The sequence below is a fragment of the Zea mays genome, chromosome 2, assembly GCF_902167145.1.
Source record: "Zea mays cultivar B73 chromosome 2, Zm-B73-REFERENCE-NAM-5.0, whole genome shotgun sequence".
Lineage (NCBI taxonomy): Eukaryota > Viridiplantae > Streptophyta > Magnoliopsida > Poales > Poaceae > Zea > Zea mays.
This window is the reverse complement of record NC_050097.1, coordinates 52,713,308-52,784,973: the sequence shown is the minus strand read 5'-3', so window position 1 is coordinate 52,784,973 and position 71,666 is coordinate 52,713,308. Positions and strand designations below refer to the sequence as shown.

Here is a 71,666-nt window from a genome sequence, read left to right as displayed (position 1 = left end):
ATGACCTTACGAATTATTGGGCCCTCGGGCCTTTCATGAGGCCTTTTACTTCTTTAGTGGACCCAGGGGATATCTATCCCCCACACAGCCATCTCGACCTACGGGCCCTCGGGTTCCGAGGAAGATGACGAGCCCGACTTTTGTTGGAATTTCTCTGAACTTGGTAACCCCAGTGCCATGCGGGACTTCATGACCGCATGCGACTACTGCCTTTCCGATTGTTCCGACGGTAGCCGCAGCTTCGGCGACAAGGACTGCGGCCCAAGTCGTGAATGTTTCCACGTCGATCTAGGGGGTCCCGGCGAAGGCAACCATCTTGGTATACCGGAAAACGGTGATCCCCTAGGCCTGCGCCTCGCGTTGACATCCTTCGGGAGCTAGCTGTGGTCCTAGTCCCTGCGGGGGGTCAGGACTCACAGCTCGAGCAAATCCGCGAGATGCGGGCCAGGCTCGACGAGGGAGCAGGAACACTTGAGACGTTCCGTCGGGACATCGAGCAGGAATGGGCAGGCCAAGTTCCGGCCGGAGAAGCGCGTCATCTACCCCAGGGCATCCAGCACCGCATCGCCGACGATGTCAGGGCAAGGCCGCCACTAGCTTCCAGTGGGGTCGGCCAGAACCTGGCTGCAGCAGCGATACTTCTTCGCGCGATGCCGGAGCCATCAACCACCGAAGGGCGGCGTATCCAGGGAGAGCTCAAGAATCTCCTGGAGGATGCCGCGGTCCGACGGGCCGAAAGCTCTGCCTCCCGAAGGCAGGGGTACCCCTCGGAGCATCGCGCCGCGACTTCCTGATTCATGCGGGAAGCCTCGGTCCACACCGGGCGCACGCGCAACACAGCGCCTGCGGCCCCGGGTCGCCTCGGCAACGAGCACCACCACCGTAACCGTCGAACCCACCTCGACGAGAGGGTGCGCCGAGGCTACCACCCCAGGCGTGGGGGACGCTACGACAGCGGGGAGGATCAGAGTCCCTCGCCCGAACCACCCAGTCCGCAGGCTTTCAGCCGGGGCATACGACGGGCGTCGTTCCCGACCCGGTTCCGAACCCCGACTACTATCACAAAGTACTCGAGGGAGACGAGGCCGAAACTGTGGCCCGCGGACTACCGGCTGGCCTGCCACCTGGGTGGAACGGACGATGACAACCTCATCATCCGCAACCTCCCCCTGTTCCTCTCTAACACCGCTCGAGCCTGGCTGGAGCATTTGCCTCCGGGGCAGATCTCCAACTGGGACGACCTGGTCCAAGCCTTCGCCGACAACTTCCAAGGCACGTACGTGCACCCTGGGAACTCCTGGGATCTCTGAAGCTGCCGCCAGTAGCCGGGAGAGTCTCTCCGGGACTACATCCGGCGATTCTCGAAGCAGCGCACCGAGCTGCCCAACGTCACCGACTCGGATGTCATCGGCGCGTTCCTCGCCGGCACCACCTGCCGCGACCTGGTGAGCAAGCTGGGTCGCAAGACCCCCACCAGGGCGAGCGAGCTGATGGACATCGCCACCAAGTTCGCCTCTGGCCAGGAGGCGGTTGAGGCCATCTTCCGGAAGGACAAGCAGCCCCAGGGCCGCCAGCCGGAAGATGTCCCTGAGGCGTCCACTCAGCGTGGCACCAAGAAGAAGGGCAAGAAGAAGTCGCAAGCGAAACGCGACGCCGCCGACGCGGACCTTGTCGCCACCGCTGAGTACAAGAACCCTCGGAAACCTCCCGGAGGCGCCATCTCTTCGACAAGATGCTCAAGGAGCCGTGCCCCTATCATCAGGGGCCCGTCAAGCACACCCTTGAGGAGTGCGCCATGCTTCGGCGCCACTTTCACAAGGTCGGGCCACCTGTGGAAGATGGCAGGGTCCACGACAACGATAAGAAGGAGGATCACAAGGCAGGGGAGTTCCCCGAGGTCCACGACTGCTTCATGATCTATGGTGGGCAAGTGGCGAACGCCTCGGCTCGGCACCGCAAGCAAGAGCGTCGGGAGGTCTGCTCGGTACAGGTGGCGGCGCCAGTCTACCCAGACTGGTCCGACAAGCCCATCACCTTCGACCAGGGCGACCACCCCGACCGCGTGCCGAGCCCGGGGAAATACCCGCTCGTTGTCGACCCTGTCATCGGCAACGTCAGGCTCACCAAGGTCCTCATGGACGGAGGCAGCAGCCTCAACATCATCTACGCCGAGACCCTCGGGCTCCTGTGGATCGATCTATCCTCGGTCCGGGCACGCGCGGCGCCTTTTCATGGGATCATTCCCGGGAAGCGTGTCCAGCCCCTCGGACAACTCGATCTACCCGTCTGCTTCGGGACTCCCTCCAACTTTCGAAGGGAAACCCTCATGTTCGAGGTGGTCGGGTTTCGAGGAACCTACCACGCAATGCTGGGGAGGCCATGCTACGCCAAGTTCATGGCCGTCCCCAACTACACCTACCTCAAGCTCAAGATGCCGGGCCCCAACGGGGTCATCACCGTCGGCCCCACGTACCGACACGTGTACGAATGCGACGTGGAGTGCGTGGAGTACGCCGAGGCCCTCGCCGAATCCGAGGCCCTCATCACCGACCTGGAGAGCCTCTCCAAGGAGGCGCCAGACGTGAAGCGCCATGCCGGCAACTTTGAGCCAGCAGAGACGGTTAAGTCCGTCCCTCTCGATCCCAGCAATGACGCTTCCAAGCAGATCCGGATCGGCTCCGAACTCGACCCCAAATAGGAAGCAGTGCTCGTCGACTTTCTCCGCGCAAACGCCAACGTTTTCGCGTGGAGTCCCTCGGACATGCCCAGCATACCGAGGGATGTCGCCGAGCACTCGCTGGATATCCGAGCTGGAGCCCGACCCGTGAAGCAGCCTCTACGCCGATTCGACGAAGAAAAGTGCAGAGCCATAGGCGAGGAGATCCACAAGCTGATGGCTGCAGGGTTCATCAAAGAGGTATTCCATCCCGAATGGCTTGCCAACCCAGTGCTTGTGAGAAAGAAAGGAGGGAAATGGCGGATGTGTGTAGACTACACTGGTCTAAACAAAGCATGTCCAAAAGTTCCCTACCCTCTGCCTCGCATCGATCAAATCGTGGATTCCACTGCTGGGTGCGAAACCCTGTCTTTCCTCGATGCCTACTCAGGGTATCATCAAATCAGGATGAAAGAGTCCGACCAGCTCGCGACTTCTTTCATCACACCTTTCGGCATGTACTGCTACGTTACCATGCCGTTTGGTTTGAGGAATGCGGGTGCGACATACCAAAGGTGCATGAACCACGTGTTCGGCGAACACATTGGTCGAACGGTCGAGGCTTATGTCGATGACATCGTAGTCAAGATGAGGAAAGCCTCCGACCTCCTTTCCGACCTTGAAGCGACATTCCGGTGTCTCAAGGCGAAAGGCGTAAAACTCAATCCTGAGAAGTGCATCTTCGGAGTCCCCCGAGGCATGCCCTTGGGGTTCATCGTCTCCGAGCGGGGCATCGAGGCCAACCCAGAGAAAATCGCGACCATCACCAACATGGGGCCCATCAAGGACTTGAAAGGCATACAGAGGGTCATGGGATGCCTCGCGGCTCTGAGCCGCTTCATCTCGCGCCTCGGCGAAAGAGGCTTACCTCTGTACCGCCTCTTAAGGAAGGTCGAGTGCTTCACATGGACCCCTGAGGCCGAGGAAGCCCTCGGGAACCTGAAGGCGCTCCTCACGAACGCGCCCATCTTGGTGCCCCCCGCTGCCAGAGAAGCCCTCTTGATCTACGTTGCCGCTACCACTCAGGTGGTCAGCGTCGCGATCGTGGTTGAGAGACGAGAAGAGGGGCATGCATTGCCCGTCCAGAGGCCAGTCTACTTCATCAGTGAGGTACTGTCCGAGACCAAGATCCGCTACCCATAAATTCAGAAGCTGCTGTACGCGGTGATCCTGACGCGGCGGAAGTTGCGACACTACTTCGAGTCTCATCTGGTGACTGTGGTGTCGTCCTTCCCCCTGGGGGAGATCATCCAGTGCCGAGAGGCCTCGGGTAGGATCACAAAGTGGGCGGTGGAAATCATGGGAGAGACATGTTAGAAATATGCCCTAGAGATAATCATAGAGATGAGCATATTTCTTTGTATCCATGATATATATATTGCTTAATTGAATATCCATAGAAGGCACCTTGTATTGATTAGCAATTATGTGAATTGTTTGTGAGATTCTTTACTTATATGGTTATTCTTAATGATGTCCCTAGTCAGAGTCGATGACTAGCACATGTATTAGTTGATGACTACATTTCACAAGTCATGAACATGGAGATGTTAAACTAATAATGTGGGCGCATGTATGACATGAGGCTGGACCGACCCAACGTGAGATATTGTAATATAGTTCTCTTCTTGCAACATGAATACTGTATCCTTAGACCTGAGATTGTCGCATGTTCTCAAGATGTGAATTGACTTACTTAGGGACTATCAAACGCTATCCCGTAACTGGGTAGTTATAAAGGTAGTTTTGGGTTTGTCAGGAAGCATGCTTCGAGGCATGGTCAGTCAAGATGGAATTTGTCCCTCTCTTTGTGAGAGAGATATCTCTGGGCCCCTCGAGTGATTGGATCAAGAAATGCATGGCCGTGCTAGGGTTAAGAGTTAACCATTGAAAGGATTCCAATTCACAGTATCGAGAAAGAGAGGTCAGCTTAGAGCCAGACCAAATATCATGAGACAAAGGGAACAGCATGTACGTAATGTCGCAATGGTTCGTCTGACATGATCTTTACATACACATAGGAGTTGACATGTCTTGCTAGAGGCCGCTGTCAATTATTGGGCCAAGTAAGAGTACTCGGCCTATGTCTATTTGTACGTGAACCTATAGGGTCACACACTTAAGGGGAAGGAAGCCTAATTCGGATTAGATCCGAAATTAGACTGGGCTTTAGGGTTAATGATGGGCCTCGGCGTCAGAAGCCCACCATAACGCCTATATAATGAGGGGCGGGGGCGCGGTTAAGGGATAACCTAATTCGCCACCAGCGAACCAACAGCCGCCGCCCACCTCTCGCCCTCGCCAAGCCGCCGTCGCGAACCTAGCAGTTCGGTACGCGGCGCTTCCTCCCTGTACGTGTGGATACCTCGGAGGTGCTACATCTGGAGCACTTGGACGAACCGTGCGAGGACGTGAAGGACGCCGGCGACTGCACGGCACTGCTCGACGCGTTCGTCTACATCGAGACGTCTTCCGCTGCTCTGCGCGTCTAGTGGTAATTCCATGACCTATAACCGCAGTAGTTCTTGGTATTATGGGGATGAAAATTTTGTTTTGCGCTAGCGTAGCCTCCCCGTAATCCATCAGTGGTATCAGAGCCAGGTTCTGTGTAGTTTTAGGTCTGGATCTAGGTTCATGAGATGGATCTACTTGATGCACGGTTTGATTAGATCAATTGGTAATAAAGGGTTGAAGTAGATTACATCGGATATGACTGGAGAGATCAGTTCGTCCTTCTCTGTTGTATGCGCGACTTGCCCCTACCGGCTGGAATCACCATCGGGGCTAACTGCATACACAACCAGCAGATTGACGTAACAGATCAACGTCATGAGTGTAATCTTCTTCGGGTCGAAAGTCTCGGATTTGGGTTGATTTGATCAACCGCATGAGATTTCCAGTGGAATTTCCATACATACGATGCATGGGACCGCCGTGGCTATCTGCTGTAGTGGCGAACGTATAGAAACGTGTTTGTCTAACCTGTTTTTGCAGGACATGTGATCGGTATGGCTATTATGTGTATGTGATGCATGTTAATAAATTATTCATGACCTGCGTGTCGTGACCAGGGCAATACGGCTGGAGCCACATGTATTGTCCAAATTTAATGTAATGACCTGCGTGTCAACATGTGATGATCCAAAGCGTATATGTAATTTGTTTACCAGCATACGTTAGATAGGTCTTGAAGGACTCATCACCTGGAGGATGGCATACCTATATCATGGAGATGGAGATCATCGTGATGGACAGATTATTGGAGATGGGGATCACCATGTGACAGCAAGCCATACCGAATCACAACTGTTGTGTGAATGTCATTCTTATTGTTCTACTTGTTTATATTGCATATATGTCCTTGCGTGCGATGTTACAAGTAGGACGATCCCTCATAAATGTTTAAGCTTTAATGCCTCTCCAAACCTTGCACTATCATAAGTCTTGTACAATTGGTGGTGGGTCTATGAAATTAGGGTGCCACCAGTTTTCCTTGACTAGATAGGTTTGTATCGGATACGAACTGCAGAAAGGGTTGGTTAACTTAAACAAAGTCAGCTTAATGGTTAAGGACTTTGAGGCATAAGGTTGGGAGCCGAGACATAGAGATGTCACCCAACAACAAGAGTCATATATATGATATGATTAGCAAGGAGTTGCTTACCGATCTACCTTGTCTTCTAGCGGTGATGCTAAAGCTCACTAGTAGACTTGTTAGTTGTGGGTTCTGAATCACTAAGTATCAATCGAGGGATATTGATTTTAGTGGGAGTAGACTATTAAATGTTTAATATGATTTACTCTGTCATGGATATTTTTGTCTTAGTATTTTGCATTATTTTGTTGTAGATAAATGGCACCTAGCACACCAACATTTACTTTGCGATCAATTCTTGAAAAGGATAAGTTAAATGGAACAAACTATACGGATTGGATCCGTAACCTGAGAATTGTTCTCAGGGCTGAAAAAAAGGAAGACGTTCTAGACACCCCACTACCAGAGGATCCTGGTGAAAATGCAACTGCTGCAGCTAAAACCGCTTACAAGAAAGCAATGGATGCTAATCTTGAAGTGAGTTGCCTAATGCTTGCTTGCATGGAGCCTGAGCTCCAGATGCAGTTTGAGACAAACCATGAGGTGTACGATATGATCGTGGCGCTCAAGGATATGTTCCAGACTCAGGCTAGGACTGAAAGGTTCAATGTGTCCAAAGCCTTTCTGGAATGCAAGCTAGCAGAAGGCGCAGCAGTTGGGCCACACGTAATCAAAATGGTTGGTTACAGTCAGAGGTTGGAGAAGCTAGGCTTCCCAATAAGCCAAGAGTTGGCCACTGACTTCATTTTGGCATCTCTTCCGTCCAGCTATGGAAACTTCATCACGAACTACCATATGCATGGGGCGGAGAGGGGCCTCAATGAACTATGTGGCATGCTGAAAACAGCAGAGGGGGACATAAAGAAAAGCGCTGGCAGCAGCGGCCATGTGATGGCGGTCCAAAACAAACCCAACTTTAAGAAGAAGGGTAAATCTCAAAAGAAGAAGGGCAAGGCAAAGGATACAGTATCCAAGCCAAATCAAAAGCCCAAGGCTGGACCAGCTGCAGATGCAGAGTGCTTTTATTGCAAAGAACTTGGTCACTGGAAAAGGAATTGCAAGCAGTACTTGGCCTCTATTAAGGATCGCGGCGGTAAGGGTACAGCCGCGGCAGGTACACTTGCTATTCACATTACAGAAATTTTTCTTGCTGATTCTTATATTAATTCTTGGGTATTTGATACCGGATCGGTTGCCCATATTTGCAATTCGATGCAGGGAATGATAAGAAGTAGAAGCGTGAAAAGAGGAGAAGTTGATTTCCGGGTAGGCAATAATGCAAGAGTTGCTGCGTTGACCGTCGGGACGATGCAACTCCACCTCCCATCAGGATTTATTTTGGAGTTAAATAATTGTTATCTAGTTCCTAGTATGAGTCGAAACATTATGTCTCCTTCATGTTTGATGAAGGATGGTTATTCATTTGCGAGTGAAAACAATGGTTGTGTGATCTCTAAGAATGGCATGTTTGTGGCTTTTGCATCCATTATGAATGGGTTATTCATTTTAAATCTTGATGATGCACCTATCTGTAATATTAGTGCTAAAAGGCCTCGGCCTAATGATTTAAGTCCTACCTACATGTGGCACTGTCGTTTGGGTCATATAAGTGAGAATCGCATGAAGAAGCTTCATTCTGATGGGCTTTTAACTTCGTTTGATTTTGAATCATACGAGACATGTGAAGCTTGCTTACTTGGTAAGATGACCAAGGCGCCTTTCACGGGTTTACCGGAGAGGACATTAGATTTATTGGAACTCATACATACTGATGTGTGCGGACCAATGAGTACGACAGCTAGGGGAGGATTCCAATACTTCATAACCTTCACTGATGATTTTAGTAGATATGGGTATGTCTACTTAATGAAACACAAGTCTGAATCCTTAGAAAAGTTCAAAGAGTTTCAGAATGAAGTAGAAAATCAGCGTGGCAAGAAAATTAAAGCACTGCGATCAGATCGTGGTGGTGAATATTTGAGTCATGAGTTTAGCAATCATCTAAAGAGTTGTGGAATTGTTCCACAGCTTACGCCGCCTGGAACTCCTCAGAGGAATGGCGTGTCTGAGCGACGTAATCGGACTTTATTGGATATGGTTCGATCAATGATGAGCCAGTCGGACCTACCTTTGTCGTTTTGGGGATACGCTCTAGAAACAGCAGCTTTCACACTAAATAGGGTACCGTCTAAGTCCGTAGTTAAGACACCATATGAGATGTGGACTGGGAAGACTCCCAGCTTGTCTTTTCTGAAGATTTGGGGTTGTGAGGTTTACGTCAAGCGACTACAGTCGGATAAACTCACTCCAAAATCGGACAAGTGCATGTTCGTGGGATATCCAAAGGAAACTTTAGGATATTACTTTTACCACCGCTCAGAGGGCAAAGTGTTTGTCGCCCGGAACGGTGTGTTCTTAGAGAAAGAGTTTCTCAAAAGAGAGAAAAGTAAACAAAAGGTGTATCTTGAAGAAGTTCAGGATGAGCCAGTGGGACAAGATTCAACAAGTGATGCTAATGTAGCAGAACAAGTTGAGACGTCTATGGCAAGAGAATCACCACCACAACCACGAAGGTCAGCAAGGCTTCGCGAGGCACGAGGAGAAGTGCTATTGTTGGGCAATGGGGAAGTGTTGTTGTTAGACAACGACGAACCTGCAACATATTCAGAAGCGATGATGGACCCAGATTCCGAGAAATGGCATGTCGCCATGAGATCCGAGATAGATTCCATGGGAGAAAATCAAGTTTGGAACTTGGTTGACCCGCCTGATGGTGTTAGACCTATAGAATGCAAATGGATCTATAAGAAGAAGAAAGACATGGATGGAAATGTTCACATCTATAAGGCTCGACTTGTTGCAAAAGGTTTTCGACAAGTTCAAGGAGTTGACTATGACGAGACATTCTCGCCAGTAGCGATGCTTAAATCTATTCGGATCATTCTAGCTATTGCCGCATATTTTGATTATGAGATTTGGCAGATGGATGTCAAAACAGCTTTCCTTAATGGAAACCTAGATGAGGACGTGTATATGATACAGCCCGAGGGTTTTGTCGATCCGATCAATGCTGGAAAGATATGCAAACTTCAGAAATCCATTTATGGGTTGAAGCAAGCATCTCGGAGTTGGAACATTCGTTTTGATGAAGTGATCAAAGGGCTTGGTTTTCATCAGAATGAAGAAGAAGCTTGTGTTTACAAGAAGGAAAGTGGGAGCGCTGTTGTATTTCTGATCTTGTATGTGGATGACATATTATTGATTGGGAATGACATTCCTATGCTGGAGTCCGTCAAGGCTTCACTGAAAAAGAGTTTTTCTATGAAGGACTTAGGGGAAGCAGCATATATTTTGGGCATAAGGATCTATAGAGATAGGTCGAAGAGGCTTATAGGATTAAGTCAAGATACGTACATTGACAAGGTTTTGAAACGGTTCAACATGGAACAGTCCAAGAAAGGTTTCATACCTATGTCACATGGTAAACACCTTAGCCAGATGCAATGTCCTGCGACGGCTAATGTGCGGGAGCGCATGAGTAAGGTACCATACGCCTCAGCGATTGGATCAATCATGTATGCCATGATAAGTACACGCCCAGATGTTTCATACGCTATAAGTGCTACGAGTAGATACCAGGCTGATCCAGGTGAGGATCACTGGACAGCGGTAAAAGGCATTCTTAAGTACTTAAGAAGGACTAAAGATATGTTCCTGGTATATGGGGGTAAGGAGGAGCTCGTTGTAACTGGTTACACCGATGCTAGCTTCCAAACTGACCCAGACGAGTTAAAATCGCAATCAGGTTTTGTGTTCACAATAAATGGTGGTGCTGTTAGTTGGAAGAGTTCCAAACAGGAGACTGTGACTGATTCTACAACAGAAGCCGAGTACATTGCAGCTTCTGAATCTGCGAAGGAAGGTGTTTGGATAAGAAAGTTCCTCATCGAGCTTGGTGTGTTTCCTAATGCATCTAGCCCATTGAACCTCTACTGTGACAACAATGGGGCTATTGCGCAAGCTAAGGAGCCAAGGAACCACCAGAAAAACAAACACGTACTGCGGAAGTTTCACCTCATACGGGAATTCATTAGGCGGGGTGAGATAAAGATATGCAAAATACATACGGATTTGAATGTTGCTGATCCTTTGACAAAACCTCTTCCACAACCTAAGCATGAGGCACACGTGAGATCTATGGGTATTAGATATCTTCTAGATTAACTCTAGTGCAAGTGGGAGACTGTTAGAAATATGCCCTAGAGATAATCATAGAGATGAGCATATTTCTTTGTATCCATGATATATATATTGCTTAATTGAATATCCATAGAAGGCACCTTGTATTGATTAGCAATTATGTGAATTGTTTGTGAGATTCTTTACTTATATGGTTATTCTAAATGATGTCCCTAGTCAGGGTCGATGACTAGCACATGTATTAGTTGATGACTACATTTCACAAGTCATGAACATGGAGATGTTAAACTAATAATGTGGGCGCATGTATGACATGAGGCTGGACCGACCCAACGTGAGATATTGTAATATAGTTCTCTTCTTGCAACGTGAATACTGTATCCTTAGACCTGAGATTGTCGCATGTTCTCAAGATGTGAATTGACTTACTTAGGGACTATCAAACGCTATCCCGTAACTGGGTAGTTATAAAGGTAGTTTTGGGTTTGTCAGGAAGCATGCTTTGAGGCATGGTCAGTCAAGATGGAATTTGTCCCTCTCTTTGTGAGAGAGATATCTCTGGGCCCCTCGAGTGATTGGATCAAGAAATGCATGGCCGTGCTAGGGTTAAGAGTTAACCATTGAAAGGATTCCAATTCACAGTATCGAGAAAGAGAGGTCAGCTTAGAGCCAGACCAAATATCGTGAGACAAAGGGAACAGCATGTACGTAATGTCGCAATGGTTCGTCTGATATGATCTTTACATACACATAGGAGTTGACATGTCTTGCTAGAGGCCGCTGTCAATTATTGGGCCAAGTAAGAGTACTCGGCCTATGTCTATTTGTACGTGAACCTATAGGGTCACACACTTAAGGGGAAGGAAGCCTAATTCGGATTAGATCCGAAATTAGACTGGGCTTTAGGGTTAATGATGGGCCTCGGCGTCAGAAGCCCACCATAACGCCTATATAATGAGGGGCGGGGGCGCGGTTAAGGGATAACCTAATTCGCCACCAGCGAACCAACAGCCGCCGCCCACCTCTCGCCCTCGCCAAGCCGCCGTCGCGAACCTAGCAGTTCGGTACGCGGCGCTTCCTCCCTGTACGTGTGGATACCTCGGAGGTGCTACATCTGGAGCACTTGGACGAACCGTGCAAGGACGTGAAGGACGCCGGCGACTGCACGGCACTGCTCGACGCGTTCATCTACATCGAGACGTCTTCCGCTGCTCTGCGCGTCTAGTGGTAATTCCATGACCTATAACCGCAGTAGTTCTTGGTATTATGGGGATGAAAATTTTGTTTTGCGCTAGCGTAGCCTCCCCGTAATCCTACAAGACAATCTCGTTCGCCCCTCGGAAGGCCATCAAGTCCCAAGTCTTGGCGGACTTTGTGGCTGAATGGGTCGACACCCAGCTTCCAGCAGCTCTGATCCAACCGGAACTCTGGACCATGTTTTTCGATGGGTCGCTGATGAAAACAGGGGCAGGCGAGGGCCTGCTCTTCATCTCACCCCTCGGGAAGCACCTCCGCTATGTGCTGCGCCTCCATTTCCTGGCGTCCAACAACGTGGCCGAGTGCGGGGCTCTGGTCAACGGGTTGGGCATCGCCATCGAGCTAGGGGTCCGACGCCTCGACGCTCGCGGCGACTCGCAGCTTGTCATCGACCAAGTCATGAAGAACTCCCACTGCCGCGACCCGAAGATGGAAGCCTACTGCGACGAGGTTCGGCGCCTGGAAGACAAGTTCTACGGGCTCGAGCTCAACCACGTCGCCCGACGATACAACGAGACTGCGGACGAGCTGGCTAAGATAGCCTCGGGGCGAACAACGGTTCCCCTGGACGTCTTCTCCCGAGACCTACATCAGCCCTCAATCAAGACCGACGCCACGCCCGAGCCCGAGAAGGCCTCGGCCCAGCCCGAGGCACCCTCGGCCCCCGAGGGCGAGGCACTGCGTGTCGAGGAAGAGCAGAGCGGGGTCACGCCTAATCAAAACTGGCAGACCCCGTACCTGCAATATCTCCACCGAGGAGAGCTGCCCCTCGACCGAGCCGAGGCTCGACGACTGGCGCGGCGCGCCAAATCGTTCGTCTTGCTGGGGGACGAGAAGGAGCTCTACCACCGCAGCCCCTCAGGCATCCTCCAGCGATGCATATCCATCGCCGAAGGCCAGGAGCTCTTACAAGAAATACACTCGAGGACTTGCGGTCACCATGCAGTGCCCCGAGCCCTTGTTGGAAACGCCTTCCGACAAGGTTTCTATTGGCCGACCGCAGTGGCCGACGCCACTAGAATTGTCCACACCTGCCAAGGGTGTCAATTCTACGCAAGGCAGACCCACCTGCCCGCTCAGGCTCTGCAGACGATACCCATCACCTGGCCGTTTGCTGTATGGGGTCTGGACCTCGTCGGCCCCTTGCAGAAGGCACCCGGGGGCTACACGCACCTCCTGGTCGCCATCGATAAATTCTCCAAGTGGATCGAGGTCCGGCCCCTGAACAGCATCAGGTCCGAACAGGCGGTGGCATTCTTCACCAACATCATCCATCGTTTCGAGGTCCCGAACTCCATCATCACCGACAACGGCACCCAGTTCACCGGTAGAAAGTTCCTGGACTTCTGCGAGGATCACCGCATCCGGGTGGACTTGAGAGCACCTAGAGGGGGGGGGGTGAATAGGTGATCCTGTGAAACTTAAACTTATAGCCACAAAAACTTGTTAAGTGTTAGCACAATAATCTCCAAGTGGCTAGAGATGAGTCTCAACAAAACACAATACCACAAGAGATCAAACACAGAGATGACACAGTGGTTTATCTCGTGGTTCGGCCAAGACCAACGCTTGCCTACTCCACGTTGTGGCGTCCCAACGGACGAGGGTTGCAATCAACCCCTCTCAAGCGGTCCAAAGACCAACTTGAATACCACAGTGTTTTGCTTTGCCTTTCAATATCCCGTTTGCGAGGAATCTCCACAACTTGGAGCCTCTCGCCCTTACACTTGAGATTCACAAAGAAATACGGAGTAAGGGAGGAACTAGCAACGCACACAAGACTCAAAATCAGAGCAATAGCACGCACACAAGTCGCAACAAGAGCTCGCAACACAACTCAATGAGTTCACAACTCAGCAAGAGCTCTAGATGCTATCACAATGAACCAAATGCGCGGAATCGATGTCTTGGTGCTTAGGAATGTTGTAAGAATGCTTGGTGTACTCCTCCATGCGCCTAGGGGTCCCTTTTATAGCCCCAAGGCAGCTAGGAGCCGTTGAGAGCAAATCTGGAAGGCTGATCTTGCCTTCTGTCGACTGGTGCACCGGACAGTCCGGTGCACACCGGACACTGTCCGGTGCCCGATTTCTTTCCTTAAACGGCGCAGCCGACCGTTGGCCACCAGAGAGCCGTTGGCGCACCGGACATGTCCGGTGCACACCGGACAGTCCGGTGCACACCGGACAGTCCGGTGCCCCCTTCTAGCCCTTGGCTCGGCCACGTGTCCCGCGCAGATCGCGCGGCCGACCGTTGGCCCGGCCGACCGTTGGCTCACCGGACAGTCCGGTGCACACCGGACAGTCCGGTGATTTATAGCCGTACGTCGCCGGTAAATTCCCGAGAGCGGCCAGTTCGCTCGAACCAGCCTGGCACACCGGACACTGTCCGGTGCACCACCGGACACTGTCCGGTGCACCACCGGACAGTCCGGTGCTCCCAGACTCAGCAGATTCTTGGCTGCTCGAGCCAAGACATTTCCAGTTGGATTTTTCCTGTTTCCAGCACTTAGACACAATATATTAGTCCATAAAACAATGTACTAAATCTGAGAAACATACCTTAATTCTTGATTTGTACTTTGTCCACCTTTTTACACTTAGGCACTTGTGTTGGACACTAAATCACCAAAACACTTAGAAATGGCCCAAGGGCACATTTCCCTTTCAATCTCCCCCTTTTTGGTGATTTATGCCAACACAACATAAAGTAAGTAGAACAAGTACAAAATCAAATCAAATAAGAACTCAAAATTGTTTTGATTCAATTTTGACATATATGGATCTCTCTATGCCACCACTTGGTTTGTTTTTGCAAATCCAACTCAAATTTCTATCTCTAAGTCAAACACACATGTTAAGACATAAAGAGAGTCATTCCAAGAGAAATTGATTCAAGATTTCAAAAACTCCCCCTTTTTCCCATAATCAATACTTTTCCCCACAAGAAGCCAACTTTTGACAAGAGAGACAACAAAAGAGTTTTGACAAACCAAAAGCTCTATTCTACTGTTTTCAAAATCTCTCAAGTGGTAGCTGATCCATTTATCGCTTTAGCCTTTATTTTCTCCCCCTTTGGCATCAAGCACCAAAACGGGATCAATCTTGGCCCTTTAACCCCATTGCCTCACCAAAATCTTCAACTAAGAGCAAATAGGCAATAAGAGTATAAAGATGAACTTGGAGAGTTACTCTTTTCATCGGAGTGCAGTGGAAGTCTTGCATGGTCCAAGTCCACCTTTTTCCCTTTCAATTATCCTTGGAGACTAAAACAACCAAACTCAAGTACATGGTTAGTCTCAAAGGGTCAAGTTGTAGCACAGCTCCCCCTAAATATGTGCATCACTTGCAAACATGACTTGTGAGGTCCAGGGAGTGTTTGTACAACTTGAGCACCACAATAAGCAACAAAATGCAGAATGAACATGATCAAAGACATAATCACATGTATGCTACATTTCAATCCAAGTTCCGCGAATCTAAGATATTGAGCTCACTACGCAGCCTGCAAAAGGTCTTCTCATCTAGAGGCTTGGTAAAGATATCGGCTAGCTGGTTCTCGGTGCTAACATGAAACACTTCGATATCTCCCTTTTGCTGGTGGTCTCTCAAAAAGTGATGCCGGATGTCAATGTGCTTTGTGCGGCTGTGCTCAACAGGATTTTCCGCTATTCGGATAGCACTCTCATTATCACATAGGAGTGGGACTTTGCTCAAATTGTAGCCAAAGTCCCTGAGGGTTTGCCTCATCCAAAGTAGTTGCGCGCAACACTGTCCTACGGCAACGTACTCGGCCTCAGCGGTGGATAGGGCAACGGAGGTTTGTTTCTTAGAGTTCCATGACATCAGGGACCTTCCTAAGAATTGGCACGTCCCCGATGTACTCTTCCTATCGACCTTACATCCAGCATAGTCAGAGTCTGAATATCCAATCAAGTCAAAGGTAGACCCCTTTGGATACCAGATTCCGAAGCAAGACGTAGCAACTAAATATCTAAGGATTCGCTTCACTGCCACTAGGTGACACTCCTTAGGATCGGATTGAAATCTAGCACACATGCATACGCTTAGCATAATATCCGGTCTACTAGCACATAAATAAAGTAAAGACCCTATCATTGACCGGTATGCCTTTTGATCAACGGACTTACCTCCTTTGTTGAGGTCGGTGTGTCCGTCGGTCCCCATCGGAGTCTTTGCGGGCTTGGCGTCCTTCATCCCAAACCGCTTCAGCAAGTCTTGCGTGTACTTTGTTTGGGAGATGAAAGTGCCGTCCTTGAGTTGCTTCACTTGGAACCCAAGGAAGTAGTTCAACTCGCCCATCATCGACATCTCGAATTTCTGCGTCATCACCCTACTAAACTCTTCACAAGACTTTTGGTTAGTAGAACCAAATATTATGTCATCGACATAAATTTGGCACACAAAAAGATCACCATCGCAAGTCTTAGTAAAAAGAGTTGGATCGGCTTTCCCAACCTTGAAAGCATTAGTAATTAAAAAGTCTCTAAGGCATTCATACCATGCTCTTGGGGCTTGCTTAAGTCCATAGAGCGCCTTAGAGAGCTTACACACATGGTCGGGGTACCGTTCATCCTCGAAGCCAGGGGGTTGCTCTACGTACACCTCCTCCTTGATCGGCCCGTTGAGGAAAGCGCTCTTCACATCCATTTGGTACAGCCTGAAAGAGTGGTGAGCGGCATATGCTAGCAAGATACGAATTGATTCTAGCCTAGCCACAGGAGCAAAATTCTCCTCAAAGTCCAAACCTGCGACTTGGGCATAACCTTTTGCCACAAGTCGAGCCTTGTTCCTCGTCACCACCCCGTGCTCGTCCTGTTTGTTGCGGAACACCCACTTGGTTCCCACAACATTTTGCTTGGGACGAGGCACCAGTGTCCAAACTTCATTGCGCTTGAAGTTGTTGAGTTCCTCCTGCATGGCCAACACCCAGTCCGGATCTAGCAAGGCCTCTTCTACCCTGAAAGGCTCAATAGAAGAGACAAAAGAGTAATGCTCACAAAAATTAACTAATCTTGAACGAGTAGTTACTCCCTTGCTAATATCACCCAATATCTGGTCGACGGGATGATCCCTTTGAATCGTCGCTCGAACTTGGGTTGGAGGTGCCTGAGGTGCTTCTTCCTCTTGAACATCCTGTGCTCCCCCTTGATCATGCGCCTCCACTTGAGGTACCTGTTCGTCATCCTGGGTTGGGGGATGCACCATAGTTGAGGAAGACGGTTGATCTTGCTCCAAATGTTCCTGAGGCCGTACATCTCTAATCGCCATGGTGCGTATCGCGGCCGTTGGAACGTCTTCTTCATCTACATCATCAAGATCAACAACTTGCTCTCTTGGAGAGCCATTAGTCTCATCAAATACAACGTCGCTAGAGACTTCAACCAAACCCGATGATTTGTTGAAGACCCTATACGCCTTTGTATTTGAATCATAACCTAATAAAAACCCTTCTACGGCTTTGGGAGCAAATTTGGAATTCCTACCCTTCTTCACTAGAATGTAGCATTTACTCCCAAAAACACGAAAATACGATATATTGGGTTTGTTACCAGTCAGCAGCTCATATGAAGTCTTCTTGAGGAGGCGGTGAAGGTAGACCCTGTTGATGGCGTGGCAAGCCGTGTTCACGGCTTCCGACCAAAAACACTCGGGGGTCTTGAACTCTCCAAGCATAGTCCTCGCCATATCTATGAGCGTCCTGTTCTTCCTCTCTACCACACCATTTTGTTGAGGTGTGTAGGGAGCGGAGAACTCGTGCTTGATCCCTTCCTCCTCAAGAAACTCCTCCACTTGAAGATTCTTGAATTCGGACCCGTTGTCGCTCCTTATCTTCTTCACCTTGAGCTCAAACTCATTTTGAGCTCTCCTGAGGAAGCGCTTGAGGGTCCCTTGGGTTTCAGACTTATCCTGCAAAAAGAACACCCAAGTGAAGCAGGAAAAGTCATCAACAATAACTAGACCATACTTACTTTCTCCTATGCTCAGATAGGCGACGGGTCCGAAGAGGTCTATATGCAGCAGCTCCAGAGGTCTTGACGTGGTCATCACATTCTTGCTGTGATGTGCTCCTCCCACTTGTTTACCTGCTTGACAAGCTGCACAAGGTCTATCTTTTTCGAATTGCACGTTAGCCAAACCTATCACGTGTTCTCCCTTTAGAAGCTTGTGAAGGTTCTTCATCCCCACATGTGCTAAGCGGCGATGCCATAGCCAGCCCATGCTAGTCTTAGCTATTAAGCATGCATCTAGACCGGCCTCCTCTTTTGCAAAATCAACTAAATAAAGTTTGCCGTCTAGTACACCCTTAAAAGCTAGTGAACCATCACATCTTCTAAAGACAGACACATCTACATTTGTAAACAAACAGTTATATACCATATTGCATAATTGACTAACAGATAGCAAATTATATCCAAGGGACTCTACTAAAAACACATTAGAGATAGAGTGCTCATTTGAGATTGCAATTTTACCTAACCCTTTTACCTTGCCTTGATTCCCATCACCGAATATTATTGAATCTTGGGAATCTTTATTCTTGACGTAGGAGGTGAACATCTTCTTCTCCCCCGTCATATGGTTTGTGCATCCGCTGTCAATAATCCAGCTTGAACCCCCGGATGCGTAAACCTGCAAGGCAAATTTAGGCTTGGGTCTTAGGTACCCAACTCATGTTGGGTCCTGCAAGGTTAGCACAAATATCCTTAGGGACCCAAATGCAAGTTTTGTCTCCCTTGCATCTTGCCCCTAATTTTCTAGCAACTATCTTCCTATCCTTTCTACAAATAGCAAAAGAAGCATTTAACGCATGATATATTGTAGAAGGTTCATTAACTTTCCTAGGAACATTAACGACATTTCTCCTAGGCATATTATGAATAACATTTCTCCTACCAACATTTCTATCATGCACATAAGAAGAACTAGAAGCAAACATGGCATGAGAATCAAAGGCATTATATACATTACAACTCCTATAAGCATTTCTAGGTTGTCTTCTATCATAGTACATAAAGGCATGGTTCTTTTGCACACTACTAGCCATAGGGGCCTTCCCTTTCTCCTTGGCGGAGATGGGAGCCTTATGGCTTGTCAAGTTCTTGGCTTCCCTCTTGTAGCCAAGACCATCCTTAATTGAGGGGTGTCTACCAATCGTGTAGGCATCCCTTGCAAATTTTAGCTTATCGAAATCACTTTTGCTAGTCTTGAGTTGGGCATTAAGACTAGCTACTTCATCATTTAATTTCGAAATTGAAACTAGGTGTTCACTACAAGCATCAATATCAAAATCCTTACACCTAGTACAAATTATAGCATGTTCTACATAAGAATTAGATTTATTTGCTACTTCTAATTTAGCATTTAAATCATTGTTAACACCTTGTAAAGTAGAAATGGTTTCATGACAAGTAGATAATTCACTAGAGAGCATTTCATTCCTTTTAATTTCTAGAGCTAGAGAATTTTGTGCACTAACAAATTTATCATGCTCCTCATATAAAAGATCCTCTTGTTTTTCTAGTAATCTATTCTTGTCATTCAAAGCATCAATCAACTCATTAATCTTATTAATTTTAGATCTATCTAATCCTTTGAATAAGCATGAGTAATCTATCTCATCATCATCACTAGACTCATCCTCACTTGAAGAAGCATAAGTACTAGTATCATGAGTGCTTACTTTCTTCTCCCTTGCCATGAGGCAAGTGTGACGCTCATTGGGGAAGAGGGATGACTTGTTGAAGGCGGTGGCGGCGAGTCCTTCATTGTCGGAGTCGGAGGAGGAGCAATCCGAATCCCACTCCTTTCCGATATGTGCCTCGCCCTTGGCCTTCTTGTAATGCTTCTTCTTCTCCCTTTTGTTCCCCTTTTCCTGGTCACTTTCATTATCGGGACAGTTAGCAATGAAATGACCAATCTTACCACATTTGAAGCATGAGCGCTTCTCCTTTGTCTTGGTCTTGCTTGGCTGTCCCTTGCGACCTTTAAGCGCCGTCTTGAAGCGCTTAATAATGAGGGCCATCTCCTCATTATTTAGCCCGGCCGCCTCAACTTGCGCCACCTTGCTCGGTAGCGCCTCCTTGTTCCTCGTTGCCTTGAGAGCAGTGGGTTGAGGCTCATGAATAGGACCGTTCAACGTGTCGTCCACATATCTTGCCTCCTTGATCATCATTCGCCCGCTTACGAACTTCCCCAGAACTTCTTCGGGCGACATCTTGGTGTACCTAGGATTTTCACGAATATTGTTCACCAAATGAGGATCAAGAATGGTAAAGGACCTTAGCATTAGGCGGACGACGTCGTGATCCGTCCATCGCGTGCTTCCGTAGCTCCTTATTTTGTTGATAAGGGTCTTGAGCCGGTTGTATGTTTGAGCTGGCTCCTCGCCCCTTATCATTGCGAACCGTCCAAGCTCGCCCTCCACCAACTCCATCTTGGTGAGCAAGGTGACATCATTCCCCTCATGAGAGATCTTGAGGGTGTCCCAGATCTGCTTGGCATTGTCCAAGCCGTTCACCTTATGGTACTCGTCCCTGCACAAAGAGGCTAGCAACACAGTAGTAGCTTGTGCATTTTTATGAATCTGTTCATTAATAAACATGGGACTATCCGTACTATCAAAGTGCATTCCACTTTCTACAATCTCCCATATGCTAGGATGGAGAGAGAACAAGTGACTACGCATTTTGTGACTCCAAAATCTGTAGTCCTCTCCATCAAAATGAGGAGGTTTACCAAGTGGAATAGATAATAAATGAGCATTAGTACTTTGAGGAATACGAGAGTAATCAAAAGAAAAGTTCGAATTGACCGGTTTCTTTCTCTCATATTCGTTGTGGTCGTCGTCCTTTTGGGAGGAAGTAGACTCATCGCTGTCGTAGTAGACGATCTCCTTGATGCGTCTTGTCTTCTTCTTCTTCCCAGCTTTGCGTCTGTGGCCCGAGCCCGAGTCGTTGGACTTGTCATCCCTTGGCTCGTTGGCGAAGGACTCCTTCTCCTTGTCGTTGATCACGATTCCCTTCCCTTTAGGATCCATCTCTTCGGGCGGTTAGTCCCTTTGTGAAGAGAACGGCTCTGATACCAATTGAGAGCACCTAGAGGGGGGGTGAATAGGTGATCCTGTGAAACTTAAACTTATAGCCACAAAAACTTGTTAAGTGTTAGCACAATAATCTCCAAGTGGCTAGAGATGAGTCTCAACAAAACACAATACCACAAGAGATCAAACACAAAGATGACACAGTGGTTTATCCCGTGGTTCGGCCAAGACCAACGCTTGCCTACTCCATGTTGTGGCGTCCCAACGGACGAGGGTTGCAATCAACCCCTTTCAAGCAGTCCAAAGACCAACTTGAATACCACGGTGTTTTGCTTTGCCTTTCAATATCCCGTTTGCGAGGAATCTCCACAACTTGGAGCCTCTCGCCCTTACACTTGAGATTCACAAAGAAATACGGAGTAAGGGAGGAACTAGCAACGCACACAAGACTCAAAATCAGAGCAACAGCACGCACACAAGTCGCAACAAGAGCTCGCAACACAACTCAATGAGTTCACAACTCAGCAAGAGCTCTAGATGCTATCACAATGAACCAAATGCGCGGAATCGATGTCTTGGTGCTTAGGAATGTTGTAAGAATGCTTGGTGTACTCCTCCATGCGCCTAGGGGTCCCTTTTATAGCCCCAAGGCAGCTAGGAGCCGTTGAGAGCAAATCTGGAAGGCTGATCTTGCCTTCTGTCGACTGGTGCACCGGACAGTCCGGTGCACACCGGACACTGTCCGGTGCCCGATTTCTTTCCTTAAACGGCGCAGCCGACCGTTGGCCACCAGAGAGCCGTTGGCGCACCGGACATGTCCGGTGCACACCGGACAGTCCGGTGCCCCCTTCTAGCCGTTGGCTCGGCCACGTGTCCCGCGCAGATCGCGCGGCCGACCGTTGGCCCGGCCGACCGTTGGCTCACCGGACAGTCCGGTGCACACTGGACAGTCCGGTGATTTATAGCCGTACGTCGCTGGTAAATTCCCGAGAGCGGCCAGTTCGCTCGAACCAGCCTGGCACACCGGACACTGTCCGGTGCACCACCAGACAGTCCGGTGCTCCCAGACTCAGCAGATTCTTGGCTGCTCGAGCCAAGACATTTCCAGTTGGATTTTTCCTGTTTCCAGCACTTAGACACAATACATTAGTCCATAAAACAATGTACTAAGTCTGAGAAACATACCTTAATTCTTGATTTGTACTTTGTCCACCTTTTTACACTTAGGCACTTGTGTTGGACACTAAATCACCAAAACACTTAGAAATGGCCCAAGGGCACATTTCCCTTTCAGGACTGGGCCGCTGTGGCCCGCCCCATGACGAATGGGCAAGTAGAGCGTGCCAACGGCATGATTCTACAAGGACTCAAGCCACGGATCTACAACGATCTCAACAAGTTCGGCAAGCGATGGATGAAGGAGCTCCCCTCAGTGGTCTGGAGTCTGAGGACAACGCCGAGCCGAGCCACGGGCTTCACACCGTTCTTTCTAGTCTATGGGGCCGAGGCCATCTTGCCCACAGACTTAGAATACGGTTCCCCAAGGGCGAGGGCCTACGACGACCAAAGCAATCGAGCTAACCGAGAAGACTCACTGGACCAGCTAGAAGAGTCTCTGAAAGTCGCCTAGAGGGGGGGGTGAATAGGGCGAAACTGAAAATCTCAAAAATAATCACAACTACAAGCCGGGTTAGTGTTAGAAATATAATAGAGTCCGTGAGAGAGGGTGCAAAACAAATCGCAAGCGAATAATGAAGTGAGACACGTGGATTTGTTTTACTGAGGTTCGGTTCTTTTAAACCTACTCCCCGTTGAGGAGGCCACAAAGGCCGGGTCTCTTTCAACCCTTTCCCTCTCTCAAACGGTCCCTCGGACCGAGTGAGCTTTCTCTTCTCAAATGCTTGGAACACGAAGTTCCCACAAGGACCACCACAAGATTGGTGTCTCTTGCCTCAATTACAAGTGAGTTTGATCGCAATGAAGATTGAAAGAAAGCACGATTGCAAAAACCAAGCGACAAGAGCGACAAATAACACACGGATTACTTTCTCTCTCAAGTCACTAATCACTAATGATCTCTTTTCTCAATTGTGAAACTTGGAGAGATAGAGGCTTTGAATGTTGTATTGAATGTTGCTTGGTTTTTGCAATCGTGCTTTCTTTCAATCTTGGGTGAAGTGAATGGAGGTGGTTGGGGTTGTATTTATAGCCACCAACCACTTCCTAGCCGTTACTCCATTCTGCTGAGCGCGGACGGTCCGCCCGCCAGGTCCGGACGGTCCGCCCCTGTAGATCAACGGTTGAAAATGCAACGGTCAGCAGTAACGGCTATATCAACGGCTATATTGCATTTAATGCGTCGTCAGATGTCAGACAGACCCAGTCGCGGACGGTTCGGTCGTGCACCCCGGACAGTCCGCAAGGCCGCTATAATTCATTCTTCCGAACCCGTCACCTTCGGGTTTTTCGGATCCTTGCCTACCGGACGGTCCGCGCCTGAGGCCGGACGGTCCGAGCGAGGTCTCAGATGGTCCGCGCTTATCCTTCGGACGGTTTATAGTGCAGACTCGGATTTTTGCATTGGTTCTATCCGAGGGTCATCCTTGTGTCGCGGACGGTCCACCGCAAGGGCCCGGACGGTCCGCGCTTGGCCTGTTTTTCCAAAAAGCTTCTCCTGTCTGGAATAATCTACGATATTCCGGACAGTCGATTTAGTATAGTTGAAGATGAACCTTTGACACCTGTAGAACATATAATCTAGAGCAAACTAGTTAGTCCAATTATTTGTGTTGGGCAATTCAACCACCAAAATCAATTAGGAAGTAGGTGTAAGCCTAATTCCCTTTCAATCTCCCCCTTTTTGGTGATTGATGCCAACACAAACCAAAGCAAATATAAAAGTGCATAATCGAACTAGTTTGCATAATGTAAGTGCAAAGGTTGCTTGGAATTGAGCCAATAAGAATTCTTGCATGGATTGTTTCTTTATTTTTAACATTTTGGACCACGCTTGCACCACAAGTTTTGTTTTTGCAAATTCTTTTGTAAATTCTTTTCAAAGTCATTTTGCAAGATAGTCAACGATAAATGAATAAGATTTTTGAAAAGCATTTTCAAGATTTGAAATTTTCTCCCTTTGTTTCAAATGCTTTTTCCTTTGACTAAAAACAAAACTCCCCCTCAAATAAATTCTCCTCTTAGTGTTCAAGAGGGTTTGAAGATATCAATTTTGAAAATACTACTTTCTCCCCCTTTAGAACACAAAGAGATACCAATTTGAAATTTACCAATTGAAAATCATTAATTTTAAAATTAGGGTGGTGGTGCGGTCCTTTTGCTTTGGGCTCATACTTTCTCCCCCTTTGGCATGAATTGCCAAAAACGGATACGTTGAGTGAGATATAAGCCCTTCCTAATTATTTTCTCCCCTTTGGCAAATAAAAACATATGAGTGAAGATTATACCAAAGATGGAGAGTGAAGCAGAGCGACGGCGAAGGATGGGTAATAGAGTGGAGTGGAAGCCTTTGTCTTCGCCGAAGACTCCAATTCCCTTTTAATATACCTATGACTTGGTTTGGAATACACTTGAAAACACATTAGTCATAGCATATAAAAGAGACATGATCAAAGGTATATTTATAAGCTATGTGTGCAAATTAGCAAAAGAAATTCCTAGAATCAAGAATATTGAGCTCATGCCTAAGTTTGGTAAAAGTTTGTTCATCAAGTGGCTTGGTAAAGATATCGGCTAATTGATCTTTAGTGTTAATGTATGAAATCTCGATATCCCCCTTTTGTTGGTGATCCCTAAGAAAATGATACCGAATGGCTATGTGTTTAGTGTGGCTATGCTCGACGGGATTATCCGCCATGCGGATTGCACTCTCATTATCACATAGAAGAGGAACTTTGGTTAATTTGTAACCATAGTCCCGCAGGGTTTGCCTCATCCAAAGAAATTGCGCACAACAATGGCCTGCGGCAATATACTCGGCTTCGGCGGTAGAAAGAGCGACCGAATTTTGCTTCTTTGAAGCCCAAGACACCAAGGATCTTCCCAAGAACTGGCAAGTCCCCGATGTGCTCTTCCTATTAATCTTACACCCCGCCCAATCGGCATCCGAATAACCAATCAAATCGAATGTGGATCCACGAGGGTACCAAAGCCCAAACTTAGGTGTATAAGCCAAATATCTCAAGATTCGTTTTACGGCCGTAAGGTGTGATTCCTTAGGGTCGGCTTGGAATCTTGCACACATGCAAACGGAAAGCATAATGTCCAGTCGAGATGCACATAAATAAAGCAATGAACCAATCATCGACCGATATACCTTTTGATCCACGGACTTACCTCCCGTGTCGAGGTCGAGATGCCCATTGGTTCCCATGGGTGTCTTGATGGGCTTGGCATCCTTCATTCCAAACTTGGTTAGAATGTCTTGAGTGTACTTCGTTTGGCTAATGAAGGTGCCCTTTTGGAGTTGCTTGACTTGGAATCCTAGAAAATACTTCAACTCCCCCATCATAGACATCTCGAATTTCTGTGTCATGATCCTACTAAATTCTTCACATGTAGATTCGTTAGTAGACCCAAATATAATATCATCAACATAAATTTGGCATACAAACAAATCATTGTCAAGAGTTTTAGTGAATAAAGTAGGATCGGCCTTGCCGACTTTGAAGCCATTTGCAATAAGGAAGTCTCTAAGGCATTCATACCATGCTCTTGGGGCTTGCTTGAGCCCATAAAGCGCCTTAGAGAGCCTATAGACATGATTAGGATACTCACTATCTTCAAAGCCGGGAGGTTGCTCAACATAGACCTCCTCCTTGATTGGTCCATTGAGGAAGGCACTCTTCACGTCCATTTGATAAAGCTTGAAGCCATGGTAAGTAGCATAGGCTAATAATATACGAATTGACTCAAGCCTAGCTACGGGTGCATAGGTTTCACCAAAATCCAAACCTTCGACTTGTGAATACCCCTTGGCCATGAGTCGAGCTTTGTTCCTAGTCACCACACCATGCTCGTCTTGCTTGTTGCGGAAGACCCACTTGGTTCCTACAACATTTTGGTTAGGACGTGGAACTAAATGTCATACCTCGTTCCTTGTGAAGTTGTTGAGCTCCTCTTGCATCGCCATCACCCAATCCGAATCTTGAAGTGCTTCCTCTACCCTGTGTGGCTCAATAGAGGAAACAAAAGAGTAATGCTCACAAAAATGTGCAACACGAGATCGAGTGGTTACCCCCTTATGAATGTCGCCGAGGATGGTGTCGACGGGGTGATCTCGTTGTATTGCTTGGTGGACTCTTGGGTGTGGCGGCCTTGGTTGTTCATCCCCCTTGTCTTGATCATTTGCATCTCCCCCTTGATCGTTGCCGTCATCCTGAGGTGCCGCATCATTTTGATCTTCTCCTTCATCAACTTGAGCCTCATCCTCATTTTGGATTGGTGGAGATGCTTGCGTGGAGTAGGATGGTTGATCTTGTGCAAGTGGAGGCTCTTCGGATTCCTTAGGACACACATCCCCAATGGACATGTTCCTTAGCGCGATGCACGGAGCCTGTTCTTCACCTATCTCATCAAGATCAACTTGCTCTACTTGAGAGCCGTTAGTCTCATCAAACACAACGTCACAAGAAACTTCAACTAGTCCTGAGGACTTGTTAAAGACTCTATATGCCCTTGTGTTTGAGTCATATCCTAGTAAAAAGCCTTCTACAGTTTTAGGAGCAAATTTAGATTTTCTACCTCTTTTAACAAGAATAAAACATTTGCTACCAAGAACTCTAAAATATGAAATATTTGGCTTTTTACCGGTTAGGAGTTCATAGGATGTCTTCTTGAGAATTTGGTGAAGATATAACCGGTTGATGGCGCAGCAGGCGGTATTGATCGCCTCGGCCCAAAACCGATCCGGTGTCTTGTATTCATCAAGCATGGTTCTTGCCATGTCCAATAGAGTTCGATTCTTCCTCTCCACTACACCATTTTGTTGTGGAGTATAGGGAGAGGAGAACTCATGCTTAATGCCCTCCTCCTCAAGAAAGCCTTCTATTTGTGAGTTCTTGAACTCCGTCCCATTGTCGCTTCTAATTTTCTTGATCCTTAAGCCGAACTCATTTTGAGCCCGTCTCAAGAATCCCTTTAAGGTCTCTTGGGTATGAGATTTTTCCTGCAAAAAGAACACCCAAGTGAAGCGAGAATAATCATCCACAATAACTAGACAGTACTTACTCCCGCCGATGCTTATGTAAGCAATCGGGCCGAATAGATCCATGTGTAGGAGCTCCAGTGGCCTGTCACTTGTCATGATGTTCTTGTGTGGATGATGAGTGCCAACTTGCTTCCCGGCTTGGCATGCGCTACAAATTCTGTCTTTCTCAAAATGAACATTTGTTAGTCCTAAAATGTGCTCTCCCTTTAGAAGCTTATGAAGATTCTTCATCCCAACGTGGGCTAGTCGGCGATGCCAGAGCCAACCCATGTTAGTCTTAGCAACCAAGCAAGTGTTGAGTTCAGCTCTATCAAAATCTACCAAGTATAGCTGACCCTCTAACACTCCCTTAAATGCTATTGAATCATCACTTCTTCTAAAGACAGTAACACCTATATCAGTAAATAGACAGTTGTAGCCCATTTGACATAATTGGGATACGGAAAGCAAATTGTAATCTAAAGAATCTACAAGAAAAACATTGGAAATAGTATGGTCAGGTGATATAGCAATTTTACCCAATCCTTTGACCAAACCTTGATTTCCATCCCCGAATGTGATAGCTCGTTGGGGATCTTGGTTTTTCTCATATGAGGAGAACATCTTCTTCTCCCCTGTCATGTGGTTTGTGCACCCGCTGTCGAGTATCCAACTTGAGCCCCCGAATGCATAAACCTACAAAACAATTTTAGTTCTTGACTTTAGGTACCCAAACGGTTTTGGGTCCTTTGGCATTAGAAACAAGAACTTTGGGTACCCAAACACAAGTCTTAGAGCCCTTGTGTTTGCCCCCAACAAACTTGGCAACTACCTTGCCGTATTTGTTAGTAAGTACATATGATGCATCAAAAGTTTTGAATGAAATAGCATGGTCATTTGATGCAATAGGAGTTTTCTTCTTAGGCAACTTGGCACGGGTTGGTTGCCTAGAGCTAGATGTCTCACCCTTATACATAAAAGCATGATTAGGGCCAGAGTGAGGCTTCCTAGAATGAGCTTTCCTAATTTTGCTCTCAGGATAACCGACAGGGTATAAAATGTAACCCTCGTTATCCTGAGGCATGGGAGCCTTGCCCTTAACAAAGTTAGACAAGTTCTTAGGAGGGGCATTAAGTTTGACATTGTCTCCCCTTTGGAAGCCAATGCCATCCTTGATGCTAGGGCATCTCCCATTGTAGAGCATACTTCTAGCAAATTTAAACTTTTCATTCTCTAGGTTATGCTCGACAATTTTAGCATCTAATATAGCTATATGATCATTTTGTTGTTTAATTAAGGCCATGTGATCATGAATAGCATTGATGTCAACATCTCTACATCTAGTACAAATAGAAGTGTGCTCAACGGTAGATGTAGAGGGTTTGCAAGATTTTAATTCTGCAACCTTAGCATGCAACATATCATTCTTAGTTCTAAGGTCGGAAATAGTGGTATTGCAAACATCAAAGTCTTTAGCCTTAGCAAATAATTTCTCATTCTCATCTCTAAGGCTAGCAAGAGAAATATTCAACTCATCAATCCTAGCAAGTAAATCAACATTATCATTTCTAGGATTGGAAGTTGAATCAATACAAACATGAGAATCAACCTTAGCAATTAATCTAGCATTTTCATTTCTAAGGTTGTCAATAGTCTCATGGCAAGTGCTTAGCTCACTAGACAATTTTTCATATTTTTCAACTTGTTGAGCATAAGCATTTTTAACCTTAACATGCTTTTTATTTTCCTTGATTAGGAAGTCCTCTTGGGAGTCCAAGAGATCATCCTTCTCATGGATGGCACTAATCAATTCATTTAATTTTTCTTTTTGTTGCATATTTAGGTCGGCAAAAAGGGTACGCAAATTATTTTCCTCATCACTATCATTATCATCACTAGAGGATTCATATTTAGTGGAGGATTTAACCTTCTTCCTTTTGTCGTCCTTTGCCATGAGGCACTTGTGGCCGACGTTGGGGAAGAGGAGTCCCTTGGTGACGGCGATGTTGGCGGCGTCCTCGTCGTCGGAGGAGGAGTCGGTGGAGCTCTCGTCGGAGTCCCACTCCCGGCAAACATGGGCATCGCCGCCCTTCTTCTTGTAGTACTTCTTCTTTTCTCTCCTCTTTCCCTTCTTGTCGTCGCCCCTGTCACTGTCACTAGATATAGGACATTTTGCAATAAAATGACTGGGCTTACCACATTTGTAGCACACTTTCTTGGAGCGGGGTTTGTAGTCCTTCCCCCTCCGTTGCTTGAGGATTTGGCGAAAGCTTTTGATGATTAAAGCCATCTCCTCATTGTCGAGCTTGGAGGCGTCAATTGATTGTCTACTCGGTGTAGACTCCTCCTTCTTCTCCTCCGTCGCCTTGAACGCCACCGGTTGTGCTTCGGACGTGGAGGGTTCGTCAAGCTCGTTGATCTTCTTTGAGCCTTTAATCATACATTCAAAGCTCACAAAATTCCCGATAACTTCATCGGGAGTCATTAGTGTGTATCTAGGATTACCACGAATTAATTGAACTTGAGTAGGGTTAAGGAAAATAAGTGATCTCAATATAACCTTAACCACCTCGTGGTCATCCCATTTCTTGCTCCCGAGGTTGCGCACTTGGTTCACCAAGGTTTTGAGCCGGTTGTACATATCTTGTGGCTCCTCCCCTTGGCGAAGACGAAAGCGACCGAGCTCCCCCTCGATCGTTTCCCGCTTTGTGATCTTGGTGAGTTCATCACCCTCGTGCGCGGTCTTGAGTAGGTCCCAAATCTCCTTTGCATTCTTCAACCCTTGTACCTTGTTGTATTCCTCCTTGCTTAGAGAGGCGAGGAGTATGGTTGTAGCTTGAGAGTTGAAGTGCTCGATTTGGGCCACTTCGTCTGTATCATAATCTTCATCCCCTATGGATGGTACCTGTGCTCCAAACTCAACAACATTTCATATACTTTTGTGGAGGGAGGTTAGATGAAATTTCATTAAATCACTCCACCTAGCATAATCTTCGCCATCAAAGGTTGGCGGTTTGCCTAATGGAACGGAAAGTAATGGAGTATGTCTAGATGTACGAGGATAGTGTAGGGGGATCTTACTAAACTTCTTGCGCTCTTGGCGCTTAGAAGTTACGGACGGCGCATCGGAGTCGGAGGTAGATGTTGATGAAGTGTCGGTCTCGTAGTAGACCACTTTCCTCATCCTCTTGTGCTTGTTGCCTTTCCGATGCGACTTGTGGGAAGAAGACTTTTCCTTCTTCTCTTTGTGGTGAGAAGAAGAAGATCTTTTCTCCTTCCGCTTGGAGGAGTCCTTCTTCTTCTCCTTCCTCTTGGTGCGGGACTCTTCCGATGAAGTGCTCCCTTGGCTCGTAGTGGGCTTATCGCCGGTCTCCATCTCCCTCTTGGTGTGATCTTCCGACATCACTTCGAGCGGTTAGGCTCTAATGAAGCACCGGGCTCTGATACCAATTGAAAGTCGCCTAGAGGGGGGGGTGAATAGGGCGAAACTGAAAATCTCAAAAATAATCACAACTACAAGCCGGGTTAGCGTTAGAAATATAATAGAGTCCGTGAGAGAGGGTGCAAAACAAATCGCAAGCGAATAATGAAGTGAGACACGCGGATTTGTTTTACCGAGGTTCGGTTCTTTTAAACCTACTCCCCGTTGAGGAGGCCACAAAGGCCGGGTCTCTTTCAACCCTTTCCCTCTCTCAAACGGTCCCTCGGACCGAGTGAGCTTTCTCTTCTCAAATGCTTGGAACACGAAGTTCCCACAAGGACCACCACAAGATTGGTGTCTCTTGCCTCAATTACAAGTGAGTTTGATCGCAATGAAGATTGAAAGAAAGCACGATTGCAAAAACCAAGCGACAAGAGCGACAAATAACACACGGATTACTTTCTCTCTCAAGTCACTAATCACTAATGATCTCTTTTCTCAATTGTGAAACTTGGAGAGATAGAGGCTTTGAATGTGTCTTGGAATGGATTTCTAGCTCTTGTATTGAATGTTGAAGGTTGGAATGCTTGGGTGAAGTGAATGGAGGTGGTTGGGGTTGTATTTATAGCCACCAACCACTTCCTAGCCGTTACTCCATTCTGCTGAGCGCGGACGGTCCGCCCGCCAGGTCCGGACGGTCCGCCCCTGTAGATCAACGGCTGAAAATGCAACGGTCAGCAGTAACGGCTATATCAACGGCTATATTGCATTTAATGCGTCGTCAGATGTCCGACAGACCCAGTCGCGGACGGTCTGGTCGTGCACCCCGGACGGTTCGCGAGGCCGCTATAATTCATTCTTCCGAACCCGTCACCTTCGGGTTTTTCGGATCCTTGCCTATCGGACGGTCCACGCCTGAGGCCGGACGGTCCGAGCGAGGTCTCAGACGGTCCGCGCTTATCCTTCGGACGGTTCATAGTGCAGACTCGGATTTTTGCATTGGTTCTGTCCGAGGGTCATCCTTGTGTCGCGGACGCTCCGCCGCAAGGGCCCGGACGGTCCGCGCTTGGCCTGTTTTTCCAAAAAGCTTCTCCTGTCCGGAATAATCTACAGTATTCCGGACAGTCGATTTAGTATAGTTGAAGATGAACCTTTGACACCTGTAGAACATATAATCTAGAGCAAACTAGTTAGTCCAATTATTTGTGTTGGGCAATTCAACCACCAAAATCAATTAGGAAGTAGGTGTAAGCCTAATTCCCTTTCAGTCTCGGGACATGGCCTTACTACACTCGGTGCGGTATCAGCAGTCCCTGCGACGCTGCCACGCCCGAGGGGTTCGGTCCCGAGACCTCCAGGTGGGCGACTTGGTGCTTCGGCTGCGACAAGACGCCCGAGGGCGGCACAAGCTCACGCCTCCCTGGGAAGGGCCGTTCGTCATCGCCAAGGTTCTGAAGCCCGGGACGTACAAGCTGGCCAACAGTCAAGGCGAGGTCTACAGCAACACTTGGAACATCCGACAGCTACGTCGCTTCTACCCTTAAGATGCTTTCAAGTCGTTCGTACACCTCGTTCACACATAAAGTCTAACCATCAAGGAAGGGTCAGCCTTGCCTCGGCAAAGGCCGACCCTCCCTCGGGGGCTAGAAGGGGGAACCCCCTCCGCGTCAAAATTTTCCCCGGAAAAGATCTTTTCTGCCAGAACGTCTTTCGTGCTTTTCGACTACTTCGAAAGTGGGATCCTGAAAACGACGGAGTACACGTAAGCAGCCAAGGCTGACCGAGCCGAGGGACTCCTACGCCTTTGGGATACGGATACCTCACTCATCACCTTCTGCGATAAGTAACTCATGCTCGGATAAGTGATTCCGCGGACCGAACAAGTCTTCACGCTCGAAAACCCTTCTGCCGAAACGATTTTTCGGGCCTTCTCGACTATATCGATAGCAGAATCCTACAGACGAGTAAGAGTACACGTAAGCGGCAAGGCCGACCGAGCCGAGGGACTCCTACGCCTCCGGGATACGGATACCTCACTCATCACCTTCCGTGAAAAGTAACTCTCGATCGAACAAACATTTCTGTTACCGACAAATAGGTCCACATACTCGAAACAAGAGGAAAAGAAACGCAGCTTTACAACACGACGACAGTATGTTTGGGCCTCGGCGGCCGCAGAAAACATACGCACACTACAAGATAAACCGATCCTACAGGCTCGGACCTTGATGGAGGGGGAGCAGCAGCACCCTCGGCGTCAACTACACCTTCGGCGAAGTCTGACCGAGCCTCGGACGGCAACGCGGTCGGAGGATCTCTGCTCCGAAGTACGACATCTGCACCGCACCCGGGCCATCGCTGCCAGGGTCTCCTCCAAGAATCCGGCCCGAGCAGACGGCTTGGCCAGCCCGAAGCCTCAGCCAGCTGTCCCCCGAGGACATCAGCCCGGCTCATGGCCTCGGCAACTCGACTCCGGCGCTGGTCCCGCTAGTGGACGGCCCGGCCAGGCTCCGGCCAACGAAGTCTTCTTTTCGAGCCAACTCTGCCTCTGTTCACACTGACACCGCTGCCTTCGGCTTCGGCTCATCGAAGAGCGGGCGAGGGTTCCCTTAACTAAGCAAGAGAAGCCTCGGGCGGCAAGGCCGATCGAGCTGAGGGACTCCTACGCCTCCGGGATACGGATACCTCACTTGTCACCTTCGCACGAGGCAACTCACACTTGGTTAAGCGGTTCAGTTAGCCGACAGGCAAGTCCTAGTGCTCGAAATGAGGAAAAAACACGGCTCCGTGCCAAAAATACATACATGTTCAGGCCCCGATAGCCACAATGAACAGACACCGGCATTCAAGGTGCCATTACAAACGGAACTCCGGTTCCGTCCCCGCGGGTATGAACAACCTCCACACCGGAGGGCCTGCGGGGCGCCAAGCTCCGGGCGACTCGCCAGCGACCTCTACAATAGCAGCCATGGTCCCAGGACGGACGCAGCCATCGGAAGGCTTTCGTTCGCGTCCCCACTCAAGGGACGCGAACCAGATATTAAAGCCAAAGAGCCGGGGGTCGGTCCGTAGGCGGCGCTGATGGCCTCGACGGTGGGGAAGCTTTCTCCAGCTGCCACCACGTCAGCACCGACGGCGGCGTCCGCCTGTCCACCAACGCTGCACCAACGAGCGCGGGCCGCTCCAAAGCGCACCGGCAGGTCCTCGCTCCCGTCCTCGCCACGAAAGCGAGGACAGAGGACGGAATGTTGCATCCTAGCTGGGCAGCAACAGTTCGCCTTCCCCGGCATGGCTGGAGGACGCCTCCTCCTCAGAGCTGGAGGATGGTTTCCACCACCAGAAGCTGGAGGAAGAGGTGGCCAGCTGACCCGTGCGGGAGGTAGAGCCCTGGCTCACCTCGCTCTCCGCCCCAGCAAGGATGATGAAGATCCTTGAAGCTGAGGGCGGGGCAGAGATCGCAGCCCGGCTTGCTTCTCCCCACCCAGGAGCTGGTGGTCACCGTCTTGGGTGACCACCGGCGAGGGGATGCGGCCGGGCTGCCTGATGAAAATCCTTGAAGCCGAACGATGGCTGAAAGGTACCAACTTCCGCGAAGTTGCGTTCCTCCAACGACGACGAGGCGGAAGAACCGCGGGCGCCCCCCATCCGGGGGCTCGGAAGGTGGAAAGACGTGATGCATAAGGGGAGCGCGAAGACATGGTTGCCTTTCAAGGGGGTCACCCTCCTTTTAAAGGCAACTCTCCCCACTTGCGTCCTCAGCCATCACGGGCTGAGTCTTCTCCAACACGCTCCAAGGTCCTCCCCCTACAACACGGGGCTGGGTCCCACGCGTCACGCAAGCTGGCCCAGGGCAGAAGAAGCCAAACCGCCGCGCGCGGTGCGCGCAACTGCCCAGCGGTTACGAGCATTTCCTCCACTTTCGCCCAGACCAGCGGGTGAAAGGCGCGGACCACCATGCAGGTGGCATGCAACCGCACCAAGGGGGCGCACCCTTTCGACTTCGACGCGTCCAGCATGGAGGCCCAGGCCCACACGTCATGCAACCGGCGCGCCGGTTACTACGTGCAAGAAACTGCACCGCCACTCGCGCCACTACCGTGCCTCCTCGACTGCGGAACCAGTACCGTGACTCGAGGCAACCCTGCGCATGACCCAACGGTGCCAACCAAGCACATCGGCCATGGGTCAGTCAGCCGCGGGAGAAGGCGCGACGGCCGATACGGCCAGAAATGGGCCGACAGTAATGGCGGTGGCAGGTGGGCGGAAGCAGCGGTCAAGTCGTCAGCAAGCTCACGTCCCCTCCTGGGACAGTGAGAGAACCCTCTCCCACGGCGTGAAGACGACGCGCTCGTGTTCCGTCCCTCGAACGGCTCGCGCACGCGCAACGGCCGCCCCATGAACCACTCGTCCTGTCGCATTGACTCTGCGGCAGGACGGGCAGCACCTTTGGCGGGTGAAGCAGGCGACGCTTCACCTCCGCCATAATGACCGCGTCAAAAAAGGTGCACCACGTCATTCGATTTCGTATCCTTTTCCTTTTTCCTCTTTCTCTCTCTTACAACAGGGACCGGGAAAGGGGATACCCCGAAAGGGATCCTTCTCCGCGAAGGAAGCGGGCCCCGAGCCCCCCTACTAATCAGAGGTTCAAAGGCTGGCCCCTCGGAAGGGTTCAACAGCCGCCTCAGAGCACTCGGGCTCCGCGCCCACTACTGGTCAGAGGTTCGAAGGCTAGCCCCTCGAAAGGGTTCAACGACCGCCTCAGGCCACTCGGGCTCCGCGCCCACTACTGATCAGGGGTTCGTAGGCTGGCCCCCGAAGGGTTCGACAGCCGCCTCAGACGCAGAGTGAGGGATGACCCTAGGTACGTTCGATACATAAACAAGGCTTGGGCTACGCTCCCGAGGTACCCTAGGACATTTCCGAGACCAACGGGAACGATCTTGTAACGGAATCCCACCAGAGGGAGGCATCGAGCCCTCGGACCCCGTCAAAAGGGGACCGGGTCCGGCAAATCACCCACAGGTACTTTTGGAGCGCGCCTCCGGGCCACTAGCCGACCCCTAACAAATGGGGCACGGGCGTCCACTCGGATTACCCGTTAGCAACTCACTGGAGACACCATGTTCGGCGCCCTCCAAGGGCAACATGGCGCTTTTCCCCCCTCCTCCTTGCGGAAAGGCGATGCAGGGGCGTATGTAAAAAAGTCGAGTCTGTCCTTGACCGTCCTCTCGCTCTGTGCGGAGGCTCGGGGGCTGCTCTCGCAAACCCAGCTCCGGCCAAACCGTTGACAGCGTCAACATACCAGCCCGAGAACTTGGGACTCGACTATGCACCTGGGCTACGACAAGTTCGCATGAGGGAACAACCAGACCGGCCGAAGCATCACGAAACGCATTAAGACCTCGAATGAGTCACACCACTCCTCCGAGGCCTCGGGGGCTACACCCGGCGGGTGCGCTCGCGCGCACCCACCAGAACGAAACGCAACCGAGAAAGGCCGATCCCCTTGCAAAAAAGTGCGACAAAAGCCTCCAAGCGAGTATTAACACTCCCTTTGAGGCTCGGGGGCTACTGTCGGGGACCATAATTAGGGGTACCCCCAAGACTCCTAATCTTAGCTGGTAACCCCCATCAGCACAAAGCTGCAAAGGCCTGATGGGTGCGATTAAGTCAAGGCTCGGTCCACTCAAGGGACACGATCTCGCCTCGCCCGAGCCCAGCCTCGGGCAAGGGCAGCCGACCCTGGAGGATTCACGTCTCGCCCGAGGGCCCCCTCAAGCAACGGACACACCTTCGGCTCGCCCGAGGCCCAGTCTTCGCCAAGAAGCAACCTTGACCATATCGCCATGCCAACCGACCATATCGCAAGAGCATTTAATGCAAAGGTGGCCTGACACCTTATCCTGACGCACGCCCTTCAGTCGACTGAGCCGAAGTGACCGCAGTCACTTCGCCGCTCCACTGACCAGCCTGACAAGAAGACAGCGCCACCCGCGTCGCTCCGACTGTTGTGCCACTCGATAGAGTGAGGCTGACAGCGGCCAAGTCCGGCCTCGGGCGCCATAGGAAGCTCTGCCTCGCCCGACCCAGGGCTCGGACTCGGGCTCGGCCCCGGAAGACGACGAACTCCGCCTCGCCCGACCCCAGGGCTCGGACTCGGGCTCGGCCCCGGAAGACGACGAACTCCGTCTCGCCCGACCCCAGGGCTCGGACTCGGCCTCGGCCCCGGAAGACGACGAACTCCGCCTCGCCCAACCCCAGGGCTCGGACTCGGCCTCGACCCCGGAAGACGACGGACTCCGCCTCGCCCGACCCTAGGGCTCGGACTCGACCTCGACCTCGGAGGACAGACTCGACCCCGACCTCGGAGGAGCCACCGTCTCGCCCGACCCAGGGCTCGGACCAACCACGTCACAGGGGGAGCCATCATTACCCTACCCCTAGCTAGCTCAGGCTACGGGGAACAAGACCGGCGTCCCATCTGGCTCGCCCCGGTAAACAAATAATGATGGCGCCCCGCGTGCTCCGTGACGACGGTGGCTCTCAGCCCCTTACAGAAGCAAGGAGACGTCAGCAAGGACTCGACAGCCCCGACAGCTGTCCTTCCGCAAGGCTCCAGCGCTCCTCCGACGGCCACGACATCACATGAACATGGTGCCAAAACCTCTCCGACTGCCACGACGGCATGTACTTAGGGCACTAGCTCCTCTCTGCTAGACACGTTAGCACCCTGCTACATCTCCTATTGTACACCTAGGTCCTCTCCTTACGCCTATAAAAGGAAGGTCCAGGGCACTCGTACGAGAAGGATGGCCGCGCGGGGGAACGGGACGGCGCGCATAAGCCTCTCGCTCTCTCCCACGCGGACGCTTGTAACCCCCTACTGCAAGCGCACCCGACCTGGGCGCGGGACAAACACGAAGGCCGCGGGTTTCCCCTTTACGCCTGTCTCCCTCTGGTTTCCCCCCTTCGCAGTCTCGCGCCGACCCATCTGGGCTGGGGCACGCGGCGACAATTTACTCGTCGGTCCAGGGACCCCCCGGTGTCGAAACGCCGACAGGTCTCGAACCAAGAAGACTCAAAAAACTTTCGGGTCGTGTCGTGCTAGACCAAAGAGTAAAGACAGTGGCTCAGGCCGACCCTAAAGCTACATCGTGCCTTTGTCTGGCCGTGTCGGCCTAAACTTGGCTCATATATTTGAACCACATAAAGTTTAAATATTACAACCACATGAAGTCCATGACTTACTAAATTAAAGGTATTAAATAATGAGATCATCATTTGGTCACATAAAGTATAAATATTACAACATATAAGTCCATAGGTTACTAAATTAAAGAAATTAAACAATATAGACTTCATCAGGTCGTGTCGGTCCAAGCTCGATCCATGTGTGCGGGCCATGTCGGGGGACTGATGGGCCAGAATTTGAGACCCGATCTAGGCTCGTCTGAGAGTCGTGCTAGTCCGGTCCATATTATTTCGTGCTGGATCATGCTTCGATCTCCTGTTTTTGAGCCATGCTTGTGTTGGTTTCTCTCCCCTTTTAGTCTTGGTGGGAGTTTTAGTCTAATAGTTCTAATCTATCTTTATACATGCCTTGCCGACCAAGTGAACTCTCGTGCAAGAGTGTGGCGTGGTTAGCTTAGGTGAGTCTTACCAGCGATCGGATCTCCATCCATCTGTTAGTTCTATCTCTCGTTTCCGTCTGTTCTATCTCTTGTTTTTTATAGCGCATGAGAAGAGAGAGGTTACACGAACATAAAATTCCACTTGCTACTACCTACCTTATTCTTACCATGTTCTTGGAATCATACACTCATACTGGGGCCCATACCCTCAGTCGGGCCCCATTGTTCGAGATGTCTTTCTCTAGGGTGGATGCCATCCCTGCCGTAGGGGCAAAATGACAGGAGCTAAAAATTGAGTTTCCTCGTTCGGAGAAAATAGCCCTCATATGATCTCTTTTCTATCTTAGATGTTATTATTAGGCTACTCTCGATGAGAGTTTGATTGCATTATTACCAATACTACCACATCATCAAGACCGAGATGAAATAAAGAATAAAACATACTCTCTCAATATAAAGTTTCGACTACAATGCCAATTAAGTGTAGCATCTAAATAGCCAATAGAAATGTATGAAATGAATGGAGATTAAACAATTTGTTCTCAATAGTGGTTTCATGCGTTTTCCAATGTCTTGTAAATGAGTTGACATGTTTTCATAGTGATGAAACAAGTTCTATTCATTTCATAATAAATATGATGCCATATCAACAAAAATCTGATATGGCATTCTAATTATTATATGAAACTTGTCACCAAACTATACATTGAGAATGACCTTATCATGTCCAACTTCTTCAACAATGAAATAGGGCGCCCATTGGTTAAAAAAAAGAAGGTATTGGCGACTACGCCAAAACAATTTGGGTCTATTTGGGAGACAATTATTTTTATACTTCCTCTCACCTAAATTAGTATTTATTTTAGCTCTTGATTTTTACGTCTATATTCAAATAAGCAATGATAAATATAGACCCGTATATAAAATACATAAATTAAATTAAGTATCGTGTGAATCCATTAAAACCCCAAAACGAATTTTAATTTAGGACAGAGATAGTACTTTATAAGCAATACCATGGTTCATAGAAATATTGTAGTATATTATACTATGAGGTGTTTGGTTGTATTTCTAAAGACTGCATTTTCAAAACCGTGTATTATAGATACCATGATATTTTTATAGATAGGAAACTTCACTCAAATCCAAAAATTTTAAGACATGTCTAGCTTTTGCTGAATACCATGATTATAACGTTGTATCTAAACAATAGATAATATTTTTGAAGATGGCTAAAATTATGGTATTATCATGATAATTACAAAGTATAGTATTTTAAAAAACCATGATGCTAAAATACAGTTACTGAACAGGATCCCAACCATTGGCACGGTTACTCCACGACAAAGGAAGAGAGTGCATGCCTGGCTACTGCACAGTGCATCTCGGGCGACGACACAGGGCCCCTAACTTTTTTGGGCCTCAAAATTTTGAGTTTTTTAATATAATTAATTTAAGAAGGTAAATATTGTTTGATATTTTGTAAAATGATCGGCAAATTCTTGACTTTAAAATAGATAATATGAGAGGATAAGAATATGATAATAGATCAAATATAAAGAGCCCATTTTAGACTATTTTTTATCACTATGTACTATAGGTTATAGCGTCTACTTTTATGTTTTGCACCAGGGCCTAAAAAACTCAAAGACGGCCCTGATAGTGGAAACTGAATTCTGCCCGATGCAGGTTGCGGCATGTTAGACACACAATGAAAAAGGACCATACTGCTCTCGTGAATCTGCATTCGAAAAAGAGATATATGGTTTCTTCAAGATGACAGAAGCAGCAGGTGCTATTACCTATCCAATTGCGCCTAGCTAAATTATCTTTCGTGAGTAGCACACTTCTATGGAGGTACCAAAGAAAGACTTTGACATTGAGAGGTGCTCTAATCTTCCAAATACTTTTGTTCAGATTTGGGGAGCCCACCCGAATCAGGGCATGGTAGAATGATTTCACCGAGAAAATACCGGAAAATACCGTTATGTGTTAGTTTCGAGTGAAATGTTCAGGTTCTGACCTTATGGTGAGGTTAGCAACGCGAGGAAGTAATCTATTCCAAGCTACTAACTTGTTCCCTACTAAAGCCCTTCGTCAAGAAATATTTGGTGGGGAGGAACTGAGTACATCGGCAATAGTGGCCTTTTTAGCTCTGGCGATATTATAAAGACAATAATATTAGGCTCTCAAGGGCGTAGATCCCAACCATATGTCATCCCAGAACTGGACCTGTGTGCCATCCTGTGGTATTCTAGATACCATGTTGTTTTAATAGATTGAAAAATCCACTCAAACCTAAAAAATTCAAGACATGACTAGCTTTTGTCAAATATCATGGTTATAACGTTATATCTAAACAATACTTTTAAACAATACTGTGGTATTCTAGATACCATGTTGTTTTAATAGATTGAAAAATCCACTTAAACCCAAAAATTTCAAAACATGACTAACTTTTGTCGAATACCATGGCTATACCATAGCTATAACGTTATATCTAAACAATAGGTAATATTTTTGAAGATGGCTAAAATTATATTACTATTATGACAATTACAAAGTATAGTATTAAAAACATGTTTTAAAATATTGTTACTGAACATGCCCTTTACCGTTGGTATGGTTACTCCACGACAAAGGAAGAGACTGGAAACTGAATTCTGCCCAGTTCAGTAATCAGTAATCACCAGTGATATGAACGTATCTTGATTAGTTTAAAAACATTCTGACATGGAACGTTTTGGTCTAGATTCTAGCTTAGCTTAAACAAACAAGGTGCTAATATAGTCGCCTGCATTTGCGGCTACGTTTCTTTCTCAAAAATACCACTCTGTTGTCTTGGAGACGTTGTTATGGGTACCTTGTTTCTCAGTGGTGAACGGTGGGCGTGCCTGTTTTTTTAAAAAATAAAGTTCATAAATAACCAGCAAAAAAACTTTAGCAGAGCACGCAATGAGAAAGAAATCAAGGGTTCAAACCGCAACCCTGATTTTTTTTCAGGAAACAGTTAAATAAACTAATCACCGCAATTCAAGAACGCCACACCATGGCGATCGAAAGCTAAATAAACTAATCATCGAATAAAAACGGACTCCTCAGCACCGCACCCATACATAGGTGCCGGACTCGTCCCAGCGAAGAACCGGACGAGCGAGCAAGAGGCCTCCTCCTCAAGCTTCGAATCCTCCCCTTCCGCGCTTTCCCTCCCCCTCCTCCTCCTCCCCTTTCCAGTCCCCACCCCAGCGAAGCTTCCAAAGCCGCCCCAACCCCAACGGCCGCCCGGCCCGATCGAGCAGACAGCTGCCGCGGCCCTCCCCGCCCCGCACGCGACCTCGGAGCCATGGAGAAGTACGAGCTGCTGAAGGACATCGGCGCCGGCAACTTCGGCGTGGCGCGGCTCATGCGGAACAAGGAGACCAAGGAGCTGGTCGCCATGAAGTACATCCCCCGGGGCCAAAAGGTCCGGCGCTCTGGACTGGTGGAACCGAGTACCGACGAGCTCCCGAGACGGGTTCGCGTGAGATCCAGGGCGTTTGCTGACATGTGAATCGCTCGTTTGCGCTTGCAGATCGACGAGAATGTGGCGAGGGAGATCATCAACCACCGCTCGCTGCGCCACCCCAACATCATCCGGTTCAAGGAGGTCGGCGAAAAACGCGATGTTTTGTGTTTGTGTGTGTGTGTTGCCCGGTGAAGGGCTTGTGCTAAAGCTCGTTTCCTCCTGCAGGTGGTGCTGACGCCGACGCACCTGGCGATCGTGATGGAGTACGCCGCCGGCGGCGAGCTGTTCGACCGGATCTGCAACGCCGGGAGGTTCAGCGAGGACGAGGTGAGGACCGGTTGCTTGCCCGAATCACGCATGCCGGGGGATGGGATTCCTTTGTGCTGGTAGTAATTCGTGTGAATGCTGGCTGACTGCGACTGTGCTGTCCTTGCATTGCAGGCGAGGTACTTCTTCCAGCAGCTGATTTGTGGCGTCAGCTACTGCCACTCCATGGTAAATAAAAGATAACGAAAAAAAAAGAACGACTTTTTTCTTTCTTTCAGCAAACAGCGACGTGTCCAAAACGCGAGATTATTTTTTTTTCTTGTGGATTTGCAGCAAATCTGCCACCGAGACTTGAAGCTGGAGAACACGCTGCTGGACGGCAGCCCGGCGCCTCGCCTCAAGATCTGCGACTTCGGTTACTCCAAGGTCTGTTCGTCCTCCTCGGTTTTTTCTTCTTCTAAAAGCAGACGGACTTTCCGTCAGAAGGCGGCGGCCCCCTTTCCAGCTTTGCTTGCTCTGCTCTGCTGCTCACCCGAGAATGCTCCTCTGCCTGCCTATGGAACCTGTTCATTTTCTCTTGCGTTGCGTGACACACTGAACCTGCTTGAAGAAAGTATCGGTGGACGTCGCACTCATAAGTAACTGACGCCTACTTTCTTCTCCACCGTGGTCCTTTTGGTTGCAGTCGTCGCTGCTGCACTCGAAGCCCAAGTCGACGGTCGGCACGCCGGCGTACATCGCCCCCGAGGTGCTCTCCCGCCGGGAATACGACGGCAAGGTCAGTCTCGCGCTCTCGCTAGCAAACTCCCCCCTCGTCAGATTCTCTCCTCTCTCTCTCTCCCTCCCCTGAGACGCGGCAAAGTGGGCCCTCCTCTGTCCCAGTGACGATCCTGTCTCGCTTGTCGTGAGCCTGCGTACGAGCACGTGCCGCCCCCTTGGAGTCCACGTAGACGCGGGTCTCAATGCCATCCCCCGGACTGTAGGCAGGTATACACCAGGTCCATATGCGACCACACTAGTGTCAGCATTCAGCATTGGGGCCCATAGCAAAAAAAAATAGATACTCTAGTACTGCTATCAGTGTCCATACACCGGGCTCAGACCCGTGTGTAGCAGGTCCATAGACCAGTGGGTCCCCCTGGGCGCAGCGGGTCTGGCGGACGGTGGGATTTGGGATTTGTCCGAGACTGAGATTTGCCCGCCCGTGGCCGTGGGCACCGAGCAGTGGGCCCGGCGAGCATCGTGATTCGGCTTCACACGCCGTCGCAGTCGCAGTGCGCACGCCGCATGATTCGGCTTCAGGTACGCTGGCAGCAGGCTGCATGCAGTGCTGCTCTGTGCTGTGGCCTGCCGCCTGCCGCCTGCCGCGCTGCCGGGGCTCGGGACGAACAGGAACAGACCGTGCGATGGACGGGGCCGGGAGACCATGGCTGACTCTCACATAGTGTGTGTCACTACTAGCTCCTGTTGCTGCTGCTCCTGTAGAGGATGCAGTTAGATGCTTTAGATTCCCATCTAAATTTGACCTGTTACAACAGGCGGAATTAGTACTAGACTAGTGTTACTGTAGTACCCCAGTCACCCCGAGTGGGTTGAGTTGAAAAACAAGAGAGAAATCATTCTGGAAACAAAAAAAAATGCATAAAGAGATCATGGAAGGATATGCATGTTCCTTCCCATGTGAAGCGATTTGGACATTCACATCCTCTTGTTTCTCCGGCGATCACACATCACGCTTGATGGTGATGCACCTGCTTTTCCCTGCACGCCACACACATCCCAAAGCCCTCACGCTTGATACTCTGTAGATACAGATATTGTTCGTGAGTGCTGCATGATTTTAGTGAGGTTGAAGACCAGCGAATGGCTGGCGAGGAGGAAGTGTCACTTTGTAAATAGGAGCATGCAACATTCAAAATATCTTCATAAGAAATTTGAAAGGAACAGACAAGAAAACATTACGTGAATCCATACTTTCCCTGTGACAAGCTGGTTGGGATAGCGCACAACAAGTTCTCTTTTTTTTTAGAGGTTCAATCCATACTTGATGAGCTGATGTCCTTTTTTTTCGTAAACATTTTACCATCATGGTTTTAACTGACCGATGTCTATCACAAGAGGCCCTCGGCCCTCAGGCGCAGTCCTTTCAAGCAGTCATGTTAGACTGAAATGAACCGCTCTGGTTGGCCTCTTGTGGTCCTTTGAAGCTGTTTTCTACTCCCCCTTTTCCTTTTTCTTTTTTATCGCTGTCAGCTACCGGGAAACAGTGCCTGCATTTCGTTGTATCGCTCCCCCAACAAACCTATACCAGTCTACTCTTCTGCTTCCGTTTCTCCTTTCCAGCACTGCAAAATTGGTTGCATTTGCTTGTCAGAATTCAGAAACGGTATGATGCCTTTGGACTATCTCCAGCAGCTTACCCATTCCCATCCTCATATTCAAACTCAACTTTGCAAACAGTGTAGTATAAGTGTTTTGGGTGACTATAGCTCATTGTGTTTTTGTTTTGTTGATTTGGAGAACATCGTCCCTTCAAGACTGTGCAAAGAGACCACAGTGACGTTGAGATGGCCAAACAGGCCGCCCGGCCCGGACCGGGCCCGGTGAAGCCCGGTCAAAAACCGGGCCGGGCCTGCTGAGCCATCGGGCTTAATTTTCTGTCCAAGCCCGGCCCGTGCGGGCCTAAACGGGCCGGGCCGGCCCGTTTAGCACAAAAATGGGCCGAAAAGCGGGCTAAACGGACCGGTAAGCACATTTTAGTGTAAAAAACGAGCTTAGAGGTAAACGGGCCGGGCCGGGCTAGCCCGCCGTGCCTAGTTTCCTGTCCAAGCCCGCCCGCTTATTCTACCGTGCCGGGCTCGGACCGGGCCCAAAAAGCGGGCTTCGTGCCGGGCTCACGGGCCTCGTGCTTTTTGGCCATCTAACCATACGGTGCCCACTCCTACTTCATAAAGTTCTCTGTCCGTTTCCACATTAAAAGATTGTATTCACAGCCTTTGTTTTATTTTCTCCAAGTCCTACCTGGTTTTGTCTTGAGTGAATTTGGCTTGCCTGCACAGTTCCTGGACCAGCAGTTTTAGTTTGATAACTCTTTTGTGTGGGAGTTTAAAAAAAAAACAATCTCAGTTGTTTATATTGCCCTAAACTCCTTCACTACTGTTAGAACTGATGTTTTCAAAGGCGCGCAGCTATCAAATTATACTCTGATGTTTTCAGTGTTCTTGTCATTAGAGAGGCCTTTGCGTGTTAATGTTCTACTGGCAATAAATGTCCTTTAGCTCAAACTTCACCACTTTGTTATCGCCTTTACATTTGTTGGTTTTGTTTTGCCTTAACCATATTTGCGTGCGGCATCTGATTGATGGTTCAGACAGCCGATGTGTGGTCCTGTGGAGTCACTCTTTATGTGATGCTGGTCGGTGGTTACCCTTTTGAGGACCCAGACGACCCAAAGAATTTCAGAAAGACGATCGGGGTAACAACTTCAGAGCTTCTCTTCTTCCCTCAATATAATAAACCCCAGGTTCTTGTCCCTTATAATGTTTTTCTTGGTGTATATCCTTTTTCTTTTTCGTAGAGGATCATGTCAATCCAATACAAGATACCAGAGTATGTGCACGTGTCGCAAGACTGCAAGGAGCTGCTTTCAAGGATCTTTGTTGCAAACTCTGCAAAGGTAACCCATACATGTAAACTCAGGATCATCTTAAGCGGTTCTTATTTGGTACGAGGTTGGTTTCATCGCATTGCATCTCCAAACCCGTGCAGAGAATAACGATCAGGGAGATCAGGAACCACCCCTGGTTCCTGAAGAACCTGCCCAGAGAGCTCACGGAGGCTGCGCAGGCCATGTACTACAAGAAAGACAACAGCGCCCCGACCTACTCCGTCCAGTCCGTGGAGGAGATCATGAAGATCGTGGAGAAGGCGCGGACGCCGCCTCCTTCCTCCACCCCCGTGGCTGGCTTCGGTTGGGCGGAGGAGGACGAGCAGGAGGACAGCAAGGATCCAGACGAGGAACACGAGGACGGCGAGGACGAGTACGAGAAGCAGGTGAAGCAAGTCCACGCCAGCGGGGAGTTTCATCTCAGCTGCTGAGGGTTTTCGCCGGCCTGCTAGTCTGTGGTACCAGCCGATGATGGACCTGCTAGTCTGTGGTCTTGTTTTCAAGTTTTCTTTCATTTTTTTCTTTCTTTTGCTGTGGTGCCGCATGACTGCAACAGTTGTAAATTATTGAAGGGGGTTCCAGCGTTGCCCTTGTATTGACTCATTCAAGCTAGCATGGGGAACATAATTATGGAATAAAACAGGTCGTTGAGCATGCTGTCGATATGATTTCTGAAAGCACTGGAATGTGCTTTCATGCCAACCTTCAAGAATTTTCCGGTACAAATCACAAGAACTGCTGATGTAATGGTTATCAGGATACTTGCTGTGGCGAGTTAAGTAAATTCGTGGTCACTTCCGAGGGACGACAAACACATAACAATATAACAAAAGATCTTCAATCAATAGAAGACAATCACATGATCCAGGGAGTATTTACAGATTTGCTCATCTAAACATTACGAACAGCAATAAAGAATTCCTGGAGGACAAGACAAAACAACTGTTTGGTGGCCATCACAAGACCTTCAATCAATAAAAGACCATCACAAGATCGAGCAACCGTTTGATAGTTAAGAAAAAAAGGAATTCCGGAAGAATAATGCATTCGCAGTATTTGATAGTTATCTCAAATCAAGGTAAAATTTCAACCTTGTTCCATGCAGTAATGGATACTGCGGCCTATTGGGGGCAATGTTTCTCACTTCCAACGCATGGAAATGTTTCGGTGGCAAATAAGTTGTGCCCTGTATATCAACCCTACGTCAACTGCTAAGTACCCCTTTTACCGGGAAAAGTGGCAAGGGCTCTACAAATTCCATTATTACTCCAAAATAGTGCTACTATTGCCGTATTGTCAATTAGATGTACACAGCTGGATTTGTCCGACTTTTGATAAGTGGGACACCATCTTCCCTCCATACGACGCGGTCCTCGCACAAAGCAGCAACTGCTTCAACATAGACCATATGTTCCTAAGATGCAAGATTTAAATCAGTACTTTTGGTTGCAGAATAACTTCAATTATGTGCAGAAGGAGCTTGAAGCTATCTCAGGCTAGAAGGCTGAAGTCTTACCTCATGGAGGACTCTTGCAGCCAATAGCTCTGGCGTGTCATCCGCGAACACAGGCACAACCCTCTGGGCTAACGTTTTACCGGTATCATAGTGCTCATCCACAAAATGTACGGTTGGACCCGAGTATCTGAACAAAAAAATTGTTGTCAAATAACAGAAGTCACATTTGACACACACAATAATTTGGCACCTCTCTATCAGTCATCCATTATGTATATCAACTTTCAAAACGCTCACTTTCAATTCAAGTGTGTTACAGAAAAATATAGCGTTATGTTCCTTATAATTACAAAAGTTTATGCATACATGCGTTTTATTAGGGGATCAAAGGGTGAATGTACTGTATATTATAGGCAGATGGTTATATCATTTGTAGGGTGGATCTAGCACCAGTGGCGGAGCACAAACAAAAAATAAGGTATGACCGTGGAAAGTGGCGACTTCCTTTGTTCCTTGCTCGTTCGCTTCTAAATTTCTAATCCTCTGTTTCTCACTGTCATTGTCTCACTTCCTCAATCACGCGCATTGTGTTGTGACAGACACATGGCCTGACAGGCTGACAACTTCACTGCTTCAAGCCTTCAATTGGCTCGACGTCGGCCAGACGCTAGAGACCGAGGCCCGAGGGGGCCAAGCAGGGGAGGCGGCGACCGGAGAGGCGTGGTCGAGCTCAGGCAGCCGGGTGAGGCAAAGTCACGGCGAGGCACGGTCCAACTAGCTCCGGTGGCCGACGACAAGAGCTGTGCGCTGTGCGTGACTGCGTGGGGTTGGCGGGTTGCGGTGTACCGGGCATGGAGCTAGCAGCTGGCTGGCGCCGTCGGGCGTAGAGCTGGACAACTGGTGGTGGTGGGCGATGGTTGGCAGCGACCACAGAGCAGGGAGACTGACGCGCGGAAGCTTGGTGAGTTGCGTGCGGGGTGGATCTGCTGATGGGCCTGGCCGCTGGAAAAAATATGTTTAACTCCTTTAGCGGACTGGGCTGAGGTATGGCGCAGGCTATACTTGGCCATAACGGGTCCTCCGCCCCTGTCTAGCACCGTGCACTCCCGCTACTCCAAGTATAGAGCCCCCACAAGCCCACTCCCAAACAACCCACACACAGATTGGAACCAATGGAAGCTTAAAATGAGGGGCTATAGATGAAAACTAATGAAAGAAGTTCCTCCTAACTTATTTTTATAAGTTCGTCAATTCTGTAAATGAAGATATGCAGCCACTCGAACATGATCGAGAATTGAAAATTACCTTGCTCCAGAGGCAATAACAGCTTTATGCACCTTTGAACCATAGAAACCTTTCCCTCCGAATGCCGGAAGGAGAGAAGGGTGGATATTTAATATGGATTTTGGGTATTCCTGGATCAATTCAGTGGGTATAAGCTTCAGGTAACCGGCAAGAAGAACAAAGTCTACATTGTTTCCCCTGTTTCAAAATTAAATATAAGAGTCTTATTTCACTAGTCAGACAAAAAATACACGGGATAAATTCAGATATTAGCACAACTCAATGCCAGAGAACAAAACAAACCACATAAATATTAGCACAATCCAATACCAGAGAACAACGCAAATCACAGCGTCTACCGTCAAGAGTAAATCGTGTAAATATGTGGCACCTGATGGAGGACTTGTTCCTCAGTATTATTTCAACTGAATACGGCGTTGAAGTTTAAGTAAAAAATATCAGCAGAAAGATAGATAGGATTCACAAAGGAAACATAATCACCACTTGGCACAACTGATTTAAAAGTACATAACTTTGCCTGTATTTTTACTGGCATAATAAACAAACATAAGAATGCTCAAGTTACTCTGAGCGATGTTTTTTTCCACCCAAGTTACTAAATCGAAACTGACACAGAAGAACAACCTCAGAGTATCCAGCAGTTGAGCAACCGAAATCCCCTCGGGCGCAGACTTGGACTTGGGAAATACGAGCACAGGGATGCCATTGTTCGTAGCATATTCCGCGCCACCGCAACCTGCAATGCAGTTATTGCAGTTTTAGCCTCCGCTAACAATGTGGGTAGCGTCGCGGGATGCAGTTTCCTTCACCTGGCTTGTCGGTGACAAGCGCGACGACATCTCCGTGCACGGCGCCGCCCAGCGCGGCCTCATGGATCGCCCGGAAGTTTGATCCCCCTCCGGACACGAACACTGCCAGCCGCTTCCTCCCGACCGCCGCGTCAGCGCCAGCCGGCTGCGCAGCGCGCAGGCGCGGGCGCGCCTCTGGGCGCTGGGACGGCTCGCACCTGACGGCGTTCGACGGGTGCCTCGCCGAAAGCACCCCCTGCCAGGGTTTTGGGTGCGGCCGGACGGCGGGCGTGGGGTTGAGGTTGAGCGAGCGGCGCAGGGCCGGAGCAGATGGAGCGTGAGCGATCGCGGCCTCCATTGCCAAGGGTGGAGAAAGCTGCGGCTACAGTAAGCGCGCGAGCAGGAGGCGGCAGGATTGGCGCGGGGAATGGAGGAAACAAAGGCTGGAGGGAAGCGGAGCAGATTGAGCCCCGGCGTGCGGCGGCGGAGTCGGGGCGAACAAGAAGGCTTTGTAGCAGGAAGGACTGCCAGCGCGAAGGCGACACAACATGGGCCGGGCCCAATGAAATACTGAACGGCCTGGCACGGTCGTCTCACCATGGATGCGGGCAAGGCCGAGCCGACGGCCTGCGTCGAGTGACAACTCCCGTCTGATCTGGGATGCGTTGGGGCCGACGACGCGGTTTGAAGTGGATTGAAAAGTAGAGGGGATTAAATTCTCTTTTATTATATAAATTTATATAGGAGACGATTTAATCTACTTTAACTCCTCTTTATCCACCTCTAGCTGAGCAAGCCTTGCATGAGAGACACGATCATTGGATTTCCGATCTACTGATCTCTGCGGAGTGTGAGTGCGTGACGAACGAAGGGTTGGTTTGATATACACGGAAATATTCAGGTGATTCCTCCATCATGCATCCCCTATAATTCTCTGTTGGTCACTTGTTCTCAAAAGCTACGAGTCAAGAACAAGACAACACAAATGTTAATGGTTAAAAACCTTCGTTCTTCATAACATTATCTCCCTTGGGATATAATGATCTTCGGATGAAGGTCATGAAGTACATACTTTCTTCATTGCAATATACAAAGATGAAAACATGATCGTATGAAACATAGATAAAGCATGAATAATCATTTTAGATCATTAGATTATTCATGTTATCATCATATATCTCTGAACAAACATGAATGATATTAAATTACATTTGTACCTTCGGCTTAACAGAAGGTAAGAATCCGAGAGTGACGTGCTACAAGTCAGCATGAACAGTACGATGTTACTGTTCATCATTTTTAGGCACAGGACACAGCTTGGCTAAAATTACATTCATGTCCCTAACATTTACTATTAGTCAAAAGGTAATCTGTCGAGGAATGAACAATCTTTTCCTTTTAAGTCGGTTTCATCCTCCATCATCGTCCTTGAGCTGAGCCGAAGCTTCTCTATCTACAGCTTCGGAGTTGGTCTAACCTTCTTCCAGATTACGCTTCTCATACCATACACGCCTTTGTCTTAAAGCCAAAGCTTCCTGTGACAGTATACTATACTGGGAAACATGTTAGTCGTGTTTTTGAGGACCTTCGAAAGATGAAGGCCACCAACAGTAGCCCATCGCAGTGCTAATTTGTTGTTTAACAAATTCAGACTGCGACGTGAACGAAGGCCTTTAGCCGAAGGTCTGAAAAAACACTTTCTCTTTGCTAGAATAGCAAAAGTCAATGACAAATGGGGCCCGCCAAGTTGCAATGCACTAGGCATATAAATAGAAACCCACATCGACATCATCTATTGCGCCATTTTAGTTGCTTGTGATGTTTTCTCAAATTTTAATTCTCTTGCTATCATCTCTCGCTTGATTTGTGAGCTTCGTGATATACACAAGTGCTTGTTGAATGTCTGAAGAGAAGAAGATGTTTGAGGAGAAGAAGGTTGTGGACCCTGCTCTTGCTGGGTTTTACGAAGCTATGGAAAAAACAAACACAGAGAAGATCACAAATGAAATAATGGCTGATTTGTGTGAAGATTCTGACGATAGTGATGACTATGATGTAGATAGTGAGAATGAAGATACCGAAGATCGGCCCTGGCGGCCAAGTCATACTATCTTCGAAAGTCATCCATAAAACAGAGTCAGATTGATGCCATGAAGGGGAGGTATTTCCGTGTTATGTCTATTGTGAGAGTTGAAGGGGACAGCGCCGCTCCTGCGCCCGAAGAAAACGAGGTTGTTGTCTACAGAAGCTTTATGAAGGCGGGTCTTCGATTCCCATTGAGCAAATTTTTGGTTGAAGTTTTGAAGACATTTGAGATCTTTCTTCATCAAATTACTCTCGAAGCTATAACCAGAATGAGTATTTTTGTTTGGGCCGTGAGAAGCCAAGGGCTGGAACCAAGCGCGAAATGCTTCTGCAATATGCACGAGCTGCTGTACGAGACGAAGGCTAATGGCAAGGAGCAGTATCACAACAACTTCGGTTGTTATGGCTTCATTCCTCGTTCTGATGTAAGCTACCCAGTTCCAACATTTCGGAAAAGGTGGCCTGGGGCCTGGATGGAGGAATGGTTTTATGTTAAGAATAATCTGATTGAAAGGGAGGACATAAAGGGGATTATTCAACGTCCTATATGGTCTCGCTTCGGCCTCCGAAGGCTTGCTACTACGCTTGGAAATGATACCGAAGCCTGCCAGAAGGCCTTCAATAATGTTTGTGCCTTCATTGGCACAAGAGACCTGGTTCAGGAGCACATAGCCTACAGGGTATGGCAACTTGTAGATAGCTGGGAGATGTCGAAGGAGACTGCTGCCGGGTCTAGTCAAGGTGGTTTGGTTTACTTGAAATACACCTTCAAATACAGAGACCAATTTGACGAACCAAATGATGACTGACTGAAATGTGTTGAGGCGACTAGTGATGAGGTACTTGGAGCGTACACAAGAGCCGAAGATGATGCCTTGTCCCCAGCCTTCGGGGGCGAGGCAAGAAAAGGTTGAACATAGTTTTTGACGTTATCGACTTTGTGTATCCAGACTACACTTACCCCTCGCGAAAGCAGGGGAAGAAAAGAAAAACTACCGCCTCGACCATCTCTGTTGCTCCGAAGGGCAAGAAAATTAAGGTCTCGACCCACCGACCAAGATACATTGAAACGACCACATTGCCGAAGTTTGGTGAAGGGACATCTTCCGCTGCTGAAGCGAAACAAACTGCTCCTGCCGGCCTGAGCGCCAAAGAATCGACTGAAGTGCTGAAGGTGCCTATAGCCGAGCCAGCCAGTCGGTACCCTGGATTAGGGGTACCCCTTGCTACGGTATGAAGGCACGATGCCTGTGTGGCTACGCTTAGCCGCGCGGAGAACAGCCCTAGGAGTATCTCGTGAGCAGTTAAGGTGGCGTTCTCGGAGACAACGCCGTCGGACCCAGAAGGCACATGACCCCTGTACGCGCAACCTGGACCCCTGAAGTAAAGTAGCCCGGATCCATTGGATAGGGTTCGGACCCCACCAAGTGAGCTCCGGACCACCCATAACAAGGTCCCAGGAGAGGAAGTGTCGTGACCTAGGCATGGGTCCGGTATTGACGCGTGTCCAGGCTCTATCCGGAGCGCCTCCGCTCCCCACTCGGTCGAGGGTCTAATGCTGCCACATGGCTTATTGTCTGTGACGTAGGCCAGCGGGCGGAGCATGACGTAAGGGCTTTGGGCCACACGACCTCCACATTTATTGCAGAAAGGACACGCCGCCTATCCACCCTTCTGACAGGCGATGTGCCCCCCACGACATTTGTTGCGTCCTTGTGGCAGAACCACCCGAATTATTCCAGCTTAAGTGCCTAAGTCACGCCTCCGGGGCCGTAACACACTTAAATCGGAATAACCCGTCAGTCCCTCAGATCTAGTCTAATAAAGCCACTTAACCAGGATCAAATTCCACAATCTCACTCGAAGGTGAGTCACAGAAGAAATACAATAAAACAGGAAACCTCAAATTAAGTACTGAGTTATTACATAAATCGGAGTTTTTGAGTAGCGAATAAAGTTCATAAATTAAAGTGCAGCGGATAATCGATGTCGTCGGTAATGAGGAAATGGGCAAGGCCTAGCCCACTACTCCTCATGCTCCTCTCCTGCCGGAGCAACATCCCACTCGACCGTCCAACCCGGTGGCAGGGTGGTAGGCCAAGTCACACCATCAACTAAATCCTGCATGGTACCTGCAAAAATGGTGCCACAAGCAAGGCTGAGTATACTAATACTCAGCTAGACTTAACCGGTGTGAGGAGTCTACTCCTCTACCTCTAGACTATGCAGCTGTTTGGCTGAGGGGTTTGGTTTGCCAAAAGCACTAGCTGTTTCTAAAATCAATTTTTAGCTTTTCAAATTCTACCATCATTAACTTAGCTAGGTTTGCTCCTTCTAAGCATTCATGGTAACAATCAATTAGTTCAACCAACAAGTTATCTCATATAATCCACATTTCACTTCTTACTCGATGCAGTACAAGGAATCAAGCAGTCTCATTAGCTGCGAGAAGCAGACGATTCGAATCGAGTTTTAGACCTTGCAAGGTAAACCTAAACACACGTCAGGTTAGGGTACTCCGACCCCACACCAGACAACCGTCCCCATCGATTCCCCGTTCGCGTCCAGGCCTCACCGCCTTGGCATACAATGCTCCACTGACCCCGGCTGCCGCCGTGCAGTGACCGCACTTGTACCCACCATAGCTAGCATGGGAGACCCAGTCTCAGGTCGCATGAGGGATAAAGTCCGCGCCCGGCTTCACTCAGGTACTAGGTTTACCGGTTACCATTTTTCCCGGCATGTGCTTAGTACGTTCAAAAGCTTGACTCAGGTATCCACACATTAATCCTTAATTCATTTTTCCCGTCTCATGGACAAGGCATCCTCCCTGGATCCAGTCCATAGACCAACATATATCCCATTATCAAGATGAATACAATCAATTCCTGACCTCGCGCGAGTGCTAGAAAAATCACTCGACTTCTACCGAGATCCTGATTAGCAAGCAGCTATTCGACCTAGCATACTAGTATTCATCTCAAAAAGGAATCCTAAGTTCATGCAACTAGAGGTTTCAAGCAACTCCTACACTTAAGTGCACATTACAATCCTACAAGCATTAAGTGTAGTAAAGTAGCATATAATAACATGGTTATGCATAAAACCGGGGCTTGCCTTCAATTGCTGGGGCTGCGGGGAGATCCTCAATAGCAGCCTCTGAAGCCTGCTCCTGGTCCTCTTCTTGGACAAGTCCTTGCTCGGGGATGAGCACGTACTCTCCGTCGGCAAAATTACAATCTAATGAATGCAATGCGTAAGATATATGCATGATATGATATGTGCTTTTAGAAATTATAACTTTACAGGTGTATGGTCTTTTGAACTTAAACAAGTTAACTTTACTCAGGTAAAACCCTTGGGTGGTATACTTGGTAAATTGGGTTAAACTTAGCTAAGGTAAGGGGTAGGTTTATTTTTGGGGTTCCACTGAATTCTTTTTAAGTCTTAGTGATAAATGATAAGTTCTCAAGTTAGACTTATTGAGATGAGGTTTATTTCTTCTTTCCTTTTCTTTTATTCTTTTAATGTTTTGGAGTAGGTTTGAACTACAAGTTGCTTTTATAAAATTCCAAAAATTCTGCAAAAAGTACAGTGGCTTGTTACTGGTGTATGATTCTCTGTCACAAAATTTGGGGGACAGAAAGTGAATAGTTTTCTCTGGACAAAATTACCAAATTTTAGGGCAGAAGGGGTGCTTTGAACTACAACTATTATTTAACAGTGGGTAATTCTCTAAAACTTATTTTTGCTGGCTTTTAGGTGTTATAACATGACTTGATACAAATTTCTAGTCATTAATACCCTTTAATTCTTTCCCTAAGATTTTCTTAAGGTTTCTAGCCAAAGGGGTGCTTTCTACTACCACTATATTTGAAAAACATCAAACAACAGAGCTCTTATTTTTCTTAGTTGGTATTTTGTGCAAGAGCAATCATTCTGAAGTTTGACTTCTTTTTGCTTAAGGGAAAGGGGTGGTTTACATTATTTGAGTTAAATGGTCTTTCTCATAAATTACTAGCAAAAGGTATGGTTTCACTTCTTTTTCATGGGTTTGCATTTTTTTCTGGTGGTTTATCTCATCATGGACTTAGCTAATTTTTGGTTGCCCATTATCACATTATTAGGGGTTGTTCATGGTTTAGTTGGAAAATGTCCTATTATCACTTTGCATTTAATTTCCTTACTTAAAGAGTTGGGCTGGGGTGTTCTGTATTTTTGTAGTGGGGCTCTGGTGGTTATAAGTTCACTGGATTTTTATTAATCACTTTGGTTATAGTTTTGCAATTCTAATAATAGATTTTTAGTCTATATAAGGCTAAACAAATCATTTTAATTTGAAACTGGTCCAAATTAATGGTCTCTGTATTTTTCCTAGGTTCTCTGTTACATAAGTAAACTAGGAAAAATAATCTTAATCACTGTTCAATAATTTCTAATGCCTTTCTGATTTCTCTAAGTTTTGGGGAAAATAGCTTTAAATGAATAACTACATCATAATTTCTAATGCTGGGGTTCCTACTATTTTTAAACAGTGTCTAATTAAGGTATAAGCATCTACAAATTTTCTTAAGCTCAGCACAAAAGAAAAACTAATTTTCCTTAATTAAACAAGGTTTAGGGGGTTTCTGTTTTTAATTTTAAACTCTAAAATTTAGAACAGAAAGCATATGGCTCACTATTTTTAAATGACAGATTATAATATTCTAGAGCTAGCAAAATTGGTTTGACAACTTTTTATTAAGATTTCATCAAGTTATGGATTTTCTAAGTTCTCTGGTCATTTTAAAAAGAATAACCGAATTGATTAAATGGAAATCCACTTTGCACTGGGGTCCCTGGCGGTTTTCTAAGTTTTCCTCGCGAATCAGTCCTTAGGTTACTATTCACATGAGTCGCTGACGTTACAGAAAACCCCTCGGGTTCTACAGAACCTAACCCGAGGTCCTTCTTCTACCTTAAACAGTAGCCGCGGCGAAGAAAAGGGCGGAGGGGCTTACCGGCGGGGATCACAACGGTGTGCGGAACGCCGTCGGAGATGGCCGGAGTCGGTCGGTCCACGCGCGCAGGCGGGGATGCTCGTCGGCGGCGAGGAGACCGGCCTGGTCACGGCGAGATAGTTCAATCAAATAGGTCAGGGAGGTCCACGGGATGCCAGAGAAGACATGAGCGAAAGGAATTGGGCGGAGACTCACTGGATAGCTCGGTCCACGCGCGGCGGCGGAAGACCGAAGTCCGGTGAGGTTGATCTCGGGCCTCCGGTGAAGTCCGGCCGGGTCCGAGGGCTTGGCGAGCTTTACGGGCTACTGGCGGAGCTAGCCGAAGCACTGGCTGGGCTTGAGGGTGGCTGGAGTGGGCTGGCCACGACGGCCGAAGCTCTGGCGGCAATGGCGGGCGGAATTGAGCTCGCCGGAGCTAAGGGAAAGTGGCCGACCGGTGAGGGTGAGTGCGGGGCGAAGAGAGGTGCGCCCGGGGAGGCTTTATAGGCGCGGGCGAGCACGGCCGAGGGCGTGGGCGCGCGGCGGACTTGACCGGACGCCGAGGTGAGCGCGCGCGCGGGTTGGGCGAGCTCTGGCGTGCCGACCAGGGTCGAACACGTGTGCCCGTGCGTTCTGCCCAAGTTCTGGCGCGTGTGGTCGCTCATCCGAGCCTGCTCTCGCCTTGGTCAGTGCACAAAACCTCTTCTCCTCCCTACAAGCTACCATTCTTGTGTGGGGGTCATAGGATTTTGCCTACTGGTTGCAGAGATATGGAGCCAGGAAATCTGGTCTGTCTCCCTGCCCAAACCCGAGGCAAATCCCAGGTTTTGTCGTGTCTAGGGCTCGCGTCCCAATGCCATCTTCTGGCACACGACAGAGGGGTTAGTTAGACACAATTTTGTCAATGGGGCCATTAGGATTCGAGTTAGGGATCAAGGTGAACATCCCTGATCTTTGGCTCAAGGTCTGAATTTCAGAATTCTGAAATTCAGAATTCCCAATGAGTCCCTACATGAGAAGCTTGATTTGGGGTTTTATTTGAATTATTTTGGTTAAGCTTTCTCAATCTTTCTTGTTGCTTAATAAATATACTTTAACTTATATAATTGGCTCAACTCAAAATTTTAAATTTTTCATTCCCTTTTCCTTATTTTCTTGAATTTTGTTCATGGGGCTCACTTAGGGTTCTTAATTAGGGTTGCACATTCTTATCTTTCAAAAGTCTCAATTGTTTTGATCATGACACTTTTAAGTATATATACTTGGTGAATTCTTTATTACTTAAGTTAATTTGATGCTCATGCTTACTTTGATTTACATGAAATAATGGTTCTTGGTTTGGCTTTTCAAGAGATACCCTAGGTGACACTGGGGTGTCACAGCCTTCCCCCCTTAAAGGAATCTCGTCCCGAGATTCGGGCCAGAGTCCTCCCGGGGTGAAGCGAAGGGTGAGACTGATAGGAAAAGGGTGATGATTATTATTATTAGGGCAAGACTGCTCTTCGAATGTCATTCTCTTTGCAACTTCAGAAGGAAGTCCTTTTAAGTTTTTATCTTTTAGTTTCTTCATTCTGAATTAAGATCATATTTTTGGAAATTAGATTCGAAAGGCAGGAGGAGGGGTTGGGGGTGATTACGTACCAGCTTCCTTAGGTAGGCAATCGGGGAAGTTGGATCTCAGGAATTCCTCGGTTTCCCAAGTAGCTTCCTCCTCTGAGTGATTACTCCACTGGACCTTGAACATCTTGATCGATTTAGCCCGAGTTGATCTTTCCTTGCAATCCAGAATCTTGGAGGGGTACTCTTGGTACGAGAGATCTAGCTCTATCTCCAATTCTGGCTCTGCTATGATCTCAGTCGGCAATCGAACACATTTCTTCAGCTGAGATACATGAAATACACTGTGAATGGCAGACATCTTTGAAGGTAACTTCAGCTTGTATGCCACGGGTCCACATGCTTCGATGATCTCATACGGTCCAATGTAACGAGGGGCTAGCTTGCCTTTGATCCCAAACCTCTGCACTCCCTTGGTGGGTGATACCTTGAGGTATACAAAACTTCCCACCTCGAACTGGAGAGGTTTCCTTCTTTTATCATGATAGCTCTTCTGCCTGGCCTGAACAGCTTCTAGATTCTTCCTGATTAGCTTGACCTTCCTTTCGGCTTCAGTCACTAAGTCAGGTCCAAAAACTTCTCTTTCACCAGGCTGAGACCAATTGAGTGGTGTCCTGCACCTTCTTCCATAGAGAGCTTCAAAAGGTGCCATCTTTAGGCTGGATTGGTAACTATTGTTATAAGCAAACTCTGCCAAGGAGAGGTGCTTATCCCAGTTCTTGCCACAATCGATCGCACAAGCTCTCAGCATATCCTCCAGAATCTGGTTTACCCTTTCCGTCTGACCATCAGTCTGTGGGTGGTAAGCTGAACTCCTGATTAGCTTGGTTCCCAAAGACTCTTGCAATTGTTCCCAAAATCTGGCAACAAATTGGGCTCCTCGGTCAGAAACAATGGTCCGAGGTAATCCATGCAAACACACGATCCAGTCAATATACAATTCTGCATACTTCTGAGCCTTATCAGTGGTGTGCACAGGAAGAAAATGTGCCACTTTCGTCAATCGGTCTACAATAACCCAAATCGAATCATGATGACGAGAGGTGTTGGGCAGACCCACAATGAAATCCATGCTGATGTCGTCCCACTTCCACGAAGGTACGGACAGTGGTTGCAAAGCTCCAGCGGACTTCAAGTGGCTTGCCTTAATCCTCTGACAGGTGTCACACTCTGATACATACTGGGCTATCTCCCTCTTCATTCTGGTCCACCAGTACAAAAGCTTCAAATCATGGTACATCTTGGTGCTTCCCGGATGCATAGAGAATTTGGAGAGATGAGCCTCATCCAAAATTTTCCTCTTGAGATCCTGGTCCTTAGGAATTACCAATCTGCTTTTGAACCATAACACACCTTTCTCATCCTGGCGGAAACAATTATACTTCTCAACCTTCTGATGGAGATTCTTCTTGATAATCTGCACTCCCTTGTCATTGAGCTAGGCCATGATAATCTGGTCTTGCAAGGCTGGCTCAACAGCCATTTGAGACAAGGAACCAGAAGGAATCACTTCAATTCGCATCTTGCTCAACTCATCACACATGGTGTTAACACGAGAATCCATCAGAATACAATTGCATTGCAACTTCCGACTCAAGGCATCTACTACCACATTAGCTTTCCCTGGGTGATAATGTACCTCCAGGTCATAATCCTTGATCAGCTCTAGCCATCTTCTTTGCCTCATGTTGAGATCAGCCTGAGTAAAAATGTACTTAAGGCTCTTATGATCAGTGAAGATGTTGCAGTGGGTTCCCATTAGATAGTGCCTCCACATCTTCAATGCATGAACCACTGCTGCTAACTCAAGGTCATGAGTGGGATAATTTTGCTCATGAGGCCTGAGTGCTCTTGAGGCATAAGCAATGACTCGGTTGTCTTGCATCAAGACACAACCTAGCCCGGTGCCAGAGGCATCGCAATATACATCAAAAGGCTTGCTGCTGTCGGGTTGCGCCAATACTGGTGCTGTGGTCAGATGCTGCCTTAATGCATGGAAGGCATCTTCGCACTTCTGACTCCACACAAATTTGACTTCTTTCTTCAGCAACTCAGTAATAGGCTTCGCAATTCGAGAGAAGTCCGGAATAAATCTTCGGTAATAACCAGCTAATCCCAGAAAACTCCGAATCTGGCGAACAGTCGTTGGTGGCCTCCAATTCATCACCTCTTGCACTTTGTCAGGATCAACAGCTATTCCATCCTGAGAGATAGTGTGACCCAAGAATTTGATTTCCTTTAGCCAAAAATCACACTTGGATAGCTTGGCATAAAGGTGGTGCTCTCGCAGACGTTGAAGCACTACATGCAAATGCCCGACATGTTCTTCTTCGTTCTTCGAATACACCAGAATATCATCGATGAAAACCACCACGAACTTGTCCAATTCCGGCATAAAAACAGAATTCATCAGATACATGAAATATGCTAGTGCATTTGTCAGCCCGAATGACATCACCAAGAATTCATACAACCCATATCTGGTTGAGAATACCGTCTTTGGAATATCACTTGCTCGTATTTTGATCTGATGGTAGCCAGAGCGAAGGTCTATCTTGGAAAACACCTTGGCCCCGACCAACTGGTCAAAGAGAACATCAATACGAGGCAAAGGATACTTGTTCTTGATAGTTACCGCATTAAGAGGGCGGTAATCTATACACAGCCTCAAGCTTTCATCCTTCTTCTTCACAAATAGTGCTGGACATCCCCAAGGCGAAGTGCTTGGGCGAATAAATCCCTTGTCCAGCAACTCTTGCAATTGCTTCTTCAACTCTGCCAACTCAGCGGGTGGCATTCGGTAGGGCCTCTTGGAAATTGGGGCCGTTCTCGGTTGCAACTCGATGGCGAATTCAATATCTCGGTCCGGTGGCATTCCTGGCAATTCATCAGGAAAGACATCTGCATACTCACAGACCACTGGGATCTTCTTCAGGGGTAACTCCATCATAGAGAAAGCACATGACTGAGAAGAACCCTGACTAGGCAGAATCAAAGCGAAATTCCCGCAGAAAGGAGAATTAACTTCCACGGTACGACTGGCTACATCAAGCACAACTTGGTGCAAGGTCATCCAATTTGCTCCTAGAATAATGTCCACATTTTCCAATCCCAACACAAGAAGAGTGGTCTTGATAATGTGGCTTCCCAGTTGAATAGGCACACTTTGGTTTAATTTATTAGTTGCAATTTTACCCCCAGGTGTGACTATCACGAATGACCCTTTTGAGTGAGAAAATGGCAGTTTGCAATTAGCACTGAACTTTTGGCTAATGAAGCTATGAGATGCACCAGAATCAAACAGAATTAAAGCAGGTTGATTATAAACTGAAAAGGTACCGGTCATGATAGGAGCTCCTTCTAGCACTTCCTCTAGAGCAGTGAAGTTGAGCTTCCCTTGCCTGACTTGCACCTTCTGCTTTCTTCCCTTGTCTTGATTTGGTGCTGGCATCTGCCTCTGCTGGTTCCTGGGACAATTCTTGGCATAGTGGCCCACATTGCCACAAGTGAAACACTTGTTCCCATTGCCCTGGCGGAACTGCTGCTGCTGCGGAGGCTGATTGTTTCTTGGGGCGGGAGCTGGATAGCGGTTGGGTGTCGGCTGCTGCTGCTGCTGAGGTGGCCTGATCACCCATCTGCCTGCCTGCTGCTGAAAACCCCTGCTCTGATTGTGAGAAACAATCTGGAACCTCTGAGCCTGAGCGAATGGTGCCGCCATTGGTGCCTTTCTCTTCTTCTCTGCCCGGTGAGCAACAATGCAATCTTCCTGGGAGATGGCCATGTTGACCAACTCATTGAAGCTATCAGCCCGGACAGTGTTGAGTCGTTCCCGCAGCTTGGTATTGAGACCCCTGCGGAAGCGATCCCTCTTCTTTTCATCAGAATCAGCATGATACCCTGCATACTGGCATAAGTCGTTGAAGGCTTGCGCATACTGCAGTACCGTGCGGATTCCTTGATTGAGGGCCAGGAATTCATTCAACTTCCGGTCAAGAATGCCAGCTGGAATGTGGTGCCCTCTGAAGGCAGTCTTGAATTCCTCCCAAGATACTTCACGATCAGCGGGGAGCATAGCACGGAAGTGGTCCCACCAAGTCCGAGCAGGGCCGCGAAGCTGCTGTGCGGTGAAGCGAGCCTTGGCCTCATCAGGACAGTCTCCCGTGAGGAGGGGAAACTTGGACTCGACGACGCGAAGCCACACGTCGGCGTCCAACGGATCCTCTGCCTTGGTGAACAAGGGCGGCTGCGTGCTCAGAAACTCCTGGTATGTTGCCATAGCCGGAGGTCGCTGATGCTGGCCTCCACCATGATGCTGAGGGTGGGGCTGGCGCTGCAAGAGCTGTCGCAGAATCTCATTCTGCTGGGCCATCAGCTCCTGCACTGTGGGAGCTGGGGGAGGTGGAGGGGGAGCTTGCTCATTCTGCCCGCGACGCTGCCTCGCTGCCATCTGAAAACAGAGATTGTCGCCATTGTTATCCCGACTCACATTTCCGAACGACAAGATATCATCTCATATGGAAGGAAAATGCCATAATCATAATATTAGGTTCGAAATGAAGATAACAGGGTGACAAGGATCCCACAGATATCAAAAGTTTACAGGGTTACATTAATCAGGGGAAAGTACCCACAAGCCTAGTCCAAAATGTGATACTACTAAGCTCGCATAGGTTTCTATCCGCCTAAAAATGTCAAAGCTACTGCTTAACCCTGAGCGGTGGAAGCGACACTGGATACGGGTGAAGGAGGCATCGCGGAGGTAGTCCCATTGGCACCAGGGGCTGGTCCTAGCTCCTCGGGAGCCTCTTCTCCCTCGCTTCCTGCTTCATTGGCCTCCATCTCCAGGTGGTGCATGTCCAAGTGGTCATTTGCTTCCTCGAGTTCCCTCTGCACGTCGTGAAGCTGGTTCTCCAAGACATCAATAGTGTTATCTCGGATCTCCACTTGCTGCTCCAGGGTGGTGATACGCTGGCTCAGCCTCTCCACCTGCAGATCCTTCTCCACCAACTCTGTGGATAGGTCAACCACAAAATCTTCCCGACTGTCGAGAGTGAGCTTGGCAGCCTGAGCGGTGTTAGCAAGAAGTGTCATAGCATCGCTCTGAAGGGCCTGAAGGCGGTACAGCGCACTCATGCACTGAACAGTGACCCTCCCAACCAAGTCAGGATACATTGCCCACACATCCTTCACATGGCTCACGCGGTTACACCACATGGGATCATCCTTCTTCTCAGCAGGGAAGAGTCCCAAGGGGTGCATCACCATCTCCAGGGGATGGTAGCCACAGAAAGTCGTCAGAGTCTTCATGGCTGCTGCCTCAACGGTGTCGTCCGTCCTGAGTCCAATCGTCTCAGAGTCAAGAGAACGCCAACCCGGCTGAAGGGGATGAGCCTCCAAAGTTAGCCAGACCCGACAACGAGGTACCCGGTGCTCCTCATACAACTGCACTGTGTACAAAGGGGGCGTAGGGTAACCGGCGGAGTTAAGCACTTCCCACAAGATGGAAGGAAAGCCATCGCGAGAAAGGAAGTCAGAACTGAAACGAGAGTCTCCTCCACTGGCGGGGGTGGGTGAATTCATCTGCGGAAGGGAATCATAGATAAAGATTATGGTGGAAGGAAAAAGAAAAAGAGAGCCGGATGGTTTCAAAGAAAAGGGGTTAGCTCAAATTTTAATTCCTCTTTGTGTTTTATAATGCATGCATGCTGAAAGAAACGTTGCCTCTCAAAAGAAAATAGGGTGCCTTTTTAGGGCATCCTTAAAGATATAAGTATTGGCCCACAGGGCCTAATTAATTAGCCACCTATTTCTCCCTCTATGCCTAAGGCCTTTCGTCCTAGGTCTAGCGATCTAGTCCTGACGATCCGTAACAGTTTCTAAGCAAGTTTTAGGTTTTAAAAATTGGTATTCATGGTTTATTGTCCTCCTCTGTGGTGGAATTTGCTCTGATACCAGCTGTGGCAGAACCACCCGAATTATTCCAGCTTAAGTGCCTAAGTCACGCCTCCGGGGCCGTAACACACTTAAATCAGAATAACCCGTCAGTCCCTCAGATCTAGTCTGATAAAGCCACTTAACCAGGATCAAATTCCACAATCTCACTCGAAGGTGAGTCACAGAAGAAATACAATAAAACAGGAAACCTCAAATTAAGTACTGAGTTATTACATAAATCGGAGTTTTTGAGTAGCGAATAAAGTTCATAAATTAAAGTGCAGCGGATAATCGATGTCGTCGGTAATGAGGAAATGGGCAAGGCCTAGCCCACTACTCCTCATGCTCCTCTCCTGCCGGAGCAACATCCCACTCGACCGTCCAACCCGGTGGCAGGGTGGTAGGCCAAGTCACACCATCAACTAAATCCTGCATGGTACCTGCAAAAATGGTGCCACAAGCAAGGCTGAGTATACTAATACTCAGCTAGACTTAACCGGTGTGAGGAGTCTACTCCTCTACCTCTAGACTATGCAGCTGTTTGGCTGAGGGGTTTGGTTTGCCAAAAGCACTAGCTGTTTCTAAAATCAATTTTTAGCTTTTCAAATTCTACCATCATTAACTTAGCTAGGTTTGCTCCTTCTAAGCATTCATGGTAACAATCAATTAGTTCAACCAACAAGTTATCTCATATAATCCACATTTCACTTCTTACTCGATGCAGTACAAGGAATCAAGCAGTCTCATTAGCTGCGAGAAGCAGACGATTCGAATCGAGTTTTAGACCTTGCAAGGTAAACCTAAACACACGTCAGGTTAGGGTACTCCGACCCCACACCAGACAACCGTCCCCATCGATTCCCCGTTCGCGTCCAGGCCTCACCGCCTTGGCATACAATGCTCCACTGACCCCGGCTGCCGCCGTGCAGTGACCGCACTTGTACCCACCATAGCTAGCATGGGAGACCCAGTCTCAGGTCGCATGAGGGATAAAGTCCGCGCCCGGCTTCACTCAGGTACTAGGTTTACCGGTTACCATTTTTCCCGGCATGTGCTTAGTACGTTCAAAAGCTTGACTCAGGTATCCACACATTAATCCTTAATTCATTTTTCCCGTCTCATGGACAAGGCATCCTCCCTGGATCCAGTCCATAGACCAACATATATCCCATTATCAAGATGAATACAATCAATTCCTGACCTCGCGCGAGTGCTAAAAAATCACTCGACTTCTACCGAGATCCTGATTAGCAAGCAGCTATTCGACCTAGCATACTAGTATTCATCTCAAAAAGGAATCCTAAGTTCATGCAACTAGAGGTTTCAAGCAACTCCTACACTTAAGTGCACATTACAATCCTACAAGCATTAAGTGTAGTAAAGTAGCATATAATAACATGGTTATGCATAAAACCGGGGCTTGCCTTCAATTGCTGGGGCTGCGGGGAGATCCTCAATAGCAGCCTCTGAAGCCTGCTCCTGGTCCTCTTCTTGGACAGGTCCTTGCTCGGGGATGAGCACGTACTCTCCGTCGGCAAGATTACAATCTAATGAATGCAATGCGTAAGATATATGCATGATATGATATGTGCTTTTAGAAATTATAACTTTACAGGTGTATGGTCTTTTGAACTTAAACAAGTTAACTTTACTCAGGTAAAACCCTTGGGTGGTATACTTGGTAAATTGGGTTAAACTTAGCTAAGGTAAGGGGTAGGTTTATTTTTGGGGTTCCACTGAATTCTTTTTAAGTCTTAGTGATAAATGATAAGTTCTCAAGTTAGACTTATTGAGATGAGGTTTATTTCTTCTTTCCTTTTCTTTTATTCTTTTAATGTTTTGGAGTAGGTTTGAACTACAAGTTGCTTTTATAAAATTCCAAAAAATCTGCAAAAACTACAGTGGCTTGTTACTGGTGTATGATTCTCTGTCACAAAATTTGGGGGACAGAAAGTGAATAGTTTTCTCTGGACAAAATTACCAAAGTTTAGGGCAGAAGGGGTGCTTTGAACTACAACTATTATTTAACAGTGGGTAATTCTCTAAAACTTATTTTTGCTGGCTTTTAGGTGTTATAACATGACTTGATACAAATTTCTAGTCATTAATACCCTTTAATTCTTTCCCTAAGATTTTCTTAAGGTTTCTAGCCAAAGGGGTGCTTTCTACTACCACTATATTTGAAAAACATCAAACAACAGAGTTCTTATTTTTCTTAGTTGGTATTTTGTGCAAGAGCAATCATTCTGAAGTTTGACTTCTTTTTGCTTAAGGGAAAGGGGTGGTTTGCATTATTTGAGTTAAATGGCCTTTCTCATAAATTACTAGCAAAAGGTATGGGTTCACTTCTTTTTCATGGGTTTGCATTTTTCTCTGGTGGTTTATCTCATCATGGACTTAGCTAATTTTTGGTTGCCCATTATCACATTTTTAGGGGTTGTTCATGGTTTAGTTGGAAAATATCCTATTATCACTTTGCATTTAATTTCCTTACTTAAAGAGTTGGGCTGGGGTGTTCTGTATTTTTGTAGTGGGGCTCTGGTGGTTATAAGTTCACTGGATTTTTATTAATCACTTTGGTTATAGTTTTGCAATTCTAATAATTGATTTTCAGTCTATATAAGGCTAAACAAATCATTTTAATTTGAAACTGGTCCAAATTAATGGTCTCTGTATTTTTCCTAGGTTCTCTGTTACATAAGTAAACTAGGAAAAATAATCTTAATCACTGTTCAATAATTTCTAATGCCTTTCTGATTTTCTCTAAGTTTTGGGGAAAATAGCTTTAAATGAATAACTACATCATAATTTCTAATGCTGGGGTTCCTACTATTTTTAAACAGTGTCTAATTAAGGTATAAGCATCTACAAATTTTCTTAAGCTCAGCACAAAAGAAAAACTAATTTTCCTTAATTAAACAAGGTTTAGGGGGTTTCTGTTTTTAATTTTAAACTCTAAAATTTAGAACAGAAAGCATATGGTTCACTATTTTTAAATGACAGATTATAATATTCCAGAGCTAGCAAAATTGGTTTGACAACTTTTTATTAAGATTTTATCAAGTTATAGATTTTCTAAGTTCTCTGGTCATTTTAAAAAGAATAACCGAATTGATTAAATGGAAATCCACTTTGCACTGGGGTCCCTGGCGGTTTTCTAAGTTTTCCTCGCGAATCAGTCCTTAGGTTACTATTCACATGAGTCGCTGACATTACAGAAAACCCCTCGGGTTCTACAGAACCTAACCCGAGGTCCTTCTTCTACCTTAAACAGTAGCCGCGGCGAAGAAAAGGGCGGAGGGGCTTACCGGCGGCGAGACTGTTCCGGTGAAGTGGTCGAGGGCGAAGGGGAGGTCGCGGGGATCACAACGGTGTGCGGAACGCCGTCGGTCGGTCCACGCGCGCAGGCGGGGATGCTCGTCGGCGGCGAGGAGACCGGCCTGGTCACGGCGAGATAGTTCAATCAAATAGGTCAGGGAGGTCCACGGGATGCCAGAGAAGACATGAGCGAAAGGAATTGGGCGGAGACTCACTGGATAGCTCGGTCCACGCGCGGCGGCGGAAGACCGAAGTCCGGTGAGGTTGATCTCGGGCCTCCGGTGAAGTCCGGCCGGGTCCGAGGGCTTAGCGAGCTTTACGGGCTACTGGCGGAGCTAGCCGAAGCACTGGCTGGGCTTGAGGGTGGCTGGAGTGGGCTGGCCACGGCGGCCGAAGCTCTGGCGGCAATGGCGGGCGGAATTGAGCTCGTCGGAGCTAAGGGAAAGTGGCCGGCCGGTGAGGGTGAGTGCGGGGCGAAGAGAGGTGCGCCCGGGGAGGCTTTATAGGCGCGGGCGAGCACGGCCGAGGGCGTGGGCGCGCGGCGGACTTGACCGGACGCCGGGGTGAGCGCGCGCGCGGGTTGGGCGAGCTCTGGCGTGCCGACCAGGGTCGAACACGTGTGCCCGTGCGTTCTGCCCAAGTTCTAGCGCGTGTGGTCGCTCATCCGAGCCTGCTCTCGCCTTGGTCAGTGCACAAAACCTCTTCTCCTCCCTACAAGCTACCATTCTTGTGTGGGGGTCATAGGAGTTTGCCTACTGGTTGCAGAGATATGGAGCCAGGAAATCTGGTCTGTCTCCCTGCCCAAACCCGAGGCAAATCCCAGGTTTTGTCGTGTCTAGGGCTCGCGTCCCAATGCCATCTTCTGGCACACGACAGAGGGGTTAGTTAGACACAATTTTGTCAATGGGGCCATTAGGATTCGAGTTAGGGATCAAGGTGAACATCCCTGATCTTTGGCTCAAGGTCTGAATTTCAGAATTCTGAAATTCAGAATTCCCAATGAGTCCCTACATGAGAAGCTTGATTTGGGGTTTTATTTGAATTATTTTGGTTAAGCTTTCTCAATCTTTCTTGTTGCTTAATAAATATACTTTAACTTATATAATTGGCTCAACTCAAAATTTTAAATTTTTCATTCCCTTTTCCTTATTTTCTTGAATTTTGTTCATGGGGCTCACTTAGGGTTCTTAATTAGGGTTGCACATTCTTATCTTTCAAAAGTCTCAATTGTTTTGATCATGACACTTTTAAGTATATATACTTGGTGAATTCTTTATTACTTAAGTTAATTTGATGCTCATGCTTACTTTGATTTACATGAAATAATGGTTCTTGGTTTGGCTTTTCAAGAGATACCCTAGGTGACACTGGGGTGTCACAGTCCTGTCCATTCCGCTGGCAGGCGGCGCCAGGGCCACCCTGCAGACGGCGCACCTGTCCAGTCCGTTGCCGAAACAGTGCGCCCGTGCTGCGCGGTGCACTGTACTCATCCCTTGTACAAGAAGCTTCCCCCTGCACGCCGAGGCTATACAGATCTTGGGTGTCAGGGCGCAAGAAGATCGCTCCAGCATCAAGTATTAGTAGCTACATCCGCTATGTTCCTGGGCCCACATGTCGGGGCTCAGTACTCTTGTACATGTCCCCCTTTAGCTATAAAAGGGGACGCATGCGACGTTACAACACAAGCTCAATCTTTAGGCTTAGACCCAAGTCATCCAAGACAACTCAAGCTCTCAAGCAATACAACACATAGTGGAGTAGGGTATTACGCTCCGGCGGCCCGAACCACTCTAAACTCTTGCGTGTTCTTGTGTTCATCCCTTCATCTCGCAACAAGCAGAACGCTTAAGCCCCCTCCACATCTTAGGACTTAGGGCGGGTGCACTCCGCCACCCGGCCAGAGAATTTCCTCTCTGACATTTGGCGCACCAGGTAGGGGCTAGGCTTTAGGTTTTTGCTTGTTTTCTCGCTCAGCATGATGGTGCAAATCATTGAGCACCGCGCCGAGACTTCGGTGGATTTCGTGGTGGAGGAAGAAGCTGCTTCTTCCACACCGCAGGTTCCCAACCGCTCTGTGCCGGGCACTGCTGTTGTGCACGCCGCACGGCAGCATACAGCTGCACAGACATCCCGGACTCCGTCGAGGGCGACTCCGGGAGCATTGTCAGCAGCCAGGGAGTTGCTGTGACACCCTCCAAGCTCCACAGCCTCACCGGGGGCCATGAAGTAATGGCGGGACGACGTCGACCGACTGCTCAACATGGAACATTCTACCTCGACCAGGTCGAGGCCACAGTCATCCCGGCGCCAGCATGAGGCATCGGCGTCTGTGCGCTCACCCTCAGTGAGGGGCGCACAGACCAATGACCTTTGGGCAGAACTCGACCGTAGGCGTGCGGGAGAGGACGCCCGAGTCTCTTTGGAGAGGGCACGCGAGCGCTGCCAAAACATCGAGGGCCGCAACCATGACCAAGACTTCGTTGCGGCAGCACCACAGACACCAATGGGCACCCGGTCCCAAGCGGGTGTCCCCTTGGCCGGCGTGGGCTGCGCCGCTCTCACGGATCATCTCCGTGCGGCGTCATGGCCGCCCAAGTTCCGGCCGCATCTGCCGGAAAAGTACGACAAAACGTCAAACCCGTCGGAGTTCCTGGAGGTGTACGTCATCGCCATCACCGCAGCAGGTGGAAACACCGCTGTGATGGCGACTTATTTTCATGTCGCCTTGTCTGGACCAGCCCGGACTTGGCTCATGAACCTCGCCCCAGGGTCAATCTACTCCTAGGAAGAGCTCTGCGCGCGGTTTGTTGTGAACTTCGCCAGTGCTTACCAGCAACATGGTGTGGAGGCCCACCTGCACACAGTAAGGCAAGAGCCTGGAGAAACTCTCCGGACATTTATCTCCTGCTTCACCAAGGTGCGAGGTACTATACCTCGTATCTCCGATGCTTCTATCATCACGGCCTTCCGCCAGGGGGTACGTGATAAAAAGATGTTGGAGAAGTTGGCCACGCATGACGTGGAAACGGTCCCCACTCTCTTTGCTCTGGTCGACAAGTGCGCCAGGGCTGCTGAGGGCCGTGCGTGGCACTCAGCGTCACAGACCAGGGCTGCCCAAGCAGGCGGCTCAGGTGCCGTCACTCAGGACGGCAAGAAAAAGAAGAAAAAGAATCGCGGCAACGAGAAGCCGCACTCCGCCGCTCTGGTCGTGGCAGCTGCGACTGGGGGCCGGGGCGACCGCAACGAACGCCCACAGCCACCGAGGGGTAATGGTGGCACATGCCCCGTGCACCCCAACGGTCGCCACAGCACCGTAGAATGCCGCGAGATCATCGACCTCGCGAAACATGTCAGCGCGCGGTGCGAGCAGTCTTCCGGGGATGGCTCCCCACCTCGTCGCCGACCCGGTAAAGAAAAGGCCGACGACGAAGAGGTGACCGCGGCCGAACGGGACCTCGGGTATCAGTCACCCGAGGGGGTCCTGAAGGATGTCTTCACTGGAGACTCCAATTCCGGTGAAGGCAACTAGACGGACCACCAGGGGGCCCCGTGCTACTTGGCCTACGGGGCCGAAGCCTGCCTTCCCCCGGAAACCCTTCTGGACTCCCCACGGGTCCAACCTTTCGATGGGTTTGTGTAGGGGACACTACAACGCGAGGACATGGACTCAAGCGGCGGACTCAGGTGTCAAGTTGCAACCCGAAATGCACATCGTAACCAGGCGCCCAAGTACTATGGCCGACGGTTCGTGCATAGTAGGGAACCCAGGGTCGGGACCTAATCCTGCGGCAAAGTACTGAACCAAGAGGGGATCCGCAACCTCTCCCCCAGCAGGGAGGAACCCCTCAAGGCGATGGAAATATGCCAACCCGAGGGATGCCAACTTTGCTATAGCTGAAGAAGTACCCCTTCCTATCTCAGTAAGTTCAATCCATAGAAGCAACTCTGAGGGGTTAAATTTTTCTCCTTTCATAATTAAATTTCGCATATGTGTACACCAGCCCGATGAGGTCTGCCCACATAAACCCAGCCTGATGGTTTACACCCATGCATATCAAGTTATAAAGAGGAAATTCACCCCCTCGGACGCGTTTCTATGACAACTTTATCTTCCTGCTCCATGGATTTGGCCTACAGTTTTCAGATAATACCTTTTATCTAACCCACCCGCACGGTTCCCATCTGTCCTGACATGACGACATCCGAATTGAGCAGCCAGGCTTGCAGTTTAGGACCTCCTTTATGAAAGCAGGGAGGTCCGACAGCCTGGGGGCCGGTTCCAAAGAACAGGAGCTCGTTCCATGGAATGGTCCGAAGTAGTGTAGCCGCTTAGACTGCTCCCGTACCGTAAGCCTACACAGCCCACCATTTTGTGACGGGTACCTTAGTATTTGGAACTATAGTTCTGTGGGTCCGACAACCTGGGGTCCGGCTCAGGAAAATGGGCACTTGTCTCCTGGGGTGGTCCGGAGCCGTGTAGCCGCTTAGCCTGGTCCCGTACCGTAAGCCTACACACTCCACCACCCTGCGACGGGAGTCCTAGTATCTAGAGTCGCGACCCAAGGGGGTCCGAACACGCAACTTGGCCACCCGGACTAAACCCTACGAGTCCCGAGCATGTATCAAAGGATGGCTAATGTAACGCCCTGAATTTGGGGGT

The 71,666-nt window shown here is 48.5% G+C and overlaps 2 protein-coding genes across 2 annotated transcripts; one reads left to right on the top strand and one right to left on the bottom strand.

Annotated features, from left to right (window-relative positions):
* Positions 1-41,177: 41,177 nt before the first annotated feature.
* gpm300 (uncharacterized LOC100282729) lies at positions 41,178-46,181 on the top strand. Its single transcript, NM_001155635.2, has 9 exons — positions 41,178-41,548; positions 41,657-41,731; positions 41,816-41,917; positions 42,032-42,085; positions 42,191-42,283; positions 42,543-42,635; positions 45,228-45,332; positions 45,435-45,533; positions 45,626-46,181. Exons 1-9 carry the CDS (start codon positions 41,429-41,431, stop codon positions 45,953-45,955), a joined length of 1,071 nt encoding a protein of 356 aa, NP_001149107.2. The 5' UTR covers positions 41,178-41,428; the 3' UTR covers positions 45,956-46,181.
* Positions 46,182-46,554: 373 nt separating this feature from the next.
* LOC100272448 (Phosphoribosylglycinamide formyltransferase chloroplastic) lies at positions 46,555-49,537 on the bottom strand. Its single transcript, NM_001146922.1, has 5 exons — positions 49,095-49,537; positions 48,910-49,021; positions 48,286-48,462; positions 47,041-47,167; positions 46,555-46,938 (listed from the first exon to the last, which is right to left on the bottom strand). The coding sequence occupies exons 1-5, from the start codon at positions 49,429-49,431 to the stop codon at positions 46,825-46,827; spliced, it is 867 nt and encodes a 288-aa protein (NP_001140394.1). The 5' UTR covers positions 49,432-49,537; the 3' UTR covers positions 46,555-46,824.
* Between the last annotated feature and the right edge of the window lie 22,129 nt (positions 49,538-71,666).

Coding starts and splice junctions, on each gene's coding strand:
- gpm300 (NM_001155635.2), top strand. CDS start 41,429: ATGGAGAAGTACGAGCTGCTGAAGGACATCGGCGCCGGCAACTTCGGC. Junction 45,333..45,434: donor ATTTCAGAAAGACGATCGGG/GTAACAACTTCA, acceptor TCTTTTTCGTAG/AGGATCATGTCAATCCAATA. Junction 45,534..45,625: donor TTGTTGCAAACTCTGCAAAG/GTAACCCATACA, acceptor AAACCCGTGCAG/AGAATAACGATCAGGGAGAT.
- LOC100272448 (NM_001146922.1), bottom strand. CDS start 49,431: ATGGAGGCCGCGATCGCTCACGCTCCATCTGCTCCGGCCCTGCGCCGC. Junction 49,022..49,094: donor GCTTGTCACCGACAAGCCAG/GTGAAGGAAACT, acceptor ACTGCATTGCAG/GTTGCGGTGGCGCGGAATAT. Junction 47,168..48,285: donor GTTATTGCCTCTGGAGCAAG/GTAATTTTCAAT, acceptor TTTTTTGTTCAG/ATACTCGGGTCCAACCGTAC.